This window comes from Alosa alosa, chromosome 1 (genome assembly GCF_017589495.1).
Source record: "Alosa alosa isolate M-15738 ecotype Scorff River chromosome 1, AALO_Geno_1.1, whole genome shotgun sequence".
Lineage (NCBI taxonomy): Eukaryota > Metazoa > Chordata > Actinopteri > Clupeiformes > Clupeidae > Alosa > Alosa alosa.
In genome coordinates this window covers 30033871-30103940 of record NC_063189.1, presented here as the reverse complement: position 1 = coordinate 30103940, position 70070 = coordinate 30033871, and the positions used below count along the sequence as shown (strand labels likewise).

The 70070-nt window shown below is 40.9% G+C and overlaps 8 protein-coding genes and 1 long non-coding RNA gene across 17 annotated transcripts in view; 5 read left to right on the top strand and 4 right to left on the bottom strand.

The window, feature by feature from the left end:
* rgs20 (regulator of G protein signaling 20) overlaps window positions 1-7723 on the top strand; it is an 11609-nt gene extending 3886 nt beyond the window's left edge. Inside the window, exons 1-5 of one of the 5 annotated variants that reach the window (XM_048264914.1) lie at window positions 545-848; window positions 3008-3171; window positions 3743-3832; window positions 4434-4668; window positions 5047-7723. In XM_048264914.1, the coding sequence (XP_048120871.1) occupies window positions 3011-3171; window positions 3743-3832; window positions 4434-4668; window positions 5047-5235 (675 nt within the window). In that variant the 5' untranslated portion in view covers window positions 545-848; window positions 3008-3010 and the 3' untranslated portion in view covers window positions 5236-7723. Of the gene's footprint in view, window positions 1-544; window positions 849-1191; window positions 1298-1330; window positions 1540-3007; window positions 3172-3742; window positions 3833-4433; window positions 4669-5046 lie in introns of those variants that run through there. The other 4 variants (XM_048264905.1, XM_048264899.1, XM_048264889.1 and 1 more) reach the window with 4 other exon arrangements.
* A 3584-nt stretch (window positions 7724-11307) lies between these two features.
* On the bottom strand, window positions 11308-16613 carry tcea1 (transcription elongation factor A (SII), 1). Of its 3 annotated transcripts, none has more exons than XM_048264004.1 (10): window positions 16516-16613; window positions 14985-15047; window positions 14793-14898; window positions 14595-14700; window positions 14336-14481; window positions 14039-14095; window positions 13787-13941; window positions 12885-13031; window positions 11911-11982; window positions 11308-11699 (listed from the first exon to the last, which is right to left on the bottom strand). In XM_048264004.1, the coding sequence occupies exons 2-10, from the start codon at window positions 15003-15005 to the stop codon at window positions 11691-11693; spliced, it is 819 nt and encodes a 272-aa protein (XP_048119961.1). In that variant the 5' UTR covers window positions 15006-15047; window positions 16516-16613; the 3' UTR covers window positions 11308-11690. The 3 variants fall into 3 exon arrangements, with proteins under 3 accessions (XP_048119961.1, XP_048119949.1, XP_048119955.1); XM_048263992.1 differs by lacking the exon at window positions 16516-16613 and adding an exon at window positions 16295-16493; XM_048263998.1 differs by lacking the exon at window positions 16516-16613 and adding an exon at window positions 16295-16493 and having other exon boundaries at window positions 14336-14478.
* A 4810-nt stretch (window positions 16614-21423) lies between these two features.
* On the top strand, window positions 21424-33028 carry LOC125298732 (oxygen-regulated protein 1). Its single transcript, XM_048249567.1, has 5 exons — window positions 21424-21512; window positions 22195-22872; window positions 23660-23819; window positions 24280-29162; window positions 29260-33028. The coding sequence occupies exons 2-5, from the start codon at window positions 22210-22212 to the stop codon at window positions 31918-31920; spliced, it is 8367 nt and encodes a 2788-aa protein (XP_048105524.1). The 5' UTR covers window positions 21424-21512; window positions 22195-22209; the 3' UTR covers window positions 31921-33028.
* Window positions 33029-37151: 4123 nt separating this feature from the next.
* On the bottom strand, window positions 37152-38304 carry LOC125298329 (protein transport protein Sec61 subunit gamma-like). The gene is made up of 4 exons (XM_048249034.1): window positions 38154-38304; window positions 37801-37903; window positions 37433-37535; window positions 37152-37329 (listed from the first exon to the last, which is right to left on the bottom strand). Exons 2-4 carry the CDS (start codon window positions 37892-37894, stop codon window positions 37320-37322), a joined length of 207 nt encoding a protein of 68 aa, XP_048104991.1. The 5' UTR covers window positions 37895-37903; window positions 38154-38304; the 3' UTR covers window positions 37152-37319.
* Window positions 38305-38437: 133 nt separating this feature from the next.
* On the bottom strand, window positions 38438-43141 carry si:dkey-94e7.2 (uncharacterized protein LOC100141353 homolog). 2 transcript variants are annotated; one of them, XM_048249017.1, is made up of 7 exons: window positions 42991-43141; window positions 42681-42796; window positions 42275-42430; window positions 41697-41801; window positions 41175-41384; window positions 40799-40991; window positions 38438-40616 (listed from the first exon to the last, which is right to left on the bottom strand). In XM_048249017.1, the coding sequence occupies exons 1-7, from the start codon at window positions 43011-43013 to the stop codon at window positions 40514-40516; spliced, it is 906 nt and encodes a 301-aa protein (XP_048104974.1). In that variant the 5' UTR covers window positions 43014-43141; the 3' UTR covers window positions 38438-40513. The 2 variants fall into 2 exon arrangements, with proteins under 2 accessions (XP_048104974.1, XP_048104980.1); XM_048249023.1 differs by having other exon boundaries at window positions 40556-40616; window positions 40772-40991.
* Window positions 43142-44386: 1245 nt separating this feature from the next.
* On the top strand, window positions 44387-46240 carry LOC125306942. 2 transcript variants are annotated; one of them, XR_007195625.1, is made up of 3 exons: window positions 44387-44642; window positions 45810-45877; window positions 46066-46240. It is a non-coding gene; the product is annotated as an uncharacterized LOC125306942 (long non-coding RNA). The 2 variants fall into 2 exon arrangements; XR_007195624.1 differs by lacking the exon at window positions 44387-44642 and having other exon boundaries at window positions 45649-45877.
* A 1688-nt stretch (window positions 46241-47928) lies between these two features.
* On the top strand, window positions 47929-51154 carry LOC125306929 (probable G-protein coupled receptor 141). Its single transcript, XM_048262574.1, has 2 exons — window positions 47929-48175; window positions 50251-51154. The coding sequence occupies exons 1-2, from the start codon at window positions 48171-48173 to the stop codon at window positions 51152-51154; spliced, it is 909 nt and encodes a 302-aa protein (XP_048118531.1). The 5' UTR covers window positions 47929-48170.
* Window positions 51155-52860: 1706 nt separating this feature from the next.
* Window positions 52861-56750, bottom strand: LOC125306936 (cAMP-dependent protein kinase inhibitor alpha-like). Its single transcript, XM_048262589.1, has 3 exons — window positions 56709-56750; window positions 53892-54075; window positions 52861-53610 (listed from the first exon to the last, which is right to left on the bottom strand). The coding sequence occupies exons 2-3, from the start codon at window positions 54040-54042 to the stop codon at window positions 53525-53527; spliced, it is 237 nt and encodes a 78-aa protein (XP_048118546.1). The 5' UTR covers window positions 54043-54075; window positions 56709-56750; the 3' UTR covers window positions 52861-53524.
* A 10597-nt stretch (window positions 56751-67347) lies between these two features.
* ctnnd2b (catenin (cadherin-associated protein), delta 2b) overlaps window positions 67348-70070 on the top strand; it is a 78415-nt gene continuing 75692 nt past the window's right edge. Inside the window, exon 1 of the mRNA XM_048249489.1 lies at window positions 67348-67571. The gene's annotated coding sequence lies outside the window, so the exon portion shown is untranslated. The remainder of the gene's footprint in view (window positions 67572-70070) is intronic.

Below are 70070 nucleotides of genomic sequence, written 5' to 3'. Positions count from 1 at the left end.
CCCAATCCACTCCATCTCTTCCCCCCACTCGCCATCGGTCACTCTTCTCCATCCAGACAAAATAAAGTCAGGAAAACCTTGAATATAGCCTAGGTCTACTTAAAAAATGCTAAAATATATCCATTACATATAGTTCAATGCATACTGAGATAGACTAGATAGACATCAGCTCCTGAAGATGTCAGCATAGCCTATGATGGAGCTCTGATTTAAGATGTTATCGTGTTGTTGAAATCTGTGTTGCTTACACTCAGGTAGGTTCTTCCCAGTATTTTGAAGGTTTCATCGTTTAGGGTCTACCTCCGTTATTCAGATGTCCCCACAATTCATAATTAATAACAATATGAAAATTCATATAAAACTGGCATTGAATTATCTTGGTGACTCGATTTGCTCATCGAGGAAAACACTAACGGGTCACGAGGCCTCCTACACATCACGCTCTTACGAGCCTATGAGCTGTGTCAGTACCATGGACAGCAGCCTTACGCACTGGGAGGAAATAAGCTCAAGGTCTAGGCTACTAAAAGTAGCCTATAGGCCTAGAGGGGATACACTTGAGCTTTGAATGGCGATATTTTTGTCAGATATAGCATAGTCTATAAATAACGAATGTGGTGAGACCCATCACTTTTGCCCATGTATCCATTATATGGGATACTTGTGTAGTGTTTTCACGTCTTGGTAAAGGGAAATCCTTGCATCGCAACAGCCAGGGGGAACTCCCGTGAGATTGTAGTAGGCTAAAGGGCGGGGAAGCTTTCCCGTTGCCATTCCCACGCTGATGTTGGCTACCCCTCGAACCACTTACACAGTCGGCTCTCCTCATCCTTCAGCATCCCAAAGAGGTAGTATTAATTTAGTATCATCAGTATCACACAATTATCCAGTTCGTTAAGTTGCCAACAAAAACTGTAACTATACTCAATATAGCCTACAATGAATGCAGACATGAGACATTTATTGGAAATTTGGTACCCCAACATCGTCGTGGTAGAAATAAATAAAATATTTTAGCACTGCAGACAAACATTTCAAATGGTTTGACATTATCTGAAAATTCACGGGCACGGCCGTAACGTGGGTTGTAGCGCGTCGTGCATTCGAGAAATGCGGGGGAATGGTTATAAACGCATAGGAAATGTGTGACATTCAGAGGTTTTACACTTACACTGGCTGCCACAACTTGCAAAGAAAACGCATGCGCGTTGACACAGAGCAGCCGGTCTTTAAAATCTTTATCAACGGATATAATAAAGGCAACGAATTCTTGTATCTGGGCATACATGGTGAAATTGTAAGTACTGGAATTAACTTGCGTAACCTTAGAATATATTTTGTTATTAACATTTGTTGTAGCATCTATCTAAAAAATTACAAAACGACATGTCAGGATGGAGGTGTAGGCTACATGGTAGCTCTAACAGAAATTTATTTTTGGTTGTGGTCCTATTGACGATAGAGCGGTCGTCGCTCCTCATCTTGGCACTCTCTAAAAGCTGTGTGACAATAACATTACATAATTCAGTTTTTCTTCAGGTAATACTGCATGTGATTTTGTACAACTACCATCTGCTTTAGTTTAGGCTACTTATGTGTCTGTGCCGTAATCATACCATAATAGTATTTTCCAGTGTGGGAATCTCCCATTTTCCTCCTCGCACATGAACGATATTCGTATTGTTGACTGCCTATAGGTATTTACTAATTACGCCTTGAACATACGTCTCTTCAAAATGGATACAAGGAGAAGTTTCAACGTCGCTTTTCCCCAGGCTGAGGATTTCAAGCAGGGATGAATAATTTGGATGGCTTTGATACTTTGATGCTACCGCGGTTGGATGCGTGCTGCGCCCTTTTACCGCCCTCCACATATGAAATGTTCACATCTAGCCTTGGATCGTTTTTCATTATAGGAACAGCTAGCGCGACACATGGGCTGAAAGGGAACGCACATTGCTTAACAAGTATGCTAATAATTATTGATAATGATGAGAATGATAATGATCATTATCTCAACGAATTCCTTGCGCATGCTACTTCTTTAAATAAGCATGGTCATTTCGGTTGGTTGGACTTTATGCTGTGTAGGGGAGGTTAAAATACATTCCACTAACATATTACTGAATAGGCCTACATACATAAAATGTATGTTGAACATATCCGACTACATTACTTAAACTGAGTAATGTGTTAGCAATACTTTGGATTACATCAGCAATGTCATGTATTAGCTGTGGCTGAATGTATGAGTTGTGGTTATGTCAGACATGGAAGTCCACCAAAGCCAATAACATAATTGTGTTAAAGACCCAACTACAGCAATGTTTTGTCTTGCTGGCAAAAAATACCAACAAAAGGGGAGTTGCATTCCTTTTTCTACAACATCAAAAAAACTGAAGCCATGACTGGCCTAAAACGTGTTGGCTGAAAACAGGCTCTATTTGCCTCCAACACAACTGGTTTTACATTCCTATTTCCCATGCCTTTTACAAGGCTGTTCCCTAATTCCGTTTCAATGGGATGATGTATCATCTAAAGATGGACTTGAACATTTGAAAAATCCTGATATTCAACTTCAGTACTCTATGATAGAGTATTCTCCACAAATGTAGACCATTTGAGACTGATGCAGTGTCATGCTATGTGTCTAAAACATGCTGATGCCATGTCCGAGCATGTAGATGTTGTTTGGGCAAGTGTGAACATGATACTCAATTTCGGCTGGACGCAGCTAATCAACTTGCATGCACTCAATCAACCCCGCAACATGCTGGCCAAACAGTAAAAACTGCCTCATGGATATGAATGCATTTACATGTACCAGGTGTGATGACATAATATAACATTCATAAAACCATTACCTGTCATGCCATGACTGTTGCCAGTGCACTTTGGCTGAGCAAGGTGTCTAGTGCCCTTTCCTTAAGCGAGGTATCCAGTGTCCTTTGGCTGGGCGAGGTGTCCCATGCACGAGCGATATCATGTCATGTCTCTCTTTCCGCAGCCCATGGGATCAGAGCGGATGGAGATGCGCAAGAGGCAGATGTCGGTGCAGCAGGAGCCGGTGGCGGGAGGCACAGCTCCGACCCAGCCGGAGCAGCCTGACCAGGGCGCCCGGGGCTCCAACGCCTGCTGCTTCTGCTGGTGCTGCTGCTGTAGCTGCTCCTGGTAGGCCCTCGCTCACTCCCTCTCCTTTTACCGGTCCTCCAGGTTTACCTTCACCTATGGTCTGCTTCTGCAGTATATCACTCACACCTCAGAGTCTACACAGTGTATCACTCAACCCTCAGAACCTACTCATGTTAGGTAGAATAACACTCAACCTGTCCCAAATAGGCCTTATATATAGGTATAACCAAACAATATTTTTTTTTCGCCATGAGGGTGAAGGGGTTGAGACTCGAGTCCTTACATTTATATTATAAAGGAACCAGCCATGTGTCCACAAAACAAGCTCTCAAGAAACTCAGGATATTTCCTCAGAAGACTTTCTAAGACCCAAAAATATTGCTAACCATTGTCAACAGGATATCCTTTTACAGAGATACAATTGGACAGTTTTCTAACATCAGCTCAGTGTTCAGTGTAAGTAAATAATGCTAAAGCACTTACACAAGAGCACACCAGACAGCACAACTGACAGAGTCAGCCTGTTCAACTCACCGTCTCAGGCTGATGCCCTTCATGGAGTGTTTGGGTCTTAGTGTGTTAGGATCATGATGTGTTTACCACCTTGCAGTCTCACTGTTAGGAATGAAGACAGAGAGGAGAGGAACCGCCGAGACTCCTACCACACGAAAACAGAGGAGACGGAAGACTGTGAGGAGAGGTCAGTGTTACAATAATTTACAAATACTACAATAACATCAATGCTCTAACTCTCTCCCTCTCCCTTTTCTCTCTCTATCCATCTATCTATCTGTCTATCTATCCATCTATGTATCTATCTTTATCCCCCACCCTCTACTTTTTATCTCTTTTTCTCCCTGTCTCTCTCTATCCCTCTTTCTCTCTCTGTCTCTCTTTTTCTCAAATGCACAATGCATGCACTTCACACACATACCAAATAGATAGATAGATAGATACTTTATTGATCCCCCAAGGGGAAATTCAAGAACAATTCAAATGCAATGTAGACCAAATGTGCACACAGCTAGGGCCACAACCATCCACTCATGTACATTTACAGGTGTAGGAAATAACGTCAGTATAAGTATGAAAGCACATCGTAAATACTGTATATTGTTGTAGTCCTCCATGTGTTTTAGTTATTTTCCATCACTATTGTTGTTTGCGAAGTGACATAGAGTAATCAAACAGGTTCTTATACATACACACTATATATAGACATGCAGCATGTGGAATTAAAAACTACTCAGTAGGATTCAGCAGAGATCTGAAATTGTTGAAATGGCCTGTTGCCCTGACAGCCTGAAGCCCACGATGGAGGAGGTCCGCGCTTGGGGCCAGTCCTTTGACAAGCTGATGCACTGCCCCAGCGGAAGGAACGCATTTCGGCAATTTCTGCGGACAGAGTTCAGCGAAGAGAACATGCTGTTTTGGCTTGCCTGCGAGGAGTTCTGCAAAGAGGCCAATAAGGGCAATGTGGAGGAGAAGGCCCGGCTTATCTACGAGGATTACATCTCCATTCTCTCACCCAAAGAGGTGTGCACATTTACTGTCATCCTCATTTCCTTCTGAATATCTGCGTTCTCTCTCTTCCCTCCTCTTCTCTCCTCTCCCTCCTAATTCTTCTACCACTTTCTCCTTCTACTACACGTTGAGTAATATCTATATTTTCTGTACTCTCATCCTTCTACTACACGTTGAGTAGTATCTATATCTTCTGTACTCTCATCCTCTGGTAGCAATATTGATTGATGGAGTAATAATTCCTACCTAAGGACTCCTCTGCATTGTAGTTTGAATGTTATTATGTTATATTTTTGTAAGTCGCTTTTGGATGAAAGTGTCTGCAAAATGAATGAATGTAAGTTAATGTAAATGTCCTTGGCTAACACCCTCCCCCCTCCCCTTCCCCAGGTGAGCCTTGACTCGCGTGTTCGAGATGTGATAAATCGCAACATGCTGGAGCCCAACTTACACACCTTTGATGATGCTCAGCTACAGATCTACACGCTAATGCAAAGAGACTCATATCCTCGCTTCTTGAACTCCGCCCTCTACAAAGACCTGGTCCAGACCCTGTCAGAGCAATCTCCAGAATCCTAGGCCTTTGGGACCCTACTCCTCATTTTGCCCCTCCCCCTCTTTTGTTCTGTTCTTCTTGTTGTTGGTGACATTCCTTAGAGAACCCGTAGGGGTACATTTCAGAAGGCCATCAGCAGGTTCCTACCAGGGATTTCATGCTAATGTGGTCTGCACCTGCAAGGAAAAAACACACTCAGGGCTCAGAGTCTCTGGATTAAAAAAAGGTCTGAAGCATCCTGAGGGCTTGACACAACATGTACTGCTACAGATCATCTTGGGTGGACATGGGGATGCTATTTATTGATGTATTGATTGATTTATTTTAGTGTGTTTGTGTGTGTGTGTGAGAGAGAGAAAGGGGGGTGGGGGGGGAATCCTTTTTTTTGTATTAAACAATCAAATATTTTCTTTGCATAATTGTTTAGAGGGAAATGCCATGTTCAGGCCATTTATAGTTATTTGACTTTTTAATATGTGAAGACTTGATAGACTTTCTTCTTGTTCTACTGTAATATAAAAGGTGAAGGAACTGTGGGCACGTAGCAGTGCCAAGCTGTGTGTAGTGTGAATGGGAATCAAAGCTCTGTTCAAGAGAACAGTCTATCCACAGGCAGCTCATTAGGGGTGCTGTAACAGTAAACTACCTAGAACTCTCCTCTCTCTGCCTATTTAACCATTTGCTGTCTGATGGAAGTGTTGAAATGGCCATATTAAGGATCCCTGAGGTCCACCCTGGGACTGAAGGAAATGGTAGTACATATCTACAGTGTTTTGAGGGAGCTCAATGAATCAATTCGTTTAAATGGGAGCAAGCAGGAGACAGTGGACGTGTGCAGAAAACCGCACGTCCATTTTCATGGGCTCTGGTGCATCAAAACTGAGCCCACGTCATGTCCGTGCTTCCTGTATACCACAAAGAGAACAGACAATGTTCATTAATTGTCCTGAGTTAGATTTTGTTTTCTAATGGTGGAAAATGGCACATATGTTTCTGTTTCCTATACTGTCAATGTTTAAGTTGTCGACATGATCAATATCAGTATTTGTTTTATCATATTGATTGGATGATCTCTGTAGTGAACTTTGTTTGAGTGCTATTGTTTTGTTGGAGAGGGGAAAAACTGTTATGTGACCAGGTGTCAAAAGCTGGGAGAACAGTGTTCTTAGAGATACTCTCCTACTTTTAGGACAAAGAGCCTTCGTTGAGTTCTGAGACCAAACTAGCACTGGCTATTATTACTATTGATATCATGTACCTTCTATTCATGCCACTGTTAAGTATTGGAGTTATTGTGTTCTTTTTTTTTTCAGTACGTTAGTGGTAGATTCATTACGTTGTTGCCTGGCGTACAAGTCACTCAAAGACAAGATCCTCATCAGAGGAAGTGCCTTGGTATTAAACATTTCTGACATCACTATTCATGGCAATAGTGTCACACTTTTGGCATGTGCAGGATCTGACTAAAAATTGGAAGCACCGATTTTTAGGGTGTTAGGCCTCACATTCAGACGCTTCTAAAGGAAGGTGAAAGATAATTCATCGGGTGATTGCATATATCCCGCTGCTTGTTGGTTCATCATGACAATAGATGAACAAGCAAAGCTGCATGTGTAATGAATAGCTAGACACAACAGTGTGTCTATATAGGGTGTTTACAGGAGGTCTTCATGGCTTTCTTTACCTTCCCACTCAGACTCTTGTACTGACATGGAAGAGCCAAGTATTTCATTGATAAAGTAAAAACCTAGCGTAAAGTAGATGCATCAGTGAAGTTGGTGTCAAAGCAGCCCTCTTTCAAAGTTAACATTATGAGTAACCCTGGCGTTTATCATTCACTCCTAATGTCCTTAATCTCAGGGCCCGCACCACCAAATTCATGCCTCTGGCTTGTTTACGCTGAACCAAAGTGCTTCCATTTCTTAGACAGATCCTGTAGATGGACTCTAGGCCTTCAATCAATGTACTAAGTGATTTGTCCTGCATTATTGACTGAAATGGAGTTGTTGATATGTCCATTTCTTTATTTTATTAAATATTTATTTGTTTTTAACTTAGTACATTTGTACATCAACAGGTTATAAGCTAAGAGGTATTTTAATAGATTATTGTATTTATGTGATATCAGAGCTCAGGACAATTCATGAAGCAGGTTGATTGAAACCAGTTGTCTGTCAGCAAAGATGAACTTCATGGTGGTACTTCTTGTCTAAGGGGAAATTTACTTCATGTGCAATTTGAGCTGATGGATTCACCATGCAGATCAACCTCAGTCTAAGCCAATGGTTTGGAGTGATACTGCCTATAACTTTTGTTCATTTTTTTTGTTCACTGTAAAAAATGTGTTCTTTACTTGAGTTTACAATATGGTGAATAACATGAATGTTTACAGTAAATATTTATGTTTTCCCTTTATTTTCAGTTTTATCAAATCAGTATAAACAATGATATGTGGGCATTTTGGATTCTTAAAGGTTAAAAAAATAAAGCACAATTATTTTAAAGTTGTTTCATGGATACTCCCTTCTGATGTGCTGGATCTCAGCATACTCTAAGGACTTTTATATAAAACCAAGTCTTAATTTAAATTAAAAATGTAATGCTTAAATTTAAGTTAAAATACATAACTGTTTCAAAGGCCTTTTGTGAGAACACCAAGTAATGATTTTGTTGACCAAGTCCATGTTTGTGTGGTTCATTTTAGAACACAAAAAACAGTTATGTTGTGACCATGTAATGTGGATGCTGTCACGAGGGAAACATCACATACCTTCCTCTGAGATCTTCTGAGAACAGACCCGGATATTAACAGGCCATACTATGGGTAAATGCACAACTGTTGCTATTTTACCTGCTTTCCAGAGGTTAAAAAAGAGTTTCCATCTATTGAAACAACTCTAGTGGTGTCATAAGAGTGAGACAGTCCCAGTGTATTAGTTCCCACAAGTCTGCATATAAATGAGACATGGAACTTGTTGTGGGTGGTGTTCATTCACTAGGATCATTTATTCTACATACACACATATATTGATGCCACTAATTGCTGCAAGCAACATGACCTGGCTTTAACCTATACAATTGGGAAAGTTGGACAAGGAGCTTCAGGTCCTCCATTTGTCTACAGTGTAATATAACTTGTGGAATGGCATATAAGCTTCAGACAGGACCTGTAATGGAATACTATATTTGCATTGTTGGCCATGGCTGGACCATCCTGAGAGTCTGAAGGATAGAAACATTGGCAGGAAATAACTAGCTGTAGCAAAAGATTTGTAAGTCGCTTTGGACAAAAGTGTCGGCTAAATCATATAACCATAACCATAAAAGATACAAAACATCTTAAAAATGGGATATATCAACACACAAGCACACCTTGCTGTATATGGGGGATGCACACAGTCCCAGACCTGTCAAGAGTATCCAGGCTGATCATTGTGCACAATCAAAAGGATCATACCAGGAAACGGGTACCATTTGCGTCCACAACATTTCATGAGATACATAAGGCACAAACCAGAGCCAAAATGTGTTTCTAAAGCCTAAAGCTAATCAGTTAAGGGCTCTTGTTAACAGTGTAGAATGTGGAGGGAAAATGGGCTGTATATATCGACCTGGGCTGGATAGAAGGGCACTTCAGTTGGTACACCATTTACAGTAACTGAGGAAGTGATGGAACTATGATGCACTGTTGCAAGACTCTAACCATCCCTGTGCAGTGTTGGGAAGGTTACTTTTAAAATGTATTCCACTACAGACTACAGAATGCATGCTCTAAAATGTGTTTTGTAACGTATTCCGATAGATTACTCAAAGTGAGTAACGTACTTGAAATACTTTGGATTACATCAGCATTGTATTATATTAGAGGCTAAGAGAAAGGAGCCACCTGAGATACATAGGCTACACGGTGTGGTTAAAAAATATTTGAATTTGAGTTTGAAAAGGCATGGCCTACATGTTAAAATTATTTAAAATGTAATCCCTTCAATGTATCGATGCAACTGTATTCTGAATACCTCCAATATAAATTGTAGCTGTATTTAAATACAGTTACTCATATTTTGTATTTTAAATACATAATCTGGAATACATGTATTCTGTTACATCCCAACAAATGCCACCCACCTGATCCTCACCACGACCGTCTCTACAACCCCTCATTATACACTCAGTCAGTCAGAATGCTAGACTGCCATACTAGCCATACAGTTGTGACTGAAATGGTTGGTTCCTTTCCACAAAAAAGAAAACAACTTGCATTTCTGACAAAAGTAATCAGCATTCATTATTTTCTTTATTCCATCCAGGTACCATCTTTGCCCATATTATAACATAACAGCTTTGGGTCCTTTTTGTAGGTGAACTTCAGAGGAAGAAGAAATTAAGCATTCTTTCAATAATCTCATCTCAATCAAATTCAGCCACGACTGGTATGGTCATAAATTGAGATATCATAACAAGAGGAACTAGGTACATCTCCAATCTACAGAGCTTGCCAGTCTATTAGTAACAGTGCCGCCTGCAGGCATGGGGAATACTATAAACAGCATCCTGGAATGGTATAATCCCCACTGCTGTCTGCAGATTATTAGCATCAACATCAAATGAAGCACAGACAAACTTCTGTACCTCAGCTCTTATGAAGTCTTTCGAAGAACAACCTTAACATCCTCTCCAAACCACTCTGCTCTGCTAATCTACATTGCCAGCGTACAGAACGTAGCCTATAGCAGATCTCCTAGATCTCCCATCTTGGGTTCATATGATGAAGCATATCTGCATTTGAAATAAGTGTTCAGTTCCTTGAATCCACTGCCTACTTAATGCAAAGTGATTTTTGCACCTTTTATCTGCATGTATCTCATTTCAACATCAAACACCATGGCACCCTACTCATGTCACTGTTTTATTCAGTCCTTGTTCGCATGCAAATATTACTGGGCAACGCTTCTCTCCATCTGCGAGGCACCCACCCAGCATCATAAATGTTAGAGCATCCATCAGAAAGCCATATAGCTTTTTTTGACACATAATACAACTAAGACGTCGTCTTTGTGCCTTAGTAAGATCTGATGGCGAAGAGCAGGACTCCAGTAACTGTAAACACAGAGCTCTGCACGTTGCTTTTGTGTGGTGTGCAGTGCAGCTGCAACCACTTAAACTGGGAAAGACAGACATCCTCTCCCGAGTGCTGCTGAAGGAGCCTAAACACAGAGAGGATTCATCCCACTGCCTGCACATGGCCACCACCTTTCATTTTCATATAAAAAAATAAATAATGTAAGGTGTAATGTAAATTGGCAACATACTACAATTGGTAAAGCAAGGATTAATGTCATAAAACATTTTATTTTCAAAAACCCATACTGTGTTAAATGGCCTTTATTAGGCCACAGGATACAGTAACATAATAAGCCTAAATGATAAATACACACGCACTGCCCATGGTTGTTTCATTCATTTCAGTGGGCCTATAATTAACATAATTTCTAAAAATAACAGCATTTGAATGCCTGTGCATTACCCAGAACAAACATAACCTACATACACTGAACTACATACAGTATAGAACTAATCCCAATTCCCAAGTTAATGCAGGTCCAGTTTAATTTGGTACGGTCACCTTGCAATGTCCTAGTGTTACTTTAACACTGTTTAACCAGCTGGCACAGGGCGGCTCACGGATCTTAGTCTTAGTGCTGGGTAGCTCACTCATTTTTCACGAGAGCTATACAAACACACACACACAAACAGAAACGATCAATTAAATTACTTTTTAGGAAACACGCCTGTCCCAATTATGTAACGTAAGGGATCATACATGGTGCATACAATGGATTGCTTATAGGTGTAGTTTTAGGGAAATTCTTGACAACGGACCCCCTACATTTTCAAACTCTGAATACGATCATGCTCACCACAAGTGAAGATTTTGCCACCGCCTCCTTTAGCACTCCCTTCTAGCACTCCCTTCTAACACTCCCTTCACCACACCATCTGAAAAGAGCTCACATCCCTGCAGTTTGATAACTGAAGTGAAAATAAAGCCAGTTTTCCCAGAGTTATACCGCACTAGAAAGAAAGACATGGCGTGATGGGTTTATCATTTTGATTTATTTCATGAAACAGTTCACTTCCAATTTTAAATTAATGTGACTAGTCCTCAGTAGGGCAAAGCAAAACAAAAAGGTAAATGTGATCATTGTTGTCAAAAAGTTAAAACTACATATAAAAAGTGATGGTAAATAAACAGATAGATGCAACAACATTGAGTCTGAGAGCTGAGCCAACTTTCATGTCAAGATAAAAACACAGGAAACAGTTCTGTGACCAAAGGAAAAGAACATTCAGTGGACTTTTGGGACCATATCTGTGCACCAGGTGCCACTGAACAGGTAGTTCCTAACTATAACTGATTCAGACTCCTGGTCTGGGAATTAAGCTACCTCTCTGCAAGCCGAAGACACCGCTCCAATCTTCAGCAAAACTGTAAGAGAAACAGGAGACATGCGTGAAATTGGTTGGAGCTTAACTCCCTTTCAATCTTCCAAAATCCAACTGCTTCATACACTTTTTCATACATACATTTTCTATCAGTGCATTTGGGTGAGGTCAAATTGTGAAGATCATGCAACAGTCTGAAGATTTGTGAAGATCATGTGACAGTCAAACTAATGCAGTACAGAAAACACACTCACCTTCCACCTATTTCCGCAGTCATTGCAGAAGACGAATGTGGTCATCGGCTCATCAGCACTGCGAGTCTGAACCTGATTGAGATTCAGAATGTGCAGATTAGAAAAAAATAATAGTCCAGTGTTCTCCATCAGGTCATTCAAAAACTACATTCCTTCCTTTTTATAATCTAAATTGTTCTGTTCGTTTTCCACTGTGAACTTAGCCTTTGCCAACTTTCAAGCAATTCTAATTAGGAGGGGTGTCATGATTGTCCAAATCCTCGATTCAATTAATTTTTTCGATCTTTTTAAAATATTACTATTAATGGATTCCTTATGTGGCTGACTTTTTGTCTTGTTGCTTTCAATTTTTCGGACTTTTCCTATTCTGTTTCGGGGGCTTTCATTTTAAAACCGCTTATTATTTTGAAACCACTCCAACCGCGAGGATATAAACAGAACGAACATTAAACATAGACGTGAACATAGTGAAATGAAACACAAAATGATAATTTGATTGTTTCAGCACACTCCGAAGATTTTTTTGCCTTAAAGTAATTTTGGACTGTAACTAGATCATCTTTTAATCTGCTAAATTGAATAAGTTAGTGTTAATTGACATGAATGAACGACAAAATACTTCCACACCGGTGATTTCAGAGTAGCAAGAGGGGCTTCGATTTTAGTTTGTTGATGTTTTGTTTTTTTACTGGCTGCAGCCTTAAGTTAGAGGAGTGTTGACGCCGCAGTTTAACGTGTGTGTTTGTTTTTGCGTCTTGGCATTCAGTATATGCTGGACATGTCATTGGTGGTGTGGCTACATCATTGATTCTACCTTTGAGTTCAAAGTTCGAGATTGAGATGCAATTTCGATCGATTCCGATTTAAAATTGAAATCGTAACACCCCTACTAATTAGTTGTACAAGACTTTAGCACAAGTAAAGACGTTTTGCTGTGTAAAATCACTGCGCTGGGGGAGATACATTGGACTTACCTGCGTGTAGGTGCAACACTTCTTTTTGCACTTCCCACAGGTGAACAGGTCTGTTTTAGTGCCACCTGTCTGGGCCATTTGGTGGTCCCTGATGGCCTCTTTGGTCAGGTTCTTGCGCATCTCCTTAAGTTCATCACTTGCCATTTCCTGGACAGAGGAGCATGAATGGACACCACATTAATATAAAGCAGAAAATATCAAACCACCAGCAGCCATGTGAACCTATAAAGATAAATGTAGCCCAATAAGAACATTTGATTTTTTGATTTGAATGACAAACACTCACACTAAATACCCATTTTCTAGTAGTTTGGTAGTTATTACTGATCTCTACAGCTGTTGAACCAGATACTGGTGGGGCAATAACAGTGCTGTTGGATCAGCTATTTGCAAGATGGGGAGATTGGCTACATTTACACTTAATCATTTAGCTGATGCTTTTATTCAAATTGAGTTACAACAATCAAGGTGCAATCAAGGTACAGTGCCAATAGGATATTGTTAGTGCAGCAATTAGTACAACTCACATATAGTACAATAGAACACAAAGAATGGTTCTCACAGAACAGTGATCTGACCACAGACAGTCCTCTGGCCTGTACTCTATTCTGCAGAGCACTACCCAATACTGTTTGCTGCTGCTGCAAACGTGCTGCTGAAACAGACACTTTGTGTAGTTCTTCCAGCATCTAGCTATGTGTACATTTACCCATCTCACAGGACCTAGTCCAATAGTCACTCCATTATTGCCACGCCAGTTACAATTTCAAAAGCCTACACTTGACTGAAACACCCAGATGACTTACCAAAGATAAACAAACAAATAAACATGACCCAAATCAAATCAAACCACGGGTCCCATCAAAGAAGTGCTCAGATGACATGGACTGGTGAAAAGTTACCTCAGCAGTCATTTTAGAGATGCGTTCTGGGGACACATTCCCACACAGAACGTTCCTCCGCAGGTTGGGGTTTTTGACATCCTTCAGGTTCGCAATTCGGCTTCGGATACGGTTCTTGTATTTCATGTCAGTGTTTTTAAACTCTGTAAAGATGCGTGCAAGGTTGTTAAGAAACTCAACCAATTTGTTCATTGAAAGCTATATGGAACATGCCAAAACAACAGAACAAGACAATGTGCTTTCAAAGGATATATTCCTCAATCTGGGCTCCAAGCTCATCACAGTCTGCGCCAATGGTAATGTGATCATCTTATGGGAGCCAAAAAGAAACAGCATTTGGTCAAAAGTGGCAACCGTTTCCATATTTCCCTTAAAGGACACTAAAGTTTACAAATGTCAGCTATGACAAGTTCATCCTCCGAGTTGATAACTTTCAACAACTTTCTTAAACATATATTTTGTACTGTCTGCATATTTAGGACTAAACTATGAACTATTTGATCTCTGGATGAGCCCAGAGCTGTGTAATCTAAACTCTGAGAGGCTTGCCTCCTGTCTGCAGGGCATTGGTGATCATCTCCCGGCACTTGAGGCGGACAGAGTCGGAGGTGACGGGTGCGCGTGGGAAGGTGGCAATTAGCGTGTTGGGGGTGGCCTCAGCAAAATCACCCTTGCTGGAATTACTGCTTGAGCTTCTGACACAAGACAGAGAAGAAAGGAACAGGCATAGGGCATAGCAACATTAGAATGTCAGGACGCGGAGGGAATGACAGGAACGAAAGACAACAGGAAACCGGGGCTTTTATACCTCTCTTCTTGGGGCTCAGGACTGCCCTGTGATGTTACCATCGGTGTTGTGGGCTCCTTTCTTTTCTCTTCAGATGACTTGTCACCACCACCACCACCAGGCTCATCTGCCAAACAATAATTGTTGATTGTCTTATGAACAGTTTTATTAATTGGGAAGTGGGAAGGCTGCACGATGTTTACAAAGATCATAGCTTACCCAAGAGTTTCTTCCAGGATTTGATGAGGCCCTTGGCAAGCGATGTAACTTCTTCGTCCGTGCTCTGCTTGCGGATTGCATTAACGGACATTCCGATTCTGGTTGACTACAGAAAGAAAGACAAAATCAGAGACGGCTGCCAACAACTTTAGTAGAAAAGATAAATGATGGAAACTGTCAAACCAGGCTTACCTGTAGTAGCTCTAGTGTCATGGTGACGCTCTTCAACTCCTTCAGGAGATCTAAAGCACCAGACTAAAGGAAACATTGCATTTCCAGTTACAAATGTGACGTGCCATGTCTGTAACTTAACTGGCCACAGCCAGTTAAAGCCGAAAACCCTGGCGACATGAAGCGACTTCAGAACTAGCTTGATAACCAATTTGTTTGAACGATTTGTTTGATTAACGTACGCTGTCTGAGATCCACCTACATTTAGTATAATGGAGCAACGTTAACTTATTTCATTACAAGTTAAACCGATACTCGGAGCAAGCCCACCTCCTGTTAACTTAACGCCAAGTTAAAGCAACACCAAAGAGTTTTTTGTACCTTAAAATAATGTTTCCAAAATCGTTTCAGTGGTTCATCAACTCATAACAGGGTGAACGGCACTTTCTGCATTCGCTTCGCAGCCCTCTATCGACTATAACCGCACTATGTAAGTTTGCCGGATCAGGTAGCGGATCTGTAGTTCGATGGAATGAGACATAAGAAACTAAAATTTGACTTGCATCTGATGTCGCAATACATCATACTTTAATAAAATCATGCAACATGTTGTACCTTGTCTGTGGACATTGTCATTTGCAAAGCCGGTGCTGGATAAACAAATGGTGCGTGTGACAGAGGAAAAGTTGTTTGGTGTTGCTTTAACGTTTCGGTGTATGCCCAGAAAAAACGCCATACTAGTCTAATAAAACCTCTCGCTCAAGAAGGGTATCCTAGCTATCATATCTAACTGGAGGATACTTGCAACGTGACGTTAATGATACAACAGCTAACTAGCTAACATGGGATGGCTAACATTTGTTATGATCACTGTATATGTTGCAAACGTTACTTTCGTGCTCTAAAAGTGAATGTAGCAACGTAAATAAATATTTCAAACGGCTGTAAAGGGGCAGGAAAAACGACATAACGCCCCAAAACATGTAAATTGGCTTAAAAGGGTGTTCTAACGTTAATTCACAACGGGTTCGCTGGCGGACTAATCGCAAGCGGCTAACGTTAACGTTAGATTTCCCACACGTTTATATTCCAGCTAGTTCTACCTGCTTACTCAGTTTCTGCAATGCCGCTGATTATAAGAGCAACATGCAAAAGTGGCTGTGATCAATTTTGCCCAGTAATTACAATTTTGCCAATCTTACATAGCTAGCATGTTAGCAATCTGTTTACGTGTTGTGTTACGTTAGCAACCTCACAGGGCTAACGTTTTAGCCTCCTGCCTTGTCTGGGACAGAAGGGACACATTCATTCAATCATGCCAAAAACCTCACCGCCGTTTTCTTCTGCGCCATTTTATCAATCTTCTTCGCAATCCTAATGATTTCATCCTCGTCCGTTTTACCCATTGTGTACGTTAATCAAGACAGAAATTAAAACAGATTAAAAACGATGGTGTCGCGTACCCACACAACAAACCACCGGCGGGCTGCCGCGAGCAAAGCTGCAGCGCATGAGACGTACACCCATTTATCAGACCATACCAATCGCTTACCGAACAGGATAATGAACAGATGAGTTCAAGCTCCACTCAGGCATATTCTTCAATATTCCTCTGCCTGCCTGGCCCTAACTGCTTAATAAAGAGTTAGCCTACAACCCCCCCCCTGCAATCTATTTCGTAAATATGTGAATGTCTTGGTGGAGTGTGCTATCCTACAATCAGCCTATTTTTGTGGAACTCTGGTCATGTCTGAGTGAAACATTTCTGACAGTGTGGGTTTTGGACAGATGCACTGACAAATTGTTTAATGTGAATCGCTAAATGTGAACATTTAATTCAAATGTAGGCCTATTTCATTTAGTTATCAGCGACTTTTAAAACGATATTTAAAGTCTTCCAAGAAAGAGTGGCAAAGGCAGGCCAACTCCTAACAAGTGGCGCTGAACTCAGCAATACAAAGGCAATGAAATCAAATTCCAGCATCTGTAGCCTAATACAAACCGAATCAGCCCATGTCCAAGATGGAGGACCCACATAGGCTATGAAGATCTGAAGACTTTTAAGACCTTTTTATCTCTTAAGGCGAGACACTACAGGTGAATAGGGTAAACATTTTAAATAATAGACATCACCATGAAACTTCCTCAGTTGATTACTTACACAAGTATGAACAAAAAATGTATTACAAGTTTTTGAAATTTGAATGTTTAATTATGCAAATTAGGCATTATCTCATTAAATATGCGCAAATTTGCATATATTTTTGGTAGATAGATCTGAACATATGATAAAGCCTGGTACAAAATTATTCTTTCATTTTGTTTGCATACAAGATAAAAATAAAATTACAGAGGGATTTCAGGATATCTGCTTTCATTACCTAGGAAATCAGAATATACTGTCCATAGCCTTAAAAAAACGATTTTTGCCATATATTTTTTATTAAAATGTCACATAAATCAGGCCAGGAATGATTTATTAACAAATCCCTCTGTAAATATCTTCAGAATACTGCTAAGTGTATATCTGGAAAGTTTGGTGTACATAGGTGCTACATAGGCTGAGATGTTTCTACTGGAAAATGATAAAAACTCAATTCGAGAAAACAGCCTCGGAACACAGCCAAGAGATTCCGTTCTCAGCCTAGACTCGCCTTTGAACTTTCGCGATTGGTTGCGGTTACAAAGGAAGTGTCCATATTTGGAGAGCACAACGTCATGCAGGAAAAACAGAGCTTTCCAACGGTACTACACATGTTATGTTTTGTATCACGGTCGCGGTAGAGCATGAAACGTTAGAAGACTAACTTTTGGTGAATTTAGGAGAAATATACAGGCGCGAGTAGACAAAATGTAATGAAATAAACACCTAAATGTGTAAATCGGGCTTTGTTGTTGTAGTAGTGTGAAAGAATACATGCTAAGGTAGCAAATTAGCCCAAAATCTCGAAATTGACCAGTGCATGAAAAAACGATGTTTTCACCTGCCGTGTCTCGCCTTAAGGGAAAATCACTGATAGTGGTGTTAATTTTTGTAAACAAAAGCCACAGCACTTCTTCCATCAGGTAGCCAAATTGATGTGCTGAATGCAGTCCAGCAATGACTGAAGGCTTTGCCAGAGATAAGTAGGCCTAAAAGTAGGCTAGGTCTAAAATAAAAAGTCAACAGTCATGCCCTATAAGGCTATAACTATGACAAGCGATTTTAACATTTACCCGCAAGTTTGACTATCTGGAATTAACATTGTAGATATCAACAACGTCTTTCTGACTAGTCGTAATTACATTTTGGATAGTTGGAATTGTCATTCAAGATATCTGTAAAGTAATTGTGACTAGTCGAAACGTCAGATAGAGATATCTGTAATTTAGTTTTGACTAGGCAGAATGAAAGGTGAAGATATCTCATACGTCATTATGACTAGTGCAAATTATTGTGCAAGACGTTGCTCTTTAGATCCGTAGCAGAGCCCGTGTATGGCAAGACATTTTAACATTTACCCGCTAGACTGGATATGTATTGCAGATATCTGTAATTCAGTTTTGCCTAGTCAAAACGAACATTTTAGATATCCGCAATTGAATTCTTCCTATCCATAATTGTCATTTCAGATATCCACAAAGACATTCTTCCTAGACAAATGACGCCACATTTGTCATTCTTTTCCATGGAGTTATGACTAGTCAGAATCAAATTGTAGATATCTCTAACTGGAATTACAAATATCTACAATTCAATTGCAGATATCCGTAATTCACATAGTGGATATCTGCAACTGAATTGTAGATATCCGTAATGATAAACCCCATAGAAATGAATGGCAAATGTGGCGTCATTTGTCCTAGGAAGAATGTCTTTGTGGATATCGGAAATGACAATTATGGATAGGAAGAATTCAATTGCGGATATCTAAAATGTTCGTTTTGACTAGGCAAAACTGAATTACAGATATCTGCAATACAGATCCAGTCTAGCGGGTAAATGTTAAAATCACTTGCCATATATAACACATTCTTGAATATCGCAACTAAAATTGTGATAAGGGGCAGCCATGGCTAGATTCGGGCTTGAAATTGGAGAGTTGCCGGTCCGATCCCTGACGAGTAGGAAAAATATGGGTGGGGGAAGTGGTTGAGCACTGCTGAACAGCTGAAGTGCCCTTGAGCAAGGCACCTCCTCACTGCTCCCTGAGCGCCACTGTAGCAGACAGCTCACTGCTCTGGGTTAGTGTGTGCTTTACCTCACTGTGTGCTCACTAATTCATGGATGGGATAAATGCAGAGACCAAATTTACCTCAGGGGATCAAAAGAGTATAATATAAATAGAATTACTTGATGAGGATGAGTAGACATACACACAGAGATCGATGGACAGACCCAATAACAATCTTTTCCCCTTACTGGGTGGTCAGGAGGAAATTACAAACGGAAGTGTCAAAAATATTGACTGGCCAACACCAAAACACAGAACATTGGAATTTCATATAGATCATTTTATGCTTGCACCAGATAGGCTACTATTTTACAATGACAGAGGCATCCTAAAGGGAAAATATGACTTCATAATGTCCCCAAATATCTTTACAAGTAAATATCTTTTGCTTCCAAGGTTACAAATATGCATGCATTCAGTGTTTAATTATTGTAATATAATATCATTTCATAATATTTTATATGATATTATACACAGAATGAAAAATGAATAATCAGATGATGAGGCAAATTTGGGACACTTTTTGGTAGATCACAAATAAAACTATTTAAAATGCTAAACAGGGTGACAATATAATGACATGTTTTCTGATCGGCAGCTAATATTTAATGACATAAAGGTCTAAAACCAAATTCGTCCCATTTTACTTGATGTCCCAATTTACCTTATCTCACCATATAAAAATTACTTCCAAAGAGGTTAAGTTGGTGCTGTAGCCTACTTTGTTACAATTAAAACTAAGTTAAATAAATAATTAAAATATTAAAACTTTTACACATACAGTTATATTTATTTTAGTTGAGTGATATCAGATTGATCAGATCAAATTGATGAAATCACCTAAGCGTTACTGTCTGTGGGGTCATTGGTAGTTTGTCTGCTATCTATGTGGGGTCATCCCTATGTTCCCCGGGTCTTATGTTCCCCGCTCGGGGTTAGGGTTTTAAAAAAGGGTCCTATGTTCCCCGGTCCCATACAAAGCGGGCACCATAGGACCCGGGGAACATAGGTATACGCTCCCATCTATGTCGTCTCAATTATCTAAAGATGTTTAAGAGATAGATTCTCTCTTTCCTCTGGACTTCTCTCTAAGTGTCCTTTCAGTGAACTATGCCCTTGTCTTGCACTTAGTACTTCACTGAATGCTTAATCCTTCTAGAGATACAACTATAAAAGGACGAACACATTGCATCTGCATTACATTTGGACCAAACAACCTGGGTAGAATAAGGTCAAAACGGCAGTATACCACCACACATGATTTTGTTTAAGTATAAGTATAATATACTCTTTTGATTCTGTGAGGGAAATTTGGTCTCTGCATTATCCCAATCTGTGAATTAGTGGAACACACTCAGCACACAGTGAGGTAAAGCACACACCAGTAGGCCACGGCTGCCCCATTTTCATAACTTTACCAAACATTACATGCAATACGGCTAGATTTTGCATGCTGTATACATCCAGTATAATGCTGCTCTTTCAAGACATCTCACGGTAAGCTGTGAACCAATAGGAGGCAGCACCACATCTTCCTGAGAGATTATTGGCTTTAGATGTGCACTGTGTCACACTGTCTTCATCCCTGGCCTCATCCCTCTTCTGCGATCAGGGGGGGCTGTGATATCTGTGTTGTGACTCTGGCCACCACCAGGTGCTTGCTGTTACCCAGGGATGTGCCCATTCCCTCCTGTGGAGAGGCAGATGCATCCCCCCAGTACACTTCCTTTCCCTAGCTGTCAGTCATGGTGTAAAACCGCTCATCTAATCCCTATTAGCCAAAGACTGCTTAGACCTGCTTACATCTCTCCTAGAAAATTAGACTCTGTTTTAACCACATTTGTGATGTCACACGATTGCACGAAAGCAGGAAGAAAAGCTAGACTTAAGTCTTATAATAATAATAATAATAATAATAATAAAAATGATTCACACAAATGTGTTTGAGGTTAGGTTTGAACACTCAACATGGCACATTGACAACTGAATCTGTTCTCTTTCAGTCTCACTGTCTCACCAGCTTCAGCTCCACCCTCTCTCTTCTCAAAAGCATTTTATTTCCTTAAAAATTTATTATCATGGTAATGTCAGACTGAGCAAAGTAAAATTTGTCGAAATGATATGGTCTGTTTTGCCTTTTGCACTCTATACATTAACTTGGTGTAAAATGCTGATTAACTATGGGCGTAGATTATGCAAATTGACTCTGATGCTGCCCGTCCCAAAATAGCCCTGCATTCATTGTTGATCAGCTTTTCACTAGCTTGGCTATGGGAGTCAGCCGTGCTATTTAACCTTTTTCAAAGGAAAGGCCTTCTTCAAAATGTGATATCAGGTATGATAAAGTGTTTTGTAGATATACGGTTTTGACATCTGTTTGAGTTTACAGTAAAATTGAGGTATTTTCATAGTTGTTACTTCAAGTGTGCTATAGTTGCTACAACAACAAGGAATGCACTGGCTAAACTAAATACTACACTGACTCTAAAAAGACAATCCATTTTGACAACTTAAGTTTCATAGATTTGAAATGTCTGCTATACTTGTCAAATTAATATTTCTTAAGATTGCACTGTTACAGTTGTTTACTGTATTATTGCAGGGATTTTTTCCTCTTTGGAGGTTTGTATGCATGGTGTGATTCTGCTATTTTCATGGTGTGATTCTTCAATCTGTTTTTTGACCCTAATTCAAATGACAGACAATGTGCAAAGTCTAACTAAAGGTAATTGAATAATCTGTCGGTTAATTTGTTAATTTATATATGGCAAACATCCGGTCAGGTCAACCCTGCCGCACGCCACATGATAACTTTACTTCACAAGACAATTAACTCTGTGCCTCACTTTGCATGTTGGTCGTTATTTAAAGTAGGTTGAATTCTGTTTTACAGTTTAGTTGGCAGAATTGTTAGAGAGTTGAAATGAGACAGAGATATCTGTTTACTAGTGCAGATACTGTGAGGTTCCATAAATGTCCCGTATCTGCTCAATAAACTGTCCCCTTCTGCTTCCTAGCACCGCACCAGCAACATGAGCGTCACTCCCCACCCTGACCTGCTCCATGCGGGTCTGTCCCCGGGGAGCGTGCAGACGCTGGCCTCCCGGGCTCGGCCTCCTCCTACCTCCAACCCCATCACCTCAAAACGGGTCTGCTTCTATAAGAGCGGAGACCCTCAGTTTGGTGGCCTGCGCATGGTCATCAACGGACGCACATTTAAAACCTACGATGCCCTCCTGGATGCCCTCTCCAAAAAAGTGCCTCTGCCATTTGGGGTGCGCACCATTACCACACCAAGGGGAACCAACTCCATTCGTGCCTTGGAGGAATTTCAGGATGGGGGGTCCTATGTGTGCTCTGACCAGAAGCGAATCAAACCTCTGAACCTTGAGCAGGCCAACCGGAGACAGGTCCCCTGGAATACGACCAGACCCATCAGTGCTAAACGCAGAGGGAACCTCAGACAAATACCTAGAAGAGCTGATTTTGGCAGCAGGGCCGAAAGAATGATTGATAGAAATGTCACAGTGCGGACACCAAAAAGACTAGTGGTTTACAAGAATAGGGACCCCACTGTGAAACGCATAGTGGTCTTGCAAAGGAAGACTGCCCCAACTTTTGATGCACTTTTGGATTATCTTTGTCAGGTTATGCAGTTTCCAGTTGTGAAGCTGTTCACTCCAGACGGGAGACGGGTAAAACAAATCTTTTCACTATCACTGACACTGTCACTACATTTCTATTATGTTATTTGTACTCTATATCAGATCTGTTTGCACCTTTTAAGTATGCTGTAAAAAGTTGAGGTACAAATATATAGTAAAAAACACTGTGAAATTACTGTAAACAATGTTTCAGTAATCTGCAGACATATTTTGTAGTCTAACATTTGTAGTCTTGTCAGTAGAAGTTATTGTGATGTTGAACTCCTGATCTCTACGTTCTGTCACACAGTCAAACACCACCTATGTGGGACTAAGTAAACTGAGGTCAATACAGTCACCATCTGCCTGGCCTTGGCAGTGACTCAGGACTGTGGGCAAGGACCCATACACGTGTCTTGGTTTAATACTGGATTTAACATCAAATGCCCCTTAACTTTTTTTTACCACTGTTATTTCTAGTTCCCATTTCCAGTAGATTTTGTTTTACAAAAATAAAATGCTTCTGCACTTCAAAATAATTCTGTTGTTCAGAAGGAATGGTAACACCTTTTAGAGTCGATGTTGATAGTTGATGTTGATGATGATAGTTGATACTCGATTTCTGTGATTTAGGCTACTTAATTTGTTCACATTTCTTTATCCATGAAACTGCACACAGCACACAACACAGCAACATAGGGAAACTGCAAACACTTAAACATTGGGAAATAATAATGTTTAAAAATTCCTATTTTTTGCCTCAAAACTACATGCTTAACATAAACATTTGTGTTCATGTTCAGCACCATAAGGAGACACTTGTCTTTTCATCCAACAGGTGGAGGGCCTTGCCGGCCTTATACTGTGCTCCGGTGTTGTTGTTGCTGCTGGCAACGAGCCCTTCAGGCTCTTGAACTTCAACTTCCAAGGAGGTCCACCACCGCCAACGACACAGTCAGGCTTTCTGATGGATCAGATCAGAGCCCCGCCTCAAATATGTAAGCATGCAATCAGTCTGACCACTCAAACATACTGTTTCACAGCATTTTTACATACTCAACCAAATCATACTGAAGTTATACATATTTTCAGTTGAATTACAGAGCAAGTGTACGTTAGTAATACTGTGCAGTGTTTCCCACAGAATTTAATTCTATTTGTGGTGGTAGGTTTGCAGAATTAACAGAGCATGCTGTTGCTGGCCAAATATATTGCCTACTGTATTCATTCATGTTGCACATGCTAATGAAAAGCATTCTTACCAAATACAATATTGTAGGCTTTAATGATTATGTAAAACGAAATTGCATATAGGATCCATCAGTTGATTTCTAATTCTAAGTGTTACATTCATATTTTATTTTAAACCTCTGTCCTCTTATTCCCCTGCCTTTTCCTGTCTTTTCTTCCGTGGCACTGGGCTGCATGGTCCAAATCTCATTCTATTCACACATCAAGATAAAAAGAAATCTCCAACCAGCAGCACAAGATCAAGGAAATTCTCATTGTCATCTGAGAGATACTTTGTGAATCAGATCAAGAAGTCCCTCAGTGAAAGTTTGTCTGAGCATGAAAGTCACCACTCCGGATCTCTGGAGACCGAGCTGAACCAACCCTCAGAATCTGTTGACATGGAACCCTGTGTTGGCAAGGCAGGTGTCACTGGAAAGGATTGTCCCATAATGCCAACAGAGGATGACATAGAGAAATCCTTCCGCGTGAACCAGGACGGTAGTATGACCGTTGAAATGAAAGTACGGCTCACAATAAAACAGGAGGAGATGATACACTGGACTACTACGCTAAGCCGCACAAGCGTCTCCTGCCAACAGACCAAAATGCATGCCACGCAGCCCGTATCAGGTCCCAACTCTCCAGACGTCAACAATGACTCCTCCAGAAATGGAGGCCACAGCGCACAGCACACCTCATCTGGGAGGACAGTCGCCTTCAAGGAGCAAGAAGGAGGCCACTGCAACAGTGCTTTGGCTGAGACTTCCAGGAACCTCAAGCACAGTAAGCGGACCCCAACACCAGGGCCAAGACGCGTGAAAAGTAACAACGCATCAGTGGAGAACATAACCACAGTAACAGAGACAGAGGTTCAAGAAAGCACTGTGGGAACATACTCTTACATGGAGCGCACATCAGAGGGAGAGGTCACTGAAGGGTACTGTGTGGTCAGAAGTAGCAGCACGAGTAACATCAGACCAGTACCAAAACCCAGAAAAACAGGATCTGCAGAGGCCAAGCAAAGCACACTACATTCCTCACTAAGGGCTTCAGGTGTGTCAGAGGTCCTCCAGATTCAAAAAAGTGGTCTTGACGTCACAGAGACTTTTATGCACATATATGAGCCCCAGCCACCGGGTAGCTATGACAACTACCTCGCAAATCCTCAGCATGTTGCACAAAAGAGACCCAGTCATAGTGCACCAGTGGCACATAGTAAGCCAGGTTCCACAGACTCAGGGCCTTGTTCATCGAATAATGACTGTGATGTAGATCTTACAAGACTGTCATCAACATCAGATTCTAATAATGGGAAGAAAGATGAGATGTTCTCTCTGTCATCAGAAAGCATGGCCCCTCAACAAACGACTAGGACCAAATTAGCAACAGGCAGGAGCACAGGACAAAAATCCTCATCTGCAAATGAAGATGCCACACATATAAGTCCTGGCAGTAAGAAAAAGAGAACACTCACATCTAGAACACATAAAAATGCATCTCCTTTGTCCTCTGGATCAGACAAAAAGCAAAGAACTACACAGACAGAGTCCTCAAAGACTGTCAAAAGAACAAATTCATCTGACAACATAGGAAAAACAGGAAGTTCACCAGAGAGTGCTCAAAGTAAAAAGACGGGCAGAGTAAAAAAGAGGGAGAAGGATAATAATGGAGGTAAAGTCTCTGCCAGCAAAAGCAGCATGTCGGCATTATCAGCAGAGCAAGGGCTAATTTTAGATGAGAGTGCAGTCAGAGACCTGGCTCATAATCTGAACAGTTCTGAGTCTGAGAAGCCTAAAAAACCCAAAAGGAAAAATGTACAGGATATCTTAGTGTCACATCAAGGTCACACCAAAATGTCAACTCTAAAGCAAAAGTCCATGAGTGATGACAGGGTTAAATCACCAAAACAAAACAGGGAAATCAATGAGAGTATTTCATTGCCTCGGTTATGCTCCCCACCCTCTGTCCAACAGTATGTGGAGACCTGGCTTCAACAAATGCAACCAGACTCTGTTCCCTACTTGGAGGAGTTGAATCTTACTGAGGCAGAGGCTGGAAAAGCTGCATCAAAAGGGTCTTGGGAAAACAGTGCTTCAGAGATAATCAGTGAGGAAGAGGAGAATTTGTCGGCAGAGGATAAATCTGAGGAAGGACAAGAACAACAACAACCTACTCAGAGCCAGCTGTGTGTTGACGAGCCATACGGAATGAGAGGCCTTTGTAGATCGATGCCAAGTGTCCGCGTTCACCCCGCTGAACAGGATTGTCGAAACAAACTGCATCAATCAGCTGAAGTTCTCTTTCCACTCGACACACAGCCATCAGAGGATGTTGAGGCGAACTTAAAGGGAGGTATGAAACCAGTGTTACAGCAGCTATGCTCATCTCTGCAGTCCATAAGACGGGTTGTTATCCCAAACCAGGCTGATTCCTTGGCGAAAGCCCAGAGCCTTCCTGATTTCTCTGTCCAGGTAGCTTCTGTTTTTGGTGCTTCCTCTGCTAAACTCCTCTCGTTCTTGTCTGTCATGGCACTAAAGGACCGCTCTCAGAGCCAAGAGTCACTTGCACTGACGAGTAGGAAGGGCAGCTATCCAGAGGCCCTAAAGGTGATACAGTCTCTTGAAAAGCTGGCAAGTACGGAGGATGAGGAGGAGCTGAGGGCCAGCCTCTCAGATCTACGCAAGTCTACATCGCCCACACTTCAGGAGAGCTGGAAAGATTTCCGTGAGAAGTATGACATTGATGATAACCCCTTACTGTCACCAAAGAATTCAGAGCAGGAATTTATATTGGAGGTACATTCACTGGCAAGTGATCAAAACAAAGATCAAGCATTTGACATTGAACAGCTGATGGAAGAGCTTAGTATGTCTGAGGAATTGAGACAAGAGATATCCTCTCTAGCTGAGGGGGAAATTACTTATCATGATGCAACAGAAGTACAAACAGGGACCACTGACAAAACCTCATATCCAGAGACCACATACACAAGCACAATTATTAGGGCCAATGATATAGAGGACAGCGAAGTAGTCGAAGTTATGTCTATTGCTCAAATGAAAGAAGGAGATAGGGTTGATCTCCAGTGCAAAGACCACACATCACAGGAGGAAAGTGGAGGAAGCCCTCTAGAGGAAGAGTGCAGCATAGCAAGGGATTATGATACAACTAAATCACCTGCAAGTAGCAGGAAAGGGACTTCACATGTGGACAGTTCAGAGAGTGCGAATAAGGAAGAAATGAGTTATTCTGAAGCCATAGAATTACCCTCAGAATATTGTGAAGAATATGTTCACTCCCCTAGAGAAAGCCCTTTAGAGGAAGGTGCAGAACTAAAAGAGGAGGACATGTGTTCTCCAAATAAGGCCAGCGATGAGGAGGCAAAACGCCCAGAGTCTGTGAATACACAAGCTTCTTCACCTCCTGCAAACTCACCTGAACATGAGGCCAGTGATATGGCTAAAGATTACTCTGTGCACAGTGTTTACTATTCAGAACAGGAGGGTGTGGCTTCCACACACGGAGAAGGAAGCCCCACAAACAACAATCCACACAGTTTGTCTGCTGATGATGAGGAATGCATCAGTGAAGGAGTACTCTCAAGCCACAACGCAGAGAGGAAAGCAAGGGTCAGATCAGCTGATGAGGAGGATCGCAATTCTCCAGAGGTCTTACCAAGCCAAAGTGAAGAGGGAGATGAAGAGGTCATTCCTCATGAAATAGATTCTTCTTGTCATCACAGTCAAGTGTCTGAATCAAAGCTCAAGGAGTTTGTGCAGGAAGAATCTGAGCACTGCAATAGCCAGGACCTCGACATGGAGAGTGTGGCCCAGATAGAGGAAGCAGCTACCTCTGGCTCTGATAATTACACAAGCATACAAAAAGACAACTCGATGGACAATTTACAAGTTTTAGAAAATACAAACTCAGCTGAGAGCCTCAGTGTCAGTGGTTCAGAGAGGAAATATTTGAGTTCGGCAGAGAGTGCCAAGAGCCAGAAAACCAACAAATCAAAGAGAGAAAGAAAGGGCAACAGAAGTGAAATGTCTTCTGTTAGAAGTACCACATCTACAAATACTGGAACAAAGAGGGTCTTATCATCTACTGAGGCTCTCCATTTGGGAGTGGCCACATCCAGAGGCTCAACACCTAGAGGGCACATTGCAGACTCCCAGGGACCTCTGCCCAATGTGAGGAAGTCAATGACACCAACCAATCCAGGCCGAATCAAAAAGGTTGCAACCAAGCCCAAATCTCTGCATGAAGATAACCTGAACACCCCCAAAGAAAATCTATCTGGGAGCATTTCAATGCCTTTCCTCAGTGCCCCTCCTTCAGATGTGCATCAGTATGTGGACAGTTGGCTTGAGAAGATGCAGCCAGACACTGATATAGAGGGGACAACCTATCTTGAGTCGGAGAGAAAGGCAGAGTTTCGCATCGGCACTTCCTCATCAGAGAGGTCTGAGGGAATAATGAGTGCGTCTGCACACTTCAGTCCTGAGGAAGAGGGGTTATCTGCAGATGAAAATGCTGATGATAGACCACAAGAACTATCTGGACCAGTCATTCAGATAAGATGTGATGGAGAGCTGGTTGATGACAGCCCTCTAAGAATGAGGAGCTTCTGTAGATCGATGCCGAGTGTTCGGATCCATCCTGCTGATCAGGAGAGGCAGATGAGAGCACACAAGTCCACTGAAGCTCTTTTCCCACTTGAGAGTGAGTCACCACAGGACACCGGGTCAAGCTTTAAGGGAGGTATGAAGCCAATGTTGCAGCAGCTGTGTGCCTCTATGCAGTCCATAAGACTGGCTGTTAGCCCTACGCGACATCTCTCCTTGGAGAAAGCCCGCAGCCTCCCTGACTTCTCTGTCCAGGTGGCTTCTGTCTTTGGCGCTTCCTCTACTAAACTCCTCTCGTTCTTGTCCGTCATGACACTGAAGGATGGCTCCTCCGGCCGGGGATCACAGCCTTCACTACACAGTGGGCAAAGCAGCAACAGTTCCGAGGGCCTAAACAGTGGGAAAAACAGCTGTCCTGAGGCCCTAAAGGTGATGCAGTCTCTTGAAAAGCTGGCCAACACAGAGGACGAGGAAGAGCTCAGGGCTAGTCTTTCCGATCTGCGTAAATCGACATCTCCTAAATTTCAGGAGAGTTGGAAAGATTTCCAAGAGAAATATGACATTGAAGATGGTCCGTTAGAATCACCAAAAAAATGTGGAGCGAGAGTTTGCCCTAGATGTCCAGTCAGAGGCAAGCGACCAAAACGAAGATCAAGCATTTGGTATTGAACAGCTGATGGAGGAGCTTAGTATGTCTGAAGAACTGCGACAGGAAATGTCTTCTCTTGTTGAGGGAGAGATGACTTATCATGATGCAGAAGAACCTCCCACAGGGACCCCTGAGGAAGGCTCACAACCAGAGACTGCAAACACTGTTATTAAGGCTGATGATGTGGAGGAGAGGGAACAAGTGGAAGTTATGCCTGTAGCATATACTGATAATGTAGAGAAGGCAGATTCTATGGATGAAGATAATGTAGAGGAGCCCAGCAACATTCAGACAAAGACAGTAAAGGCTTTCAATTCAATAGAAGAAGGAAGAAGTCTCAGTAATGAAGAAGAGAGCATCAAATGTGAAGAAACAGGATCCCGAACAGGAGAATCAGAGGATATAGATAATGAACGGTTTCTCACACCCCTAACAGAGTCTGAGCCAAAAGACATGGACAGAGACTCCGAGTCTTGGAAAGGTCATGACACAGACCATCAATCAGAAGAAGCCAGATATGAAAGTGGTCAAGAAGAGTCTGTGCTGAAAGACATAGACAGGGAGTCAGCGTCTTGGAAAGGTCATGACACAGACCATCAATCAGATGAAGCTAAATATGAAAGTGATCAAGAGTCTGTGCCGAAAGACATGGGAAGAGACTCCGAGTCTTGGAAAGGTCATGACACAGACCATCAATCAGAAGAAGCCAGATATGAAAGTGGTCAAGAAGAGTCTGTGCCGAAAGACATGGACAGAGACTCCGAGTCTTGGAAAGGTCATGACACAGACCATCAATTAGAAGAAGCCAGATATGAAAGTGGTCAAGAAGAGTCTGTGCCGAAAGACATGGACAGAGACTCCAAGTCTTGGAAAGGTCATGACACAGACCATCAATCAGAAGAAGCCAGATATGAAAGTGGTCAAGAAGAGTCTGTGCCGAAAGACATGGACAGAGACTCTGAGTCTTGGAAAGGTCATGACACAGACCATCAATCAGATGAAGCCAAAAGTGAAAGTGATCATGTGGACCTTGCTGCAGAAAAGGAGGGTCGCTGTGGGGATAAGCATGATGAGGAGGAGGAGGGCCATGTGCAACAGTCGGATGACCTTGGGGAAGAGGAGGAGGGTCATGTGCAGCAGTCGGATGACCTTGGGGAAGAGGAGGAGGGTCATGTGCAGCAGTCGGATGACCTTGGGGAAGAGGAGGAGGGTCATGTGCAGCAGTCGGACGACCTTGGGGAAGATGAGGATGGCACAGGCCTAGCAAAAGACAAATGTAGCAAAAAACAAGCTGATGATTTAGCACAAGCAGATGCTTTAGTGGAAGGACAGAAGGACTCACTTGAGGGTGTCGATTCATGCGAGAGTCACAATGATACTCATAGTGAAAATGGGCTCTATCCTGATGAGAAGGAGGAGGAGAATGACCAACAGGGTTACCCTGGTGTTCTTCTCCCTGGGGAGTTATCTCAGGAGCTGCTGGCGTTTGTTAATAAAGCTCTACTCTCATCGTCTCTGACTTTCACATATGACTCCAATGGTAATCTGAGAATACAGCCTGAAGTAGGTGAAGCAAAGTCTATTACAGAAATGCTCGACGGCAAAATGAACATAGACAGTCAGTATGGTCTGAAACGATTGCCCAGCCCAAATACCTCTGACTTGTCTGACTATAGATCTGACACAGCAGACAGTGGAGAGAAGTCACAGTTGTCTCTTGACATTTCTACAGATGTAGGAGATGAGGAGCCTGAGAGGGTGTCCACTTCACATGATCAGATAGATCAAAACAGTGAAGAGTCAGATGGCAAACTCAGTGCTATAACTGAGAATGGCTCCGCCACGTCTCCCTTAGGTCAAAAGTCAAATGTTACCCCAAAATCTGATCTGAAAAGTGTGTTTAGCTTCAACTCTAATCAGGACACTGCATCAATGGTCTCACACCAGGATAACACATACTTATCAAGTTCATTGAACGGAGATTCAGAATCTGTGCAGTGCTTGTCTTTTTACTCTCAAACAGATCTCCGCGAAGGTGTGCTAATTGACAAAGGCAGGTGGCTGCTGAAGGAAAACCACCTCATCCGAACATCACCTCCATTGACCATGGGAATGTATGACCAAGTGGACTCATCTTCTGTTGACTCAGGTCAGGATGAAGATGTACCGTCCTCACAGTACCTCAACCATCAGTCCCCGCTCGCTGTCATATCCTCATCGGAGTTGGAGGAGATGGCTAAGCCGTCAACCCCTAAATGCACGTATTTCACAATACCACACAGTAGTGACTCAGACCCTTTCCTAAATTACAAGAGCAGCAGCAATGGCAGTGGTAGGCATGGAGAAGTCACGAGGGGGAACAGGGTCTCCCCACAAGAGCAACCAGCAAAGACATGGGCCAAGAAGAACAGCAGCTTCTCCTCGTTTGCCTCTGTGGAGTTCAAGCTTCCAGATGGAAAGATTCACCCACAAGGGGGAGCTGCCGTGGAGCGGCCGGCTCGGTCTCAGACCATTGGAGGTAGAACTCTGCAGGAGGAGGACTCCACAGAGTCACTGCAGCTGCGCTGTGGCCAGAACTGCCCCATACTATGAATAAAACAGACATGGGCGACTCAGTGTGAGGCTCTGGGTCAGCTGCCTTGCAGTGTCAAATTTGTGCTTTATTTGCCACATACCTCTGCAGGACAGAAACACCATTTGTAGAATTGTTTGGAATGTTTGAGGTTGTCAAGGATGCTCTACAAATGTATTCAGGTCAAGGTGAAAATAACCACACCACATTAGAAATGGATACTTGTGTGGACATTTTAAAAGAGGAATGTGTTGTTTAAACTGATGGTGCCTGTGCTAGGATTTGACATTTTAAGAATCCTTCAAAATATTTTGTGTGTGCTTGTAAGGATTTTTTTCTTCTGCACAGCAAGAGAAGCCTGATATATCCCATGTTAAAGTACTTGAACGTATTATACATCCGAAGTGGTATTTCTTTTGAAATATATAAGTCAAATGTAGTCTGTTCTTGTTTATAAATACAGTGTTCAAGGGTAATATTAGTATGCAAGTTACTAAACAGATACACTTCAAGCATGCTTACATCAGGCTGTGGCACAGATACATTTTATGTATGAAATATATAATGTTATTCCCTGATTATTCATGTTTGGGGATTTTTTTTTTCAAGCAAAACGATGTCCTCCCCAGTCTTGCAACACAAAGGGGAAAGGTTTATAATAACCAAATAGTTTTCTGTGGTTGCTATTATTTATGCCTCACATTGGTTGATTGTTAATGTCTTTTGTTGAATATCAGTAGTAGTAAGTCAGTGTATATCCAGATATCATCAGGAGTCAACTATGCTCATGACAAACCTCTGACTGATAACATCTTGAGATTTGGGGTCATTATGAAACCTATTACACTGTTGGGGATGTTAAAAGCTGTGGTGATTTGCAATGTACTTGTGCCATCTTTTTGACTGAATGCACATCATACATCTATGAAGCTAAGATCATGGAGCATTGACTAATATTGTAAAATCATTTTTTATCTGTGTTTCTCAGACATTGCTCTGATATTTCCTTCTTAAGATAGTGTTCTTCACATCCAATTCCATATTTGTAATCAATGCACAATACAGTAAAGTGTAAGGGTAAAACATAGTATCCTGCATTTTGTTTTCTAACAAATATGAAATACAAATATTTCCCCTATATGAGACAGTGTTTCATTCGAATGCATTTTGTATTCCATTTTTGAGGATTTCTTTAATTTGACAAATAATGGGGTATAGTGACAAGGCAGCTAGCCACCATTCGGTTTTTAAATGTCCGTTGATGTATATTTTTTCTGAGTATAATAAAATCACATTTCAAAAGATGTTTTTTTTTATAAACAGACAAACACAAAATATGATATTGTAAACAACAAAAGTACAATTTTATTGCACAAACATAATTGGCTTTATGTTGCACATACATCTATGAGAGATTAGCTCCATGATGATATTACAGATGCCACCTTCCTCCACTCCTCAAAAAACAGTAGCAATAACAGAAACCAAATAAAAGATAACCAACACAAATAATTACATATGTAGGACAACACATACTGTAACACAGCAATTTTGCAAAAAGAGTGAAAACATTTATTAAGAACTTATACATCTTGCTGTGTAACATATACTGTTAATTTCTAACTTACATGAAAAACACAGTACATAATAGTATAAACTAAAGTAAACATAGCTTGCTGATATATATTGCTATAGAGCTAGACTAAGAGATATTGTGTCGACGGACAATTCTCAGTCTTTTAACTTTTCAGTTATTAACTTTTCAATTAATGGTTTCGAGTGGTTGTTTCATCTTCCCTTGGGTTAGACTAGGGTGTTACACAGCAATGATCTCGCAGATTGACATCCCTTCTTATGAAAATGTACAAGAAAGGATCCACCAGAGGGGTAAACTGAACAAGTAGACCCGCAAAATACTTGGGAATACAGAAAGTGTGTTTAACAATGTACATGTAAATACTTAGAAAGCATAGAGGTAAGAAGAGCACACCATATGTTCCAGCAACCATTCCCAACAAATGCATAATCCTTTTCTTCTCCTCGTCAGGTATTGATCGAACAGACCTTATTGCCCTCCACGTGCCAGCGTAGCATATAACAACACACATGAACAGCACAAGAAATAGGACAGCCCTGAGATTCAGATGTGGTGGTATGAGGAAGTATTGGTCAATATCAAAATCCAAACGGCAAGACAGATCTGGACAGAACGTTTGATTGTGTGCATTCCCTGGTACCAAAGAGGACGTGTCACTGCCACACATCTCTCTACTGAGATGCATATATGAACCCAATGCTACCAAACTGTCCCAACAGAAACATGAAATGAGATGAAATGAGAGCATGGTCTATTCTCTCTAGCTCATATAATATGTGCAGGGGTTTCATTAAGACCTGAATGAGGTCTAAAGCAAGGAGGTTGATGACATAGACAGGGGTGGTGTGATCTACCCTGACTAGTCGCATTACAGCATAACACGCTAAGCTCACTGCAGGCATACCTACAAAAAATAGGAGACTTTGTGCAATGATGTCTGCTTTCTTAATAGCATCCATTGTGGCATTACAGACGACATCAGATGTGTTGTAAGACATGGTGGTGGTATGGGAGTCTCAGGGTTTGTATTCAGCAGGTCCCAAGGTCCTATATTGGGGAGTAATGGGACATTTCATTCTCAAAACTGTAGCAAATGGTCTCCTCAGTTCCTAAACATTTACAGAATTGTGTTAAATGAAGAGGTGAAGCAGTACAGTGGTAAACAAGCTCCCGCCCCAACTTTTTCTGTTTTGGGATTGTATTATTTCCTGTAGATGATGAACTCCCCAAATACTTCACAATTTTATGTTAAGAATCATTACAATTACATTGTTTCATCATTTGTGCACACATGTTTACACAGAATGATGAACCCTTTTTGCTTCTAAGAGACCCTGCCTCTCTGGTAGGAATGCTCTTTTTCAAACCCAATTGTGTTGCCAGTTAGTCACCAGTTAGTTGTGAAACATTCCTCCTTTTGTTTTCTCTATCATTACACAACTTTCCAGCATTACATGTTGCTGGCATCAAATTCAAAATTAACATATTTTCCATGAAATAGTCAAATTTGACTTCAACATATAACAACTTGCTTGTTACAGTCCCCTATCTATGTTAAATGTCTGTAAAATAAATTATAAATGTATAAACTTGTCATGTGTGATTTTTGAAAACACTAACCCAGAACAGCAGGTTCAGAGGAAGCTTTTTCCCTGCGGCTGTCACTCTACTGAACACTAACTCTCAGTTACAACCAACTTTTCTGCTTCTTTGCACTTCTGGTTAGATGCTAACTGCATTTTATTGTCTCTGTACTTGTACTCTGCACAATGACAATTAAGTTGAATCTAATCTACTGTAATATATTTGTGGTAAAGGACTTACAGTATATGGTATAATGCCAAAAAAGGTCATAAAACTCCACCTGTAATCTTCTGTGTGATGAAAGGGGTCGTTAGGAACAGATATACCTAGAATGCCCAAAATACTTCAAATGAACACACATATTCCTAGCTCTATAACTGGGAAACACATTTGTTTGGCTGTTGGATCTCAAGTAACAACACCTCACAAGAATCAGACTGTACATTGACATGACAGATACCATTAAGTCTTAATTACCTTTTACAAAGTAATCTCTACTTTAAGCAGTACAGGAATAGCCTAGGCTAGCCTAGTTTGGAAATATTCTATTCACTTTAAATTTGATACATACATGTTCCCCATTTTGAGTTTTGCACTTTAATTTAATGTTTATTGTCTACATTGTCATATCATGTCTATGTCTGGAGATTAAAGCATGTCTATGTCTGCATGGGAAAGTGGCCTATAATCAAATGCCTGGCCAGTGCATTTAAAGAAATTGACAATAAAAGCCGACTTGACTTGACTTTAGTTTCCTGGAAAACAATCAGAAAAACTGTGATGTACTGACACAGAGTTACAGAGGCTAGAATATTGTTTTCTCATTCTGCCGGATAACAAGCATCTCTGAACTGACCACATTTCAGCCCTCTAGGTCAGTGGTTCTCAAACTTTTTTCAGTGATGTACCCCCTGTGAAATATTTTTTTCAGTCAAGTACCCTAACCAGCACACAAGAATTACCGCTACGCTTCAACCACGACTCCATTGACTGTGATTGACAGGTGATGGCGGGTGCATGTTACAGGTTGGGTCGAACCATCCTGGTATGGGGGGGGACTCTGGGTTTTTAGGATAATGAAATAGCCTACTGAAATATAAAATTCATTTTATGAACTTATATTTTTCTGAAATATTTATTAAATAATTGTTTTTAAAGTATTTTTTGCATGGATTCTACTTTTTAAATACCCTGGAAATCCAGAGTTCTTGCGAGAGCACAATGGAATTGTCTCTGCAAGACACTCTGGCAAGGGGCAATGATGCACGTTACTTTTACCCCAACATTCTGGGGAACCAGCTAAACTGATGAAGACAGCGCTGCAACGTTGAGAACAGTACACATTGGTCGTAGTGTTATCCGATTGCGTCGAAGTCCGAAATCATTCAGAGTAAACATGGTCTAGTGTTATCCAATTGCGTGCAGTGAGATTTTTAAATGCATGCTTGTTGTCGCCCCTTGAGTTGGGCCATTACATTGTTCTTGGCCAGACCCTTAATATATCTAGATGATCAGGGTATGGATTTTTCAGGCTACTTTTTAAATATATGTATATTTTAAAATCTCACGTACCCCCTAGAGTGCCTTCAAGTACCCCCATTTGAGAACCACTGCTCTAGGTCACTTGATATGACTTAGAAACACAACTGCAGCCCTAGCATCAGGTCTTGTGAAGCTGTGTGCAAAAGTAGATCAATATAGAATGAAAACTACTTTAGACCATTATTTGCCAAGGTATGCTGATGCATTTAGTAAAATGCCCTATGGAAGAACCCCTTTGTGTAGAAGCATGATCTTGGTCTCAAATGAAAGGCAACACTCGTTTCATGCTTGTATTTGGATTATATGGTTTCTGATATTGAATGACTACACTAAATATGGAATAATTACAAAAAAAGATAAATCTTTACAATTTCTATTTCAATTTAATTGGTGGACTATACATCTGCATAACTAATATTGGATCAAATGACATGAATATTCCATTTCTATGGATTTGTGTGAATATTTCCAGACCCAATATGCTATATCTAGCATATTGCTAAATGAGTGAAAGGATAAATAGCCATGTGCAAAGACTGATAGGCGGATTTATTCACAAAATACAAATGTTTCAGACATGTTAAATTAAGACATACAAAAGAATAAATCATTCCATGTCACGAGTCATAAATCATCCCATGTCACGATTCAAGTCCCATAACCAAGTCATGGATCTCAGTTTAGAAGGGATTCTGGTTAGCCACCCCTGTAATATAAAGAATTTTAAGAATAAGAAAGCCATTTGTTTCACTCGCATCAATTCTGCCATTGTACTACACATGAATACTATATTTGTCAAAGATACTTACACAATAATGTTATTAATGGGGATGTGAATGAGTTTCACGAAAAATCCGATAAAGCCCATGATTGCAAAACCAATTGCTGTAGCCAGGGCGATCTTCTGGAATTCTGGAATTGGAACATTTTCGCTCAACGTTAATTGGTGAAGTCAAAAAATCTAAAACACTACCTCTTTACCAGAACAGTCTTTATTTGCACGAGATTCAGAAAGATCTGTAGATTTGTCCTGTGATAATAGCAGTCTGTAAAATGCATGTCATGATTTTTTTTTATATTAGAGAGAAGGCCTATATGATTAGTGTGTCTTATTAGGCTACGTCATAACATACATTAACAAACAAACAGACACCCATTTTAATTTAGTTTGACTCACCTTTTCTGTCAGGTTTTGTGCATCTCTTCACCAGCCTTATGGAGTCTTTGACAAACTGCCTTCCTGGCTCCACAAACTGCACCACCTGATCCATTGCTACAGGCTACATTGAAAGCAAAAGTTATTCAGAAAAATAAACATCTAGCTTTTTACATAGGCCTACTTAAGTTATTACAATTTAACGTTCGATTAACACAACCAACTTGGATCTACTTTTTCGAAACTGAGCGAACGGCCATTAATAGAAAGGCCAAATCGTAGGCCTAGGCTACACCGAAACTACTAAATGAAAATATTTTTCATTGATTTCAAAGAAAAAAAGATTAATCATCTCGTACATGTAGACTACTCACCTTTGTTTTAGGATGCAAGAGGAGGAATGGGACCGAATACAGTCGCTCGGTAATAGTTCTAAACAGAGCCACGTATCGTAACTGAGTCTTAAAACGATGACGACGCTTCGAACTCACTCATGCGCAATTGCGCACTGGTGTCATTCCTCCTTGCTCTGTTGTTGAGTCGTCTACTTCTACCATCAGTATCGCCATCTAGTGGCATGTAGGCTCATCGTTCGGGTTGTCCAGGTCAACGACCACTTTCCTTCTGTTGCTGATTAACTCACAAGAGAGCAGCCGTGGAGCAAGTTTGACGGATCATTTGATTATTTTAATTAAAAACCACTTACTAACTAACGAAACAGAAGATGGAAAGTAGAGTGGAATCAAAGGACCGAGAGAAATCGATTGACATGTGGGCCTTTACTCCCACACTAAGTGTGAACTCATGGAGAATTAGACATCACTTAAGAAACAACTGTCAGGAAATGTTCTACTTGATAAAAGCCTATATTTTAATTGTTTTCTTCAAACCAGATCATACAAATCAGCAATGCACAATGACAGAACTGAAATAATTGGCACAAATTGAAATAAGAGCAACAGATTATCCGGTGGAAAATGATGTGGATAATGAATTTGGTAGTGTGTATGTGTGTGTGTGTGCGTGTGTGCGTGTGTGAAGTTAAGAAAGGTGTGAAGGTGGAAACCGCTGCTAAAAATCTAAATCTGATCTAAATCTAAATCCTCCCCCCTACTTGTAGCCATGAAACTGGAAGCCATTAGAGAAGTAGCTCTGGTAAAGATACAACACCTCTTTGCAAACATTCACATCCCACAAAATGTTCTACGGGACATGAATAATAAAACAGTTGAGGCCGTCAGGAAATGGCTGGGACTGAACTCTCATTCCACCAGGGAAATAATCTTCTTCACACTCAAAGGGGGTCTGGGGGTCCCAAATGTGGAATGGACTTACTCCACTACAAGAATACCACACCTCATCAGCATGCTCAACAACAACGATGCTACAGTCAGAGAGCCAGAGCTTCTCTCCTATTGGACCTCAGGAAGAGAAAGGTCCCTTTGGCCACAGGCAACCAAGACAGCTTCCTAGGCTTCAGGAGGAAAAGCAACGGTAAACTGGACACACAAGCCAAAGGTTTCAGAGTTCGTTCAGACTGGCCAGACCTAAACGACCTGTGCAACAGACTGGCAGTTAAATTACACTGGACACAAAGCAACTCACATACTGCACCAGAGGTATCTGACGCAGTGGTCACAGATCCATCTTTTACTGTGGAGGCCACAATCTGTCACAATAAGACACAACACCCACTACAGAGCACAATAGCAAGAATATCCTTACTGAACATCAAACAGATGGACACAAAACAACTCTGGACTGGACTAAGAATGCAGGGAAAGTTGGCATGTCTTGACTTTGCTGACCACTCTACCTCTCATTCAAATGCTGCAATGGGGAGGATATTCTTTGCTAAACTGTTAAGGCCAGACTATAGGTGCTACCAACCAGATACAACCTAGCATTATGGTACCCTGAAAATCACTATCCACACTGTATAATGCATTCTAACTCTGATCACCTTGAATCAGTTGCTCATATTGTGGTTGTAATATGTACAAAGAGCTATGCACAGCACGCCATGACCGTATTGTTGATCTCATTGCCAGTTGTGTTCAAGACATATTTCCAAAAATTTGCCAATGTATTAACACTCATGCGTAATACCAGACTAATTCAACAGCTCTGATGATGTGTTTTGTAACATCCCTAACACCCCTGATGCTGTGCTTGTGGATACAGATAGAAAGGAGGTGCTAGTCCTGGAAATAGGTTGTGTTTGTGATCTGTATATGGACATAGCCGTTTTTGAAAAAAATGACTAAATACCAACTCCTCCTTGCAAAGGTCAGTGACCTAGGCTATGCATGTAGGTTTGTGGCATTGCAGCCTGGGACATGTCCACAAACTGACTGTTAGTGGACTAAGACTGGCAGGGCTACCAATTCTGCTACATATCAGGTGTGATAGGCAGCCTTGCTGTGTGGCGTAAGCGATGCTTTATACCCTTGAATGTCAAAGCTGTGTTTTCTCTGAGAATATTTGAATACTTTCTGTAAGAAATTTGATTGGCGGATTCAAATAAAGAAACCATGTGTGTGTGTGTGTGTGTGTGTGTGTGTGTGTGTGTGTGTGTGTGTGTTAGTGGGTCTATAAGTAAATAAGTAGGTTAGTAAGGTCAATATTGAAGCTGTTGCGGTGGTGGCCATAGTACATACTGTACATGCCCTTCTAACATCTCATGGTAATTCCATGCGTAATTGAAAGGCGTGCATTCAATCAAATCAGTGGGTTACTCCCAGGTAATTCCCAGCATCTGGCAGCTGAGCACCCAGAGTTTCTCTGCCATGACGTCGTCTCTTGCTGCCCTGGAGCAACTGGCCGGGGAACAATTGCTGTGGGAGTTCAAAGGCAAAATATGAATATAATACACCATTCAGGTCAATGTAATGACAGAAGACAGAAGTTGATACAGACACATAGTGCATACATTCATGTGTCTATCCATCCATACTTACATACATTCATGCATGCATTCTGTTTAAAATACCTTCTGAGTGTAGTGTGTGCTGTTCACCTGTAGTATCCACCACTTTCTGCGTCCAGCTCGGGCTCCACAGCACAGTAGATGGACGTCTGAGCTCCCTGCACTACTGTCTTGGTGAAGGGCCTGACAATCTTCCACATCACCAGCAGTGGGATGTTCATGTGCCTCTTCAGCTCTGTGCGCACCACTCCCGGGTGTATGACGTACACATTTACTCCTGTACCTAATGAGATTAAAAGGTCCACAGTTTACAATACCCCGAGTTACCACAACATAATTTTCTATAAATGTGATGAACGTTATATTTAAAAATGTATACTTTATTTATTAGTATAATCATTGATAATCAGTTGTGCGATATGTGTCCTGGTCTGGTATCATGAAAATGAAGTAGCCCAACACAAACCTTTGAGCCTTTTGGCCAGGGCGCGGGTGCTAAGGATGTTGGCCAGTTTGCTCTGCCCGTATGCTCGTCTGCTGTGGTAGTGCCTCTCGCTGTTAATGTCATCGAGCTGGATGGACCCCCAGCTGTGTGCCATTGAGGACACATTGATGATCCTTGCAGGCGCAGACCTTTTCATTAGGTCCAGCAACAGGAAGGTCAGCAGGAAATGACCTGAAAGACACTCGTCGTTAGCCATTTTGTTGTTTAATCCCCATCTGCCCTCCACCCTTGTACCAATTGTGTGTACACATCATTTTGGGTGTAATGTTTAAGGTGCTGTCCACACGAAAACAACGAAAACGATATTTTTGTGAAAACGATAGTGTTCACATGAAAATGGCTCTTTGGATGCCTGAAAATGCATTTTTTTTGTTTCGATAACGGGTTCCAGAGTGGGATTTGTTTTTAAACGCCGCCTGTCATTGCCGTGTGGATAGGCAACAATAAATGTATGAATATTCTGAATCTGAAACGAGTACTCACCCAAATGGTTTACACCCAACTGCATCTCAAAGCCATCTGCTGTCTTTGAATAGGGGCACATCATTATTCCAGCATTGTTGATGAGAACATTCAGTTGCCTCTCCTCTGTCATGTGATGTAAAAAGACATGCACACATTATTTAAAAAATCTGGCAACAATTGATGGCAATAGATGACATCATAGGGCCATAATTTAGATTATGGGCAAAGTTCAAAGTCTAAAGTCTATATGAAAATAATTGATTAACTGGGCAAAATATGTTCATTTAATACCATGACCAACACCCTAAACACAAACATTGGTTGGGTCCGCTCAGTGCAGAACACCACAAGAAAGCTTTATTTCATGCAGGAGACATTTTGTTTATTAACTTGCACTTTTTGCCTGGTGGTAGGCTATATCTTTTGTATTGTATGCTATGGCTACATCCTAGCCTGGGAACGTGACCAATCAGAGTGTATTTCCTTTGCTCTGGCATTTGAGAATGGGTGTGTATTAAGTATTAGCCAGACAAGGGAAATCTGTGTGTCTGGAAAATGAGAGATCAAATGTCTCCCACTCCCAATTGTAAGCTTACCTCTATTCATTACCTCTGCAAATTCTTTGATGGACTTGGTGTCAGACAGGTCCAGTTTTCTGATCACAACATTTTGATTTCTTGATTCCTCTGTGATCTCTTTCAGGGCGTTCTCAGCCTTTTCAACATCTCTACATGCCATGATAATCCTTGCTCCTATAAGCAGCATCACCGAAAGAAATGCACCAGATTGTTAGCTATTGCAGTGCAAAGCAAGGACTGCAAACAATTCAACTGTTAATAAGTTAGGGGATAATAAAAGTAAAAACAAATGATAAAAGAGGGAAAGAAAAATTAAACTCTTTGATTTTCTGACGCCTTACAACAGTGTGTGTGTGTGTGTATTTCTATGAGTGTGAATGTTCTAGAAACATTTATGGAATAAATACAGAAATGGAAAAAGAACCTCTTTTGGCCAGGTCTCTGGCTGTTTCTTTGCCAATCCCAGTGTTGGCGCCCGTTATGATCACAGTCTTGCCATCCAGTCTTGCTGAGGAAGACCACTGGCCACAAAAAAATGCTCTGTGATGAGAAGATTTCAAAGAAATTCATGTTTGTTTCATGTCTGTTTTTGTAACTGGTTTTCTGTGTGAGCAAAGTCAGAGTAAGATCACACCTGAACACGGCTGAAGTGTTACTTCCTGTCTCCCACTGCTTCATACACAGTACCCCGGCATGAGTCTCTAGTAAACAGCTTTAAGTATTAAGAGTCTTACCTTAACGTGTATATGTTAGCCATGTCCACTGAGCTACTTGGAATCCTTCCAAAATTACAGCATAGTTCAACTCAAATGTAGATAAAACATTATAGGCGAAGCACTATGTGTGCTTTTTTGCCATTGTCAGTCACAGTTCGATGAATGTTCTGTGCTTTTGAAAGCCGTGGCTAGGTTTTCTGTGCGGCAGTTTGGATTATGCAGTAGGCTAATCCTAGATAATCAGCTGGACCCTAGCCACAACATGCTATTTTACATAGTCTAGGCATACATTCAAATAATATGATGCCTTTAATATCTCATAGATTACCAGTATTTACTGACAAAGATGTTGACCAAGAAGACTAAGTGTTTTCTTCTTTAAAGGGGGTGATGCTGTAAGAGTAGCCTAAACTAAAGTGTGTTCCTTTAATATATAAAATATTGGTAAAATATTTAATACTGCTCAATTTGATGCTGATGAACATTCACTATGACAAAAAGTGTTGAAGCTTCACTGCAATTTTTCTCAAATTCTGCATGTGTGCAAGAGGATTCGTTAATCGTAGGAAAAAAAATATTCTGCATTTTTAAGTTCCAACAAAGAAAGCTTCCAATAAATTCCTAGAAGATCAAATCTGAAAAATCCTCATGGTAATCACCTCAATTATTTGCTAGAGTTTAAATGGTGGGATAATCTATTCCAAAGTCCAAACATTTGTTTCCCTATGTCAGCTATCAGAATCGACACCAGAATATTTACTGACCTAATTATTAGGCCTTTATCTTTGATCACACCAGAACAGTAGCTTATCCCAATGGGGGCGTTGGGGGGTGCTAGATAAGTTCTCTAACTTGTGTGTGGTGTCGTGTTCACATGTCAATTTTGAACACTTGGGCAATTCCACACAAAACTGCCACGTCCATAATGCCAACACAATGCAACATATGGTATGATGTGAATGATGATTACTTGAAATTTGAGCATTCACTCTTCTTCTTGGTTGTAGAACTTAGTCAGTCTTGGTTTGGGTTATTATGTTATGAGCGAGGAGTGGCAGTGGTTGCTCTTGTTTTACTTTTATGCTTTATTTTGTCAGAGAGCTCATTGTGTTTATTTGATGTGAGTATGATTATTTGCAAAATACTAAGCACAACTCCATATCATTCTTATTACATGAAAATGCTGATCACACTTCACATAGTGGGTGATACTTTTCACACGAGAGACCCAATTTGTTTGTCAATCACTGCATGTACTGTCACATGATTCGTGTGTGTCATGAAATTACAAGATTGTTGTGGTATTTGTGATTTCAGCTCGCTTCCTTGTACACGTTCACTGGTGTTCAGAGGCCACCTGTGTTGAGGCATACACACACACACACATACACACACACACACACACACTGTAAAAAGTTTCTGTAAATTTACACCCAGATTCCAACATTATTCACCTGTTTCCTTCAATAAACAGGACTTTCCAGTCATTAGTAAGACAAATGTGTAAAATCAGGCTCCAACACTGTTATTTACCACGCCCGTAATGTTTATTCTGGAACACACGTACTTCCCGTTATCTATTAACGTTACCTTCGAGCTGGTGATGGGAAGCTGTCTGCTGAGAGAAGACGATACGTTGGAATCATACCCAAACCCATCAACACAATAAGGTGAGTTTATCTGTCATCTTTGACCAGAAATACAACGTCTGAAAGCACACTGGTCATGTTTATACAAGTTGTATAATACAACATCTCTGAATGTTACCCTGCTGAAACGAAGTTAGTAGCAGTGCAATTCAGCTAGCCAAAACCACGCTTTCGCCCTTAAGCCATGCGTTATCGTTATCACTTGTTGATCAAATTTTACGTTTCTCCATTGCAATCTGAAGCCATCTAAAAGTATTGGTATGAGTAGGGTATGCGTAGTTTTTTAAAGTTTAACTCGCGTGATTTACCTGCTATAACACTGTTTGCTAGCTAAGTCTGCTTAGCATCATCAGTTTAATAAACCAGTGGCCAAATAAACAATATGGCACAAACGGATCAGTGTAGTGTGACTACTGCTTTCAGTGTTTACTTGTATGCATGGATTTCGCCCGTGCTGGTAATTAGTGTTAAGTTGTGTTAAGTCCTTCAGTTGACAGTTTAGAAAGCTAATGCTAGTTAGTAGCCTAGCTAGCTTTCCATAGCAGAGGTGGTTGCATGACACGTGTATGGTATTCCTCCTGAGTTCATTTGAGCTAGCGGCATGCAACAGGAAGATGTTTACATGTCATATATGTGGGCATCAGTCCACTGCGTCTATTTATGTGAGCCATACCTAAATTCATGACAATATACCCAATATAGACCTTCCATGCTGTGTTCCAGATTGCCAAATTAAAGAGACATGCAGGTCTTGAATTTCCCCTGGGGATCAATAAAGTATCTATCTATCTATCTATCTATCTAGGTCTTTAGACACACATATATAGAAACCATAAACAATGTGGTTTTGATAAGACAGACAATTTCAAAAGCAAGCACCCTCACTTTGCACACACATACACACATTCCTCACACAAACATCTTATCACACCCGCCTCATCACTTTTAATCATTCAACGGCAGACACACACACACACACACACACACACACACACACACACACACACACACCTTTCATACTCACCTTTCATACTCACCTTGCAGACAACTCACATTCACTCACTCCTTACACACATACACACACACACACACAACACACTCACAGAGATTACATTCACTGTCTCACTCACACACACACACACACACATCATGAAGAGTTGTTCAGTGCCTTTCTTTTCTTTTGCTAAGGGATGTGCGACTGTAGCTGATGTTGAGTCTTCTAAGCCTACCTGTGACGCCTCGCCTGATATTACTAGGTATGTTTGTTTTCATTCACTAGAGTAATAATGATCAACATATACATATTTAAATCAACTTTTGAACATTAAATGTTTTTTTTTTTTTCTGTATTGAATTTTGTTTGGACAAAATCCTAAAAGGAATCTAATCATAGTTGACATGTGGATCTATATCTTAAATTGAATATGAAAATTCTTTTTTTCAGGTGAACGACAAGGTAATCATCAAAAGTGGATGGTCAGCATTGAATCCTTAATCGTTTGTGAAGGGTCCAACCTCGCCACATTTCTAACAGGGATTGCGACATGTTTCTCCACCTTCTATATTCTGAATCTGCAATATCAGGAGGAGGCAGCGTGCACCCTTGAATTCTTCCAGAGGTAAGTTCATGTCACACTTTCGAACCAGAGTTTGTTTTATGTGTGGTATGTATTGGGGGGGTTGTGTAGTAGTCTACTATGTAGTTATAAGCACTACTATGCAGGATTACACCCTCTGAAGAGAGCAATCATGCATAGTACTGCTGTAATAACCACATAACACTATACTTCTACTTTATACAACTGATTAAATCAAATATAAATGCAGTTACAGTAAGTAATAAATGTCAGTTAATTTCATTGTGAGAAAGTGTGTTAACGTTACAAATTCACATCCGATTCATTCACTTTGGCACAATTTTCCTCTACATGAATCCTAGTGTACCCTATCAGTTTTTGTAACTCTCTCTCTCTCTCTCTCTCACAGAAAAGGCCCAGAAGAAGCCTAAGAACAATCACTAATAAGTAAAGTGAATGTTATTTTTCATGAATGTTACTTGATTCCCTCCCTGATTATCATTTATACTCATCTTTACTTCTGGACATAATCTGTCAGTTTATTCATTCTCACATGTACACAAGGCCAATGCGATGCAATGATATTGATAATTGATAAATATCTGTGATGATTATTCTGTATCTTATTTGATTTTGAAATAGTACTACTTTAGATAACATGTCTACATTTTACATACATATGTGATACACAAGCCTAATGCGATGTTTTTATTTTCCATGATAATTCTTTTGTACCTTATTTCCGATTTTTGAAATACAACTAGATCACGTGTCTACATTTTACATTCATACGTGATACACGAGCCTAATGCGATGTTTTTGTTTTTCATGATAATTCTTCTGTACCTTATTCCTTGTTTTTTGAAATACGATTTTCAAAATACTACTAGATAGCGTGTCTACATTTTAAACGGGCCTAATGCAATGTATTTGTTTTCCATTGTAATTCCTCTGTATCCTATTACCTGTTCTTTGAAATCCGATTTTCAAAATACTACTATGTATCTACATTTTACATTCATACATGATACACGAGCCTAATGCGATGTTTTTATTTTCCATGATAATTCTTCTGTGTCTTATTCCCTGATCCTGAAATACGATTATAGTCAGTCTACATGTTCCTGAATTACTATTTACTATTATCTTGCTTCATGTCCCTTCATCTTTCAAAGATTATAAAGATTACTTTACTGTTAGACTGTCAAGTAAGTGCTGTGAAATAAAATATCTGTTAAACTACAAATAAGTAACTGATGTGAAAAAATGGATTTTTATCTTTAAAATGTTGATTTGAGAGTGGATGAACTCAATATATGGAACTTGTTTCCTGTAATTGTAAAAAATTAAAGACCTGTTGTGTAACTAACGTGAAGATCACATTTTTTTCTTGTTACCCAACATGAAAATGATGTTATATACTTAACAGGAATTTAATGTTATGGTAGTCTGCCGTTAAACAACGGGAAGCTCCTGGAAGTCCTGCCAGTTGTTTCCTGTTAATTTACAGGAAATTAATGTTGTTATTTTACATTAACTTAATGTTAAACCAGGGCACCGTTAAATAACAGGAACTTCCTGGAAACTCTGCTGCCAGTTGATTCCTGTTTTTTTACGGGAAATTTTCTTACAGTGCACACACAAGTGTGTGCTTGTGTCGACACAGTTGTTAAACTGGGGGGAACACTTTGCAGCTATGATAAGTTAAGTTGCTCATTTAACATTTTTGCACAAGATCCAAAGTTCAAGGAAGTATATCAAACGTTTCACAGTGGTTTCTCCCCTGGTATTTACCACGCAAGTGACTTATGTTCAAGTGCTTCCTGCTGAACTGTGCTCAGTATGTGCATGGCAGAGAGAGAGAGAACAACGGTCTACCAATGTCATAGTGATTATTCTTTATTTTGTGCCCTCAAAGTGACAGAATTTCCTTGTTGAGAATTTTGTGTCATTGATAGGAGGGACTGCTGCCATGAAGTAAGGACATGCATTTTCTCTCTTACATATTTCAATAATGTTTTCTCTAGCTCTGTGCCATTTTTTATCATGTTAATTGCTTATTACTTTTAACTAGGTGCCAAAAGAGTTCCCTTTTCTTTCAAAGGGGAAGGTGACTTTCAGAATTTTGTAATACTGGCATCGTTAAGATTGTCCTTGTACGTGGTACTGCTGTCACAATGTGCTGCTTAACTATGCAAAGAGCTCTTTGGAGTCAATTATTAACACATTCTGTGTCCACTGTTTTGTTTTCCTTCATTCCTGTCATGTGAATACAGTAGACTGCTCACCAATAACCAGTAATCAGTGATATAGTTTACTACATGATTACATTATTTTGAGTAAATGTAATGTATGATAAATATAAAAATTCCTCAGGTCTGCCATGTGAAGCATTTCAAATTGTGGAAAGACTGTGATAAATTTTAAACTATGAAAGTACCCATTCTGATGTTATGTGTGAGAATATCCGTGATTTTTCACATCAATCTCTGTTTCTCAAGGCCCCCATGTTCATGCCCCCAGAGTGTAGAACTGTAGCTGTTGGCTGCAACCATGGGCGGATTATGAACTTTCAGGCCCCTGGGCCCAGATGTATTAAGGGCCCCCCACTAATTGTCGTATATGTGGGAGGGGGGGGTTTGGGGGTCCTCCCCCAGAAAATTTTTAATTTGTTTGATGGGATTTCCTGTATTCTGGTGCATTTTGGGGATGGCCAATACTAAATTCAATCAGATTCATAGCCTACATTCTGATTTGTTGATATTGAGGCAATGATTCCATGCAAAGGCTTGGGCTTCAGGGCCCCCTGACCCCTTGGGCCACTGGGCCTGGCCCCTGGCTGCAGGCCCGAGCAGGTTTTCATTTTTTTTCCGCATCATCCCAGGCTGCAAACAAAAAAATTGTTAGAATTCTCCTTTAAGATCCACGCCAGAGCTGAAATGGTTACACAAACTCATGTGTGTTTGTCATGCCATTCTGTAGCCTTGCAGACCTACATGTAGTAGTTTGAGTATGCAGAATATTGAGCATAGATAGTTTGAGTCAATGTAGTGAGTAGAAGCATCATCAAAATAGGAGAACAAAGTGGAAAAATATTTTCTTGGTTATTTTCAATTTCTCTACGGTCACTTGAGTGATGCTTGTGGGATTGCAGTCATATTTGAACATCACTATTATGCACAATGGCTGACATTGCTGATTATATTTACATATTTGAGATGAATGACACAAACTAGTATATATACAGTTTGGCATGCCCATTTGGACAGATAGAGATATGTTGAGCTATGAACAGATACATAGGTGTAGATACAGAAGGCCTATTGCATTTGTTTTATTGCAACCATCTGTAATAGGAAGTATTTCCAACTTCTCTTTTAGTAATGCTACTACATTGTTTTAATTCTGTGGTACAATCCACAAGATCAGTGCAATTATTTTCATTTCAACATACCGGTAAGAGACATAACAATTACAGGTGTGTTGGTGCATCTGTTGGGGAAGTAATGGCTCTGACAAAGCAAAAATGTGAAATTGCTCAAATAATGTCAAAGGATGTCGTCCTGCTCTGGCACACAAGAATAAATATCTTGACATGCACGACTGGCTGTATTATCAGCTGAGTACCAATGTTATCATAACCTACTGGAATAGGTTCACTAAACTCACACATGCAAGGCCATATGAGGACTGTACCAGAAATACAACTCTGAACACATCAACACCAACACTCTGATCACATCCAATTTCATGTTTGGGATTAGCAACAACAATGCGACAGAATCACCATGCAAGATGTGGGTTCCATTTATTAGCAATCCCATTTTGAAGTGGCACAGTCAAAGTGTTTGATTCTTCCTACTTAAAGATGTCTGTGTAGTGGAATATTAAATTTCAAACTGAGGACAAAGCAAAAGAAAACAAAACCTTGTTTCTCTGACTTTGTGGGGTTTATTCATTCTCATTGATTGGGTCTGTTCTCCTCATTGTATGCACAATTGTGAGAATACTTTCACATATTGTATTGCATTGTTTTTTTCCATTTTTAACAGTGAAACCTGGAATTGTACTGTCAACAGCACAGATGTTCTGCCAGATCGGTACAGGTACACCTTACTGGCCATGTACACTGTGATCTTTGTTGTCGGCATCAGCAGTATCGCACTCATGATTGATACGCTGAAGTCCAGCAGGCGATCGGTCACCACCATGGCAGTGCTCAACTTGATAGCCGCACACATACTGTTCCTGCTGACTGTGCCCTTCCGCATATACTTCTACATCTGCTGCCACTGGGATTTGGGCAGCGGGTTTTGCAAGTTGATCAGCGCGATGATCCATGCGCACATTTACATTGTCTTCATATTCTACATCATCATCCTGGTCGTGCGGTACATCACCTTCTTCAGCCGGAGGGACAGACTGGAGTTCTACAGGCGAGTCCACGCTCTGGCGGCCAGTGTGGCGATATGGGTGGTCATCCTGGTAGTCATTTTTCCGGTGACTATAGTAGAGTATGGCTCAGACACAAAAAAAGAAAAATACCAGTGCTTTGACTATGGAAATGCTTTGCGTGGCAAGGGAGTCACCATTATAAACTACCTTCTTTGTGCCGTGCTGCTGCTGGTGACTTCCTTGCTCCTGGCTGTCCAGCTTTGGATACTGGGGATGATCTACAAAAAATATGGCAACACAGCACTGAGTCACCAGGAGTTCTGGGCTCAGGTGAAAAGCCTGTGCTTTGTAATGGTCATATTAATTTGTTTTGCCCCTTACCATGCTTTCCGGATTTATTATGTGACCATTATATTCTCGGAGGCTGATTCCCATCTGGAGCTGCAGTGGAATAATGAGATTTTTCTGGCTGTGACAGCCTTCAGCTGTTGGGATATGCTCATTTTTGTTAACACAAAGCGTTGGAGCAGCATTCAGTCTCGATGTGCTATTTGTCGGTAGAGTGGCTAGGATGCATACTTTGATAGTTCCTCTAAGATGCATTAGCAGTAAGGAGCAAAAGCTGTACTGTTATTGGTGCCACAGCTACTGTCCCGTGCCACTCGCCAATACGGTCATGTGCCATGTCTACTGTCCCGTGCCACTCACCAATACGGTCTTGTGCCATTTGTCTACTGTCCCATGCCACTTGCCTAGGCTGGGTGAACCCTGCCTGATCTGACGGCAATTTATTTTTTGCCCTGCAGCTCAGGCAGGCAAACCTGTGCATCTTTTTCTGCTGCTTCCGTTACAATTTTGCCGGCGCGCTATTGGCAGGTTCAAAACGATGACGATAGCGGGAGAGCCTGGAGTTTTCACGTCGCTCTGCAAACGTCACCCGGTTCATTGGTCAGACTGGTGAATGACTATTCAATTGCGTACATTTCATTTCATGAGTCATTTGAACTATGCCTGTTGATCACGCCTCTTGTGCAGTAGAAAATACATAGTGGACTCCCCAGACCAATATTCAATATTAAAAGATTGAGCTCGGTCTGGTGAAAGCCAGACTACCACTTGCCTACTGTCCCAGCTGTTCTATGGGTTAAGGTAGAGTTAGGGCGCGAGACAGTAGGCGAGTGGCATGGGATAGTGGCGCAGTACAGTAGGCGAGTGCCACAGTACAGTGTCGTGGGACAGTTGTCAAGTGACACGGGACAGTGGCGTGGGACAGTGGCATGGGATAGTGGCGCAAACCACCAGCAACAGTACAGTACAATATTTGCTTCTACTACCTAGTATACCCAAGATGGTATACTAGGTAAAATTACATTTTACATTCAGTTGGTAGGCTACTTTAGTGTAGTTTAACAAACTCAAAACAAACAGACTGCAAATAGTGATCAACTTGTGCTGATTTGGAGTGTCAAAGTTCAATCTAGATTAAACCACACCATCAACAACATCTCAAATTGATTGTGAGGAATTCCTTGCAATGGGTTTCATATTTTATCCCTTCTCATTGTGAATGCTCTATACTCTCTGATGGGAGCCTATTTTTGAACAGTGGCATGACATAACATACAGTAATGTATGTACAGTATGCCACGTCTGTCCTGTCTGTGTCTTCTGAATGGACCCCAAGTCTGGCAATAATGTTGATAATGATGATGATAAAGATAACAAATTGAGGTCGGCTAAAATGAGGAGATGATCTGTAGAAATCAAGTACAGTATATCGTCAGTAGTTACATGTTTGCCTTTGTCCAAATCTCAATCCAGTTATTCTGCATGCTGGGCACATATAGACAGCATTACCAATTAGATGTTAGATTTCTGAGAGTAATTAAGAAAAATGAATTGTTTACATTTTCTGTATTGTAACATTTCTGTCATTCTGTCAAGTATAAAACAAAATGGTTGCTTTTCTGGTGCTTTACAAGTGGAACATTTATATAAACATATAAAAGAATTTACTTTCTCTGACAGGCCAGATAAATAGTTTTTCAAGTATTTAATGCTGCTTGTTTCATTTTGTAGACCGTTTCTCTGTTGCTTTTAGGAGCTAAAAGCAGTTCAAACTAACTGATGCTTGCTATCCATTATATAGTAGTCCTCCTTTCCATAAGTGTTCCATTGTGTCTTATTTCAAATACTGTATATCACACAAATGTAACACACACACACACACACACACACTTTGTGTAATCTAGAATGGGAACAAATGGTTAAATGGTTCAGTGCAATTTTATTGAAGTGATAAATGGAGTTTCATTAAACTGATGAACACCTGCACTTAACTCTTTTTGTGCGTTTGGTGATGATTACACTACAATAACATGACATTGTAACGACTACCTCACCATCCAGTGAATAACACTTTTAAACAAAATGATAGGTTGAAAAGAAGTATTCCACATCATTAATGTTACTAGGATTAACTTGAATGGCGGAAATGATTGAACTAAGACTTAGATATAATATTTTCTTTTTCAAAAGTGATCAAAATGAAATATAGTGATAAAGAGAACCTGGAGGTGGTTGCATAAGTAGAATAAGTCTGTGATGTAGTATAGCTGCTGAATCCTTCCCATAGCCTATGCCCAAGATCATTGCTTTTGTTTATCTCTCCCTGCTACACTGAGCACCACTTTAGTAGTGTGCAGCTGGTGAACTTGATCTGTGGCACCCCGTGCCAGATAACTCCCCCAGAAAACTATTACCACCCAGTTGAATACACGGGGAAATAGCCTCAGTCACTTCCTGTTCGTTTGGTAAATCTCCTCTCTACCTCTCAGTCTGTAAAAGGATAGGCCCTATATGCCCATGGCCGCGCCCTTCTAGTCCGTGGGGCTTCATGGGTAAGGTGGCAGTTGCCAAAGATGTGACAGCTTATCTTCTCTCGTTGTCAGGTCGGCCATGTTCGGGGCTGTCATCGGTAGATGAGCCTCTGCGTTTGCCAGGGCCATTTCCTTCACCTGTACAGTACAAAACAAGACCAATTAAGACTATATCCAATGCATCTATTTGAATTGTCAGCAAGTTTATAATACACAAAAAATTAATCAAACTGTGTATGAAATAAAGTGACAGTAACTGTGACAATTTCTCAGTTGTCCTTCACATTTGACAAGTCCATTCACATTTGATGGAGGTAGTGACAGTGACTTGCCCCTTTTCATCTGGTAAAAAGTCCCATTGATAATACTTCCACAAGATGATCTCCCTGGCAGTGCAGTGCTGTCCCTCAGGAACCTACCCGCTTTGCTGACACTGAGGTCTGAGAAGGTGAGGGCCAGATCCCTCTGGTTAGAGTCATCAGGGCTCTGGAGGATGTCATGCAGAGCATTCCGCCTCCCAGTTCTTCCTGAAGCGAGGAAGTCGGCATACGTCGCTTCAACATCAGTCATTGCTCGTGGATGCTCGCATGCTGTTTACACTTGCTGTTGGAACAAAAGCAAGGGAGAATGGGTAAGATGGTGTAGCTGACGGAGGATCAGGAAAAGACAGCTTTCCTTTGTCACATTACAATAGCCTACTTTCATATTACACTTTGTATGCCTACAAAAAAATGTGGCATAGCCTAACTGCTAAAGTATGGCAGTGGTTGTATCCTAAATGTTTTCCTAACAAAGTTTGGGAGGATCCCATAGACATGATTGACAACCTTGACAATCACCCTAGCCTACTATACTTCGGTTTCTAAGATGTGAACCTTCTTTTCCCATGCACGTCACACGCTCCAGCGTTCCAAAGCACCCCATCTCTCCATTCCCCTCCATTTCACTAGTAGTAGTAGTTAGCAGTTCACATAAGACCCTTAATTATCTATATGGGATATCAGGCATCACTCGGAAGCGATCTACGCTATTGGTATCCCAGGACCATGGTCAGCAGCTACCAAGCCAAGCATGCATCTCATTGTCAAGCATTCCGATGGGTGAAAGTTGACCAGGCTAATTCTCCAGATGCAGCAGCTTGGAGTAGTTTGTTATTTTATCCCTTATGCAAATTATGCAATAATAAATAATATACTCAATATGTTCAAAGACAAACATGCAAAGGTTTATCTCAATGGATATTCGTTCAGCAATAGCCTACTGTATGGCTATTCCTCTGCAGATGCAGGTTCCGTCTAGCATCTGGAGATAGTTTCGCTGTAGCCTACACAGAAATATAATCACATGAAAAACTAGGCTACATGACTACAACATTATTCTTCCTTTTTACCGTATATTTGATTCGTCGTTCTTACCGGGTATTTCAGCGAATCCATCCTTTCCAGTAGCCTAGTCGTTTCAATAATCAACAGCGACTGTGTGTGTCTATAAAAAAGATAACGATATCTCTGTACCGTCGACCATTACACATTTTTCACTAGGCTTCTGAAAGACGGCGATAGGAACCGAGTCGGCTATGCTGTTTTCATCATGTATTGGAATAAATTATTTAACAGATTAGACCAAGTGTAACATCGGCCGCGTATTTCGTGCGACTGCGTAATGGCGGTTAGGTTTTTTATTTATTTATTTGATCTTCGTCATGGTAAAGCAGATATGCGGAGTCATAGGGCAGCAAACTAGGCCTATGCTATAATGTCTGACACAATAGCAAACACATAAGCATTCATCAAATCTGTTTTGAGCCATGATCTACTGTAGGCCTATTTAAAATTAACCAAAAACAGTAGGCTACCCTGCATATGCTTTTAACGCATCATGCAGGTCTACTTGAGCCGACGGAGTCAGGTGAAGAATTCAACAAATTCTAGCCCTACTTCTGTAGCTATTTCCAGGTAAAGGACAGGACTTTGGTTTTGGGTTAATCGGTCACCACTTTAAAATGCTGACATCATATATTTAGCCTACGGTAAAGGGTGAGTCCCGTTGAAACAGATTTGTGTTTGGCGATGCAGTTACCAATGATCTCCGGAGGGTAGTGCAATGTTGCTTCTTTATCTGCGAAAGTCGCAATAGAATAGAATAGAATAATAGAATAGAATAGCAATAGAAGTAGACCCTAGTATAGGTCTATCAAATTCTTTGTTTTGGTAGGCTAATAATGCCTCTTCCCATTCTATTTTAGGCTAAGCTTCATGTAAGATTTTAAACATGACTGTTTATTATTATTCTTTCAAGTATAAATACTGTATTTTTGTTTTTTGAAAATACTCAAAATACTTTTGAGCATGGAACCACCTTGCAAATCAACTTTATTTTTATCCCAAACATTTAGCCTAATAAGGATAAAATGGCTACATGTCATTGGGCAGTTAAGCACAACAAATATTATTTAAATAATAAAAAATGTATACAATTTGGCCCCTGTGCTACCAAATAGTACTGTATGCAAGTTCATGTAGTGTGATCAGAATTTGGGTAGTCATAATTAAGAATCATTCAAGAATTTACATTTAGCCACTCAGATGACACTTTTATCCAAAGTGACTGGCAGAGCTTTCAATTAAAACCACAATCATCAATAGGCCAAAAACGAATGCAACAGGGTGATACATAGGAAGGGCAAAGGGGCCAATCACAGCAGCCTGACTACGCCAACCTGAAGCCTAATGCGTCAGGGAATCTTTAAGAGATCGTACCTCTTTCAGGTTCGTAACTACATAGTGGAGACATGAATTCCAGGAAAACAATATTTATTAAGACAAAGGTTGGGAAGTGGAGATCTGAGGGTGGCAACTATGGAAGTTCACACCAATGCCATGCAAGCATAAAGGTTCACCTGTTACACAGCAAAGGTACACAGTAAAGCTACAAGAAATACACCAAAAACATCACACATGCTTAAACTAGACCCCCCTCAGAGCCACCTCCCTACTAAATAAAGATGAAAGTTACACAAACAATAGGACAAGACAAACAAAACAAAACCCAAACATAACAAATAACCAAAGCAAAACCAAGACAAGACAAGACAAGACAAGACAGCAGCACGACCCATGTTACCCCACCAGCATGACTATGCTGCCTAATAGAACAAAACACAGAAGATTAAACAATGAAAACACCACAATCTACACAACAAAAAAAACACAAATGTCTATGGGGAGACAGCATACCTGACAGTAGCACAGACAGGGGCTACACCAGTGGAGTCTACATTGCTACTGGCTGCTGCCACTCCACTGGTGCTAGATTGATTAATTGCCTAAGCACATGCCCTGCCCCCTTCATTAGCACTGGCAGGTGCTATTGGAAATAGCAGGCAGAGAAGGTCTACCTGCTACACATAGATAGATAGATAGATAGATAGATAGATAGATAGATAGATAGATAGATAGATACTTTATTGATCCCCAAGGGGAAATTCAAGGTCTCAGTAGCATACAGACATCACACACAACATGCACTTACATCATGGTAAATATAAGTATAAACGTATAACCAAACTCCACTGTACAATAGAGACAGTAGAAGATAAGAAAAACGAACAAAACTAAATACTAAATATACTAAATTAAATTTAAAAAATCCACAGTGTGCTTGAGGGCATGAGCATGAGCATGAAGCATGAGACGCTTGCAGTGACAGGGCCAGGACTGGCCTGTAGTTCTGTGTGCATGGTGAGGTGCTCAAGAGAGTGAGTGACATGGTGAAGGTGCAAAAAGTAGTCCAACGGTAGTCCTGTAGTAATGTGTGCATGGTAAGGTGCTCAAGAGAGTGAGTGACATGGTGAAGGTGCAAAAAGTAGTCCAACAGTAGTCCAACAGTGCAAAAATAAGGTCTAGAGACCAGCATAAATAATAAGGACAAATAAGAGAGTAAAGTATAATGTAGACAAGGTAATATAAATGTGGGTTTAGTACAATACCTGTACTCAAGGTTTCTTATTCAATTCAAGTGCATAACTGAACAAGATAATCATATGATATCTTGAAATTCCAGCAGGCTATGGAGAAATTTCATGTGCCTAAATATCTTCAACCTCAAGTAGGCCTTGAGGCTAATAAGGAAATAGAATTGCTAATTAGACCAATGAACTTCTCCCCAAATTTGGAATTTAGAAAGGGATGCTACAAGAAAGTGAATTCAAACACCCAACAAGATGTGATTGTGGTTTATTGAGATATTTGTAACTTTTTTCCATTAAGAATTGGCATAGAGGTAATTGGGCTGGTTGCCTTTGTCAGTGCCCTTTGCTTTAAAAAATTTGCACAGGTAAACTTGGTCGTCTTTACTTGTGTAACCTACGTCTTCACACAAGGAGTTCACACCAGGGCTGACGCTTCAGCAACAATAGTGCATGTAGCCTTTTTATTCGCTTTATTCACTGGACGGCCATGTGTAAATCAAAATGAGGCTATGGGGTACACTGACTATCATTAAGGCGTTCTCACCACCTACTGGTGGATACATAGAACACAACAGTGAAACAGTTTGCGTACCCCTAGCCTCGTTTTGGTTTACAATGGCCACAGAGTGAATAAGGCGAATTGAGATGATTTCAGTTCAAAACAATGGCAAAACAATATGCATGGGATTAATACAACACTGAGGATGCTTTCACACTGGGTCCGTTTATACCCGAGTGCAATTATGCCCCCCTAGCCCTGCCCAGCTGGTTCACATAACATTTTTGTTTTTGTGGACTTGTATATCATAAACATAACTTTTTTTTTTACCAATATTGCTTGGCAACATTGCAAAAACAGCAGTTTATTTCCTGGTTTTGGAGCAGATAACATTCAAACTGCAGTTCTAACAAACCGTACCTCAGACCACTGTTTTATAGGGGCCCTGATACGGACCCGGGTTCGGTACTGTACTCACATTAGCATAAATCACAGAACCCTCAGTCCAAACAAAGTCGGGTCTGGACCAAACAATCTAGTGTGAATGCACCCTGATATGTGGACTAATTTCTATCAGTTTTGTATTATCTCTCTGTAAATTAGGCCTATATTAAATTAAATTCCTATCTCCTGACGATTGATGCTTGATACTGTTCCAAAGACAGCAAGTCCCACCAATGACAGGTACAGTGCATTTTTGTTTTGTCGCATATGATATGGTCCTAATGTAGTTTCAAACCTGATTGTGGTTGACGTGGTCACACTGTAGACCCACTACTCACACTGTAATTTCACGTTCCATTTGTCAGCCCGAGTCAGTCACCGAGTTGCAAAAGGAACGCCCCCTGAAGTTTTATTCAGACTTCTCAGCTCAGTCGAAACCACAGTCAAAGTCCTTTTAGGCAAGTCCCTCCACTCGGCCAGGGATGGATTACTGCACGGGCCTACCGGGCCCAGGCCCAGGGGGCCAGGGGGCCCTGAAGCCCAGGCTTTTGCATGGAATCACTGCCTCAATATCAACAAATCAGGATGTAGGCTATGAATCAGGGCCCACTTCCCCGATAACGACGGAGACACGCTCTTAAGAGGGTTTTCTACGATTCATCTTACGATCGTTCGTTTGGTTTTTCCGACTGTTTCCCCGAACATGCTCGTGGCGTGAACGCCAAGATGCACTGCTCTTAAGATGCTCTTAAGGGGGAGATGTCCACGTTAATAGTTCTGGAAATATCCTCTGATTTGACGGTGATGTCAGGTGACTGCGCCACAGCTATAGGCCTACCATTTAAACTTCGATCTACACATTAATTCACATCAATACGAAAAATAGAAACACTTTGACATCTGCATGTAGGTTATATACCACACAGAGACATAAATAATTGTAATTATTTTAAGATTAGATTGTTGCACCATGCAATAATTTTTAAAGCCACTTAAGAACATCGTTTGAAGATAAGAAAAGAAGTCGAGTAAGAAAGAGATAAATGTGTAGGCTTAGATTTTGATGCAGTAGGCTACAGACTAAACCACATGTTGCTTTCTCTGCTTTTTTCATAGGCCTAATAAAATATTCACTTAGCAGATAAAGTCAAACTATTCTGGCAACGTCTCGTTTCATAACTTGATTGCATTTTGTCGCTTTTCATCACATTAATGACCATTAAATGTTAGCAGCACGCTAAAATCTGATTCATCACAGGTAAACACAATAAAAATGGAACGTAAATTGGATTATGTATTCTAAGTTGTAATTCCTCTGTATGTCCTGTTGGTGACCTCAGTGAGAAGTACTGTTAAAGGCGGCTCTTCGCGTATCCAGTACTCTGGAGCACTTTCGTAGATCTAGCAGTGTTTTCCAGAGCTCTTAAGCTCACGATGGTTTTCGAACAAACATGGGCCAAATCTTAAGGCGTTAGGTGAGAGGGACTTCCCACGGCTCTTAGGCTTAAGATGCCGCAGCGGCTCCTGGATCAAAGCATCTTAAGCCCAAGAGCGCCGAAAGTCCCTCTTACTTAACGCCTTAAGATTTGGCCGACTGCTCTCAAACCATCGTAGCTTAAGAGCATCGCGAAAACATCAGAGATCTACCAAGTGCCCCAGAGCATCAAGCACGCTAAGAGCCGCCTTAACAGTAGGCTACCACCGAGGTCACCAACAGGACATACAGAGGAATTACAACTTAGAATACATAATCCAATTCTACGCCCCATTCTTTATTGTGTTTTACCTGTGATGAATCAGATTTTAGCAAAAAATAGCCTACATTTAATGGTCATAATAATGTGATGAAAAGTTTACAAAAATGCAATCAAGTTATGAAACCAGACGCCAGAATAGTTTGACATTATCTTTGCTAAGAATATTTTATTAGGCCTATGAGGTAAAAAAGCAGAAGATAAGCAACATGTGGTTTAGTCTGTAGCCTACTGCAAATCAAAATCTAAGCCTACACATTTCTCCTCTTTTCTCTTACCTCGACTTCTTTCTTATCTTCTTCAAACGCAGTTCCTTAAGTGGCAATCACAAAAAATAATTGCATGGTGCAACACCTAATCTTAAATAATTACAATTATTTATGTCTGTGTGGTATATAACCTACTTGGGATGCTTACATGCAGATGTCAAAGTGTTTCTATTTTCGTATTGATGTGAATTAATGTGTAGATCCCGGTTTAAATGGTAGGCCTATAGCTGTGACGCAGTCACCTGACATCACCGTAAAATCAGAGGATATTTCAGAACTATTAACGGACAGCTCCCCTTAAGAGCATCTTAAGAGCAGTGCATGCTGCTCACGCCACGAGCATGTTCGGGAAACAGTCGGAAAAACAAACGAACGATCGTAAGATGAATCGTAGAAAACCCTCTTAAGAGCCGCGTATTCTCCGTCGTTATCGGGGAAGTGGGCCCTGGCCTACCCACGAGAGGTTCAGTTTGTCAGTTTCACTTGCGCAGACACGTAGGCCTACATTGACACTGCCTCGGTCCCGCACTGAAGATTTGAGTTGAACTCTGCTCCTCATCCACTTTCCCCACACATTATAAATAAATTCCTAAGTTTGTTTCACTGCAACCCCTGCGTCTGACTGCTTTGTTAATTGGTTGACCCACTATTCTGCCTCGGGCGGCCACACTACATGCAATATCTTTACAACAATGCCTAATTGCGACCTATTCATTTGGACAACTTTATACAGCCCTATAAAGGCTAAAGTTACCTTTAGTTTTGTTCCAATTTACCGTGTATGGCTTTAAACATTGTGTGCGCTTTAACATTAGCCTATGAGCATTATTCCAGCTGCGCTAAGGTTTTGACAAGCACCACAATTTTGCCTACCTTGTTGTAGCCCATCTGAAATAACTCCAAGCTTTGCTATGTTCCCTCCATCCTTTCGTTGTTTTAAAAAAATGTTTTATATCCATGATGGCCTTAAAGTCTTGAGTTTGTGAATTTGCTTAAATAAGCTTATGTGCTGCTAACCAGCAACCATGACAGTAAAAGAAAGCAGCAAGTAGCCTTGGCTACAATTTCTGTAGTTGCTGCGTCGATTCTTTGGTATTCTCTCTCCTGCTCAAACAAAAGTTGTGCGTGCATTAAGTTGATGATAACGTGTTTACAAACTCTACTTTACATAAAATATTGTAAATAGCCTATTGTCATGCAGTTAATGGGATACTGTGCAGATTTGGAAAGTTAGGTCAACTTGGAAACTGTTTCTGTTGACTGATGGTAAGGTACAGCCGTAGCTTACACCTGTCCTGCAGAAGCGTTTGCTTGGGCGCCTGTGTTGCGCAATGCACTTGCTCCTCTCATCTATACGACGCAGTTCCCATTTCTCCAAACCATACATAATTACAAGGACAAATATTGCTACACGAGGGAAATCAGTGTGGTGTCCGATGTGAAAAAATATATATAAATCTAGCGTACACATTTCCACGAATCACGGATGTGTTGACATAAATTAGGAAATATATGTGTCATTACAAAAAAAGTCGAATCCTCGACGAGTCATCGCGAGTGCGAATGCACGAGTCCGAGTCCAAGTTCTAGTCATTCAGTGCTCAAGTCCAAGTCAAGTCACGAGTCTCTAAATTTAGCTAATGACTCGAGTTTGAGTCTCGGACTCAAGTACTACAACACTGGAATTAGCTAGTTGTAAGTAGTGCTACAAGAGGAGATATTCTCTGAAGAGCTGGGTCTTCAGGAGTTTTTTGAAGATGGAGAGGGATGTCCCTGCTCTAGTATGAACTGGTAGCATGTTCTACCAATGAGGAACAACAGATGAAAAAAGTTTGAATTGACCTGAGCGTACCGGTGGCAGAGCTAGACGATGTTTGTCTGAAGAGCGCAACGGTCGGGGGGTAGGTGGGAGCAGTAGGTTTAGCTGGGAGGACCAGCAGTTTGCTCAATGAGATGTTTAGCTGGAGGTGGTGTGCCTTCATCCATGTAGATATGTCTGAGAGGCAATCCGAGGTCCGTGCCGAGACCAAGGGGTCATCAGGTGGAAAGAACAGATAAAGCTGTGTGTCATCTGCATAGCAGTGGTCAAAGAAGCTGTGCGAATGGATAATCTGTCCCAAAGAAGTGGTGTGGATAGGGGGCCCAGTACTGAGCCCTGGGGGACCCCTGTGGTCGGATGGTGAGGTGCGGACAGCTGTCCAAGCCATTATACGTTAAACGAGCATCCTTAGGTAGGATTCAAACAGATATGGACTGGGTAATATGTTAGGAAAAAAAGGATGCCACATCGTTATTTAGGAATGAAAATGATCAATCCACAGTGGACTGAATTCAAAGACCCCCCCGAAAATCTAATTGAAAAAATGACGCGGCAAGCTAGTCCATTTTGCTTGAATTTCAGCACAGCAACTCATGATGGTACTCAGTAGTTCGTATGGCCCCGACATGCTTGATGGCATTGGGGGAATGCTCCTAATGAAACGGCGGATGGTGTCCTGAGCTCTTTGACAGTCGGTCACTGAGCTCTTTGACAGTCGGTGGTGTAACCTGGCGGTGTTGAATGGACCAAAATATAATGTCCCAGAGGTGTTCAATTGGATTTAAGTCAGGGGAGTGTGGGGCCCACTGCACCAATACAGGGTCAGACAATGGGTCTGAAGTTTTCATCCTGATGCCTAAGAGCAGTGAGGGTGCAGTTGTCTTGCCCTTAGAGGTGTGTGCGTCCTTCCAAGGATGTCCCTCCCCAGACCATCACTGGGCCACCACCAAACCAGTCATGCTGAATGATGTTACAGGCATCATTACATTCTCCAAGACATCTTTAGACGTCACATGTGCTCAGGGTGAACCTGGTCTCATTTGTGAAAAGCGCAGGGCGTCAGTGGCGAACCTGCCAATTTTCTATTCTGTGACAAATGCCAATTGAGCGGCACGGTGCTGGGCAGTGAGCATAGGTCCTTCCAGAGGCCATCGGGCCCTCAGGCCACCTTCATGAAGTCTGACAGTGTGGTCAGAGACATTCACACCAGCGGCCTGGAGAAGGTCATTTTTTAGGGCTCTGGCAGGGCTCCTACTGTTTGTTGTTGCACAAATGAGCAGATACTGGTCCTGCTGCTGGGTTAAGGACCCTCTACCATCCTGCCCAGCTCTCCTAGAGCAACTGTCTCCTGGAATCTCCTACATGCTCTTGAGACTGCGCTGGGAAACACAGCAATCCTTCTGGCATGGAACGTATTGGTGTGCCATTCTGGAGGACTTGGACTACCTGTGCAACGTTTGTAGGCTCCAGGTACTGGCTTATGCTACCGGTTGTGGCACTGACCCTAGCCAAATGTGAAACTAGTGAAAAATCAGTCAAGGAGGATAAAGATGGAAAATGTATCATTTGCCACCATTCCTGTTTTTACAGACCTATCTCCCTTCTTCCTTTCTTGTCAAAGTTTTTGGAGAAAGTGGTCTTCAAGCAAGTCTTGGACTTACTATATCAGAACAACCTGCTAGACCCTATGCAGTCTGTTTTCAGGAGTCATTCTACTGAAACTGCTTTTCTGTCTGTGACCGAAGCATTGAGAGTAGCTAAGTCCTCATCTAAGTTGCTAAGTCATTAGTATTCATTCTACTAGACTTATCTGCATCCTTCGATACTGTTAACCATGACATTCTCCTTTCTATCTGAACTGGGATGTCTAGGAAAGCACACCCAAGGACTGGGCGCTGAACACACTAGCAAGTGTCCTAAAAGTGCTGGTTCACTGACTAGCATGAGCCCTAATGTGTTAGGAGGGAGCTAAACTCATATGGTATTACATATTTAAATTAGCTTTATTGACAGCCATAATCATTTTATGGAATGCAAAATGTTAAACTACAATAAAACAAAATAGACCTTTTCAAACAATCACTTTAAGCCTTAAAAGAAACTAGCTTAAGCTAATTGGCCCCACCCACCTCAATTGAATTAGGCTAACAGTAGGATGTGTTGGACTGGGTTATGTACTAATTTATCTAACTATGACTGGGTGTATGTATGCACTAATTTATCTAACTCTAGGATAGAAGACAAAATAGCTAATTTTCCAAAAGGCATATGTTGCTTTAAGAGACTTGACAGATGCTAGCATCCATGGGTTTTAGCCTCCTTGCTAGCATGCCAGCCTCTAGAGAGCAAATTAGAAGGATTGAGCCCAGGCAAGAAATTTGAAGTCAAGATAGGGGCCACTAGGGGGCGCTATGTGTTGGGGTCCATTGCAAATTTTGATCACTAGGGGTAGTACCAAGGGGGCAGGCGAACGTTCGGAGAGCGTAGACACTATGACGGATCTGAGGCTAAATAGTAGACCAGTACACCTAGCCATCCCCATTGAAGCCCATTCAATTTTGGCGCCACTTTGACATCAAATAACGTTACAGCTGAAGCGTTTTAAGCCTTTATATGAACTTTTTCTATTTCCGGAGTAATACAACATTGTGTGATTGACGTCATAACCTCGTAACTGACTTACAGACTGAGTAATAAACTTTTTTTCGAAATCAATGCTAAAGTGACGTAATAAGCATACAGCCAGAGCGGGTGAAAGCGTCGCACAGGAGCAAAATAACCGTATTCTCTGGATAAGAATGAAAGCATCGGAGCACAACATTTCAGCGAAGTTTTGATGGATTGACAGCCTAGGCTATGAATGTGGCGAGTGCTGTTTATATTAAATCACATTTATCTACGAACAACTAGGACATTTAGAACAGTAATGTAGACATGGTGGTAACGAAGTAAGTGGCTACATACTCAATCTCTCGGTGCAACTATCACAAGAGTTACACAAGCCAGGCTACGTGCCTGCGTTACATTTACGTCCCCTGAGCCTGCGCAGAAAGCCTTGTCGACCAACAGGAAACGGTTGAAATTTGCTTCACCCGCCTCGATTGACGTCTACGTGATGACTCTGTCCATATCTTTTACTGTCCATACCTGTACCAAGTTTCGTGCTTTCTGCAAAAACTAAATGATTCAGGTAAAAATCTGGCCTTAGGCCGCTGTACTAAAAGCAGCAATGTAATCAAGTGTGTAAGAGCATTCAAAACCAACATTAAATCGACCAACATAGTACAAATACAAAGAAAATACATCTCAACTTCATCAATTACGGGCACAGCCATCTTTGTTTGTCATCTCGTACAGTTCTCCTCGGTGTACTCTCAGGAGCCCCGAGGTGGACAGTTGAAATTATGACCATAAAGGAGCGTGTCTCGGTGAAATGTCGCGAGATAGCTAGGAGATTTACACTTTCCAACTCGGATGGGGGATTAACAATACAAAAGATAGCCCCATAATGTCACTCTGAGATCCAAGTCACTTTGCGAGACAACAGGTACACGGCATAAGACAGCCGACAAAAAAAATAAACGAATGAGTCTAAATTTAATAAGTCAGCAGCAATTAGAGTCCATAATTTTATAATTTTGTGCTTTTATGACGTCATGAGTATTTTGCATTGGGCTAACAGCAGTAGGCCATTATTATTATCATAAATACACACTAATAAAGTATTTTGATACAAAATACTAAGCCATTTTCTTGAACCCAATAAAATGCAACTTTTAAACGAAATGCACATTTTAAATACATGTAGCCTATCAGAAATACTGTCCATCCCTGCGGTAGCCTTATGTTAACTAAACTTTAACTAAAGCTCTGAAGTAGCCTATAGAATATATTTTTTCTTTACGCTATAAGATATAGCCTATACATTGGAGTTGAACTTAATTACGGCACAGTAATTAAACACGCTGAATTCATGAGTGCACTTCCAAAACTTTAATGAAGTATCTGTAAGCAATTGTCTTGCCACTGTTCCGTTCCGTTAGCCAGGCTATCAGTGGGGTCTAGGGGTATGGTTTTGGAGGGTCTAAATCCATGGCTTTTCATTCTCTAATCTCTTGGCCAAGGTCACTGTGTGAATGAGTTTTGCTTCAGCCACACAGGGTGAAAATTGATCCACAGCGGAAGCTCTTGGGTTCGGACTGTCCTGTTGTCTGTTTAGGGCTGGCCAGTGCAAAGGATTAGAGAAGTTTTTTTTTTCAAATAGGGGGCCATTTTGTATGACATCATCACACACCATTGTGCTTTGAGAGAAACAAATGAAAATGGTCTGGTGCCTGTGTGATCTCAAAGACTGTGCACACTGGTTGGATAGATTGCCTGCAATTTTCATAAAAAAAATATTTTGATCTTGTCATTTAAAATGAATGGTGCTTTGTTGATCCAGTTAAATCCTCATTAAAATGGTGTTGTCAACTAAACATTTGTGCAAACCAAGCTATAGGCCTATGTTGTAGAACTAGACCCGGTTACATCAAGTTAAATCACTTGTAGCAGCTGAAAAGATACATTTTTCAGTCATGGTCATTCTGTTCCATTTTCTGATATTTCGTGCTACAATACAACTTTAGAATACTGTCTTGCGAAATTGTAGCCTTTTCTTCCTAAATATTTCGATTTAGAGAACCATCTAGCCCCTTCCAATGGGCCCAGTAGTGCAGATATTTTCCATAGTTATGAGTAAACGCCATCAATGAACCTATACTGACAGTGTCTCGATTTCTAGAAACACGCATTGTGTCCTGTGCGCGCGTAGGCTATGTCAGAGAGCAACACCACCTTACTTTTGTTAAACCGTGAAACAACTTAGTAAGGGTCAGACTACTATAGCCTATTTAAACCGTTTTAAATTGCCGAATCAGATACTTGGTGCGTTTTACTATAAAAGCACTAGCTCAGCCAGACTTGAACAGATTTCTGATTGAAAAAAAAAAGAAAACACTGGTTGTTCCTGATGTGACCAAAAGATGTCGCTACGGGCTTCATACCGTCATCGCAACATGATGTCAAATGGGAAGAAAGGATGGTACAGGAGGCGAGTGCAAGCGCTCCTACCTCTGCCTCCGTAGCTGCACACCGCAGTCATCCGGTTTCGCTCTTGTCCAGCCGTTTTCTTCGGACCCTGAGCGGATGTTACCTTTTTTTTCCTCTTTATTCACACATTCTAGCCAAGGTTTATAATCCATCCCAGGTACAAGGAATGATTGTCAGCGTTTGTAGTCTTTGAATATTTGGAAAAGAACGAGCGGGGAGTTGCCACAGCCACGCTACCCCTGGATATTATTCGGTAAGCGCAATGTCATTCCAGTTGCTTTTCCAGCTGTCATACTCCCCACCTACACCGCAATGTTTAGGCTGTTAAATAGGCTGCTATTATTTAACCTTACATTCAAACAAAAGAACAAATGGACTCTCTGGCAAATGTTTTAACCCATTGATTTGTATTTTTGTAATTTAATGCTAAGAGAACCACGCGATTTAATCCCTGCAGTTGTTAAATGTGGGCTATAGTATACTGGCTTTAGACTGAAAATGGAATCCATTAGAGACTGATTCTCCATCTAAGGCGGATGGGGGGTTGCGTTGGGGAAAAATGTAGTACTTCCCTATTGACCTAAATTTCAGTGATGTATTTGTAAGATTATACTGGTCGACCACAGACTATTGACCGTACGTCCTTTGTTTAAACATGCAACTATAGCAGGATGTTTGATGAAACATTTGATGAAAAATATCGTTTATTTTGAATATTTCATGATCGACGATTATACCTGACTATTGCTCCCTATACATGCACGATGGATGTTTTTATCTCTGGATTATGTTTGCATCGAACAATAAAGATGTAACTCATGGATTAAGCTACTTGTCGATCTTCTGAATAAATAGTATTTTAATGGAGACAATTATTCAGACTACAGCCTGCTGATGTTGTGGAGTAAACGTTGTACTTGCTACAGTATAGTTGATATAGTTGGTTGTAATATTGCTTTAAATGAAAAATATGCAGCCCCAATATATCCCAAAAAGTAGACTTTGACATTTTCCCTTGATTATGTAGCCTACTTGCATCAGCTCAGCTCATAATGCAGAAGGCCTTGCTACTTTTAGCAGTGTACCTCGGGCTAGATGCAGGTTGATTTTTCTACAGTTAAGCCTACACTCTGGAACTACCAGCTAACCTAAAACAATCCATGTTAAATAGTTAAGGATAGGCCTGCCGTTTTAAGAGCGTTTCAAAAACACCAGGACAATACTGTATAGCAACACAAGTATGTCAATAAAACCTGAATAGTAAGAAAAATACAACTAACATTTAAGACCAATACAGATTCTGAAGATAGGCTACTGTACCATACTTTAGTGTAGATTTTGTTCTCATTTTAGGTTTGGATGATTCAGTGTCAGTATTGGACTTATAGCTAAGAAACCATAAAACATAATGCATGCTGTCCGATTTACATTTACAGTTGGACCTTGTTCTGCAAGGAAATAGTCTAGTTGAGAACTATTTTAGTCTACTGTATGCATTAGGGAAGCTACTCTGAGCATTTCTGTATGCATAATGTATGTGATCATGTTTTTGTTTGATTTTATGGACACTGGACAGCCCAGATTTTGTTTTGATAATAATTTTGTATTTTGGCTGAGGGATTCTGAATTCAAATACTGATAGGGTTAGTAGTAGTAGTAGTAGTAGTAGTGGTGGTGGTGGTGGTAGGAGGGCTCGTAGTAGTAGTTCCTCATACAAAGAGATGACACACATATATATGTACACTTGCACCCTTACACCAAAATTCTGATCTTTTCATTGGGAGAGATACAGTATATATATCATATTGTGATGCTGATGTGAATGAATTGTGAAATGGAGTGAATTTCTACATTTTCTTGTACGGAAAAGTCTATGAATACCTATATCTTGTGATAGGTCACTCATTCCCTGTTTGATTGTTCTCTTCATTGGCCCTACTTGCTCTTGCATCATTCAAACTGGAATCTCGGAGTTATTTTATTGTACCAGTGTTTTTATGTGAAAGCTTTTAATTGCATCTGATGCATTTTGAATACTGCTGGTGACTGTTGCCTAATCAGCAGATCATAGCAGAAGACATTATTGGGTCCTGACAGGTTGAAACAGGCCGGAAGGTAGTGGACACACACCAACAGCATACAGATCATGGAGGGGAATCAGAAGGTTTTATATTAGAGTGTGTGTATTTTATTTAATCATTTAGAATTTGCATTTGCAACCAATGGACTGCATCACTCCGAACCATGAAGCTATTCTGCTTGTGTATCACTGCTGTAATGTTGCTGGTGTTCCCATGAGTTTCACAATGCTAATTGTTGTTGGGAGTCTCTGCATTGGATTTCCTTGGATTTGGCTTAATGGCGTTGGAAATGGGCCTAGTCTTAAACTGAACTGATCAGATCAGCCTGTAACCAAATGGCATTGACAACACTCTCTTTCAGAGCAACATTGTTTGATGTTATCACATGACAACAACTCTGTTGTCAAACACATGCCTTAACATTTCTTACCTCAGCTCTCTGCCGATAACTTACTGTTACTTACTTACTGTTCTTGCTGACAATCAGATAAATTTGGTGGCCAGTTCCAGCGTTATGGATGTGACAATTGGACCTATATTGGTAAACAAAATGCCTTAGAGTAGGGGCAAAATTAGTATCAGTGAATTAATTTGCATAACTTTTAATGTAACCTCTGTCCTCTGAATAGTGAGAAATCCTCAAATTTCATATAATCATTTTCATCCTAAGA

Coding starts and splice junctions, on each gene's coding strand:
- LOC125298732 (XM_048249567.1), top strand. CDS start 22,210: ATGAGCGTCACTCCCCACCCTGACCTGCTCCATGCGGGTCTGTCCCCG. Junction 22,873..23,659: donor TCACTCCAGACGGGAGACGG/GTAAAACAAATC, acceptor TTCATCCAACAG/GTGGAGGGCCTTGCCGGCCT. Junction 23,820..24,279: donor CAGAGCCCCGCCTCAAATAT/GTAAGCATGCAA, acceptor TCACACATCAAG/ATAAAAAGAAATCTCCAACC.
- LOC125306936 (XM_048262589.1), bottom strand. CDS start 54,042: ATGACTGATGTTGAAGCGACGTATGCCGACTTCCTCGCTTCAGGAAGA. Junction 53,611..53,891: donor CCTCAGTGTCAGCAAAGCGG/GTAGGTTCCTGA, acceptor TGTACTGTACAG/GTGAAGGAAATGGCCCTGGC.
- tcea1 (XM_048263992.1), bottom strand. CDS start 16,369: ATGGGTAAAACGGACGAGGATGAAATCATTAGGATTGCGAAGAAGATT. Junction 14,899..14,984: donor TGACACTAGAGCTACTACAG/GTAAGCCTGGTT, acceptor TTCTTTCTGTAG/TCAACCAGAATCGGAATGTC. Junction 13,942..14,038: donor TGGAGCCCAGATTGAGGAAT/ATATCCTTTGAA, acceptor ACAACCTTGCAC/GCATCTTTACAGAGTTTAAA.
- LOC125298329 (XM_048249034.1), bottom strand. CDS start 37,894: ATGGATCAGGTGGTGCAGTTTGTGGAGCCAGGAAGGCAGTTTGTCAAA. Junction 37,536..37,800: donor CACAAAACCTGACAGAAAAG/GTGAGTCAAACT, acceptor TTCCAATTCCAG/AATTCCAGAAGATCGCCCTG.
- si:dkey-94e7.2 (XM_048249017.1), bottom strand. CDS start 43,013: ATGGCTAACATATACACGTTAAG. Junction 42,797..42,990: donor GCTAACATATACACGTTAAG/GTAAGACTCTTA, acceptor TTCTCATCACAG/AGCATTTTTTTGTGGCCAGT. Junction 40,992..41,174: donor CCTGGCCAAAAGGCTCAAAG/GTTTGTGTTGGG, acceptor TAATCTCATTAG/GTACAGGAGTAAATGTGTAC.